A 72,089-nucleotide genomic window follows, 5' to 3' on the forward strand; every position below is an offset into this window, starting at 1 on the left:
AAGCAGAATGGTTGACACTGTCATACAAATATTATTCTCTGATTAAGATTTTGCCATTAAATCAACAATAAAGGCCAAAATCATAAAACTGTAACAATTTACTGCATAGGTCCTTGATACACAAATCGCAAAATGCATCTGGCAATCCATTTACTATGGGTGGCAACTGCAACCCTGTGAATTGCTGAGGAAATGTTGAGCTATGAGCTGAAAAACTTTCTTGGTCTTTAATACGCAAATCGCTACCAACGATTGGCTATCTGTGTACTATGGACGGCAAGTGCAACCCTACGATTGGTCAAAAACTTTAACCAAACTGGGCACCGAGAGCATCTGATCCCCCTCCCCTTCACAATACCTCCCCTAACTTCGAACAGGTGAGCCACAAATGTACTACTCCACACGGCTCAATGAAAGATTATGGCTTACATGTTAACAGTGAAACACATTTCTGAATGGATAACATACTGTTAGAGGAGTTGACATGCGTTCTAAGGTCTCCAATATGCGTTTAGCTGTAGCGCTGGTGATGGCATCGCTAGAGGGCTTGCTAACTGGCCTTGCTTTTATCTTTGTCCGATATGGAGCTGCAATCTGTAACAAATCAAATAGGTAAAATAATACATGTTCAATTTGCTCAAAAGTCACGAACACAGAATTAAGCATCACCAAAGATTTATACATTTTAACCATTTTATCAGGGTGAGCTGGCAAGAAAAACTGAGCTATTGCTTGAAGAAAAATATTCTGACGTTGCATTATTTTTCCTTAGCAGAGATTTATTATGAAAATATCTTCAGGAAATCTGCACAAGAGTTATCAATCAGAAGATCCTGCTACATGTATGTTCGGTAAATTCCCGGATGTCGGTACAGACAGTTAGGTCTAATGCTGACGCCCATGCAGGTCGAAGACGATGAAGAGCAGGACCTCTAAAACATGATGCTTGTGCACACGAAGATCGCTCAGACTGAGCGCCAGGCTAAAAGAAAAATTGTCCGTTTAAAAACGGGACAGACCTGACACTCTTTGGTTGGCTATCAGGCATTTCTGTTTGTATTTTCTCAATGGCATATTGTTTAATACCAAAGGTACGGGAGGGCTCCTAGGTTCTGTGACGTCAGTCTAGATAGCTATAACATGTCGAAATGGTGTCACCAAATAAATAGCTAGGTACTGACAATTATTTACTTATTTTATAAATATTTTTAGAGCATTTCTGGAATACTACTTTATTAATTAATTCAGCTTTAGTGACCGACCTCATGTTCATTTTAACTTTAATGTCTACAACTATTAACTGTTTTATATGCATCACTCCCTTCACCCTGGAGAGAGACATATGATTCAAGGCAGGTGAACGAAAAGTTGATGTGAAGCTGACAAGTGTTACCTCATATGGAGCTGTAGAGCGGTTCTTGCCCTTCCTGAACTGTGAGGCTCCACCATAACCCACCTTGCCTGGGTAAAACATGGACTCATGTAAACTCTCACCAAACAATGAAGTGTTCCCCTGAATAAACAAAGTACATAAATCAATCTTCACTTGTGACTTAAAATAATAATTCTATAAAATTCTAGCATACTCTTTGTACTGAACCAATTCATATTTTCAGACAAAGATCATTTAGTGTTCAGCATAGTATTAAACTTCAAAGGAAGCCTAAGAATTTATTTATCTATTTCACTGATATTGAAGTTGTGCTCAAGAATTTTCACTTCTTGTCACTGAAGTCGATCAGGTGTGAGGAAATGAGAGGTCTCCATTCACCTGGAACCTGACAAAACCTTATGACTTGCATTTTATAAGTAAAAGTCAAACCGGCGAGAGCTAGATTTAAACCTGCTACGTCATTTTTTAAGTGCAGACATACTGTGGTTAGAAAGACTCTTCAGCTCACTGAGTCCACAAACGCAAACCTTGCACAGGCCACTTAGCTATCTGCTCATATTTATTAGGAATGTACATATATATCCCGCTTATGGTCTTGCAGAACAGTGATTTTAGCTGTTAAGGTTGCTGTCCTCAGCATTTTCATGGCCTTATCTTCAACATCAATACATTTTCAAAGGTAGCATTAAGTCTATTTCTTTTTTCTGGAAAACAGGATTTAATCGGACTGTTGTTTAGTGCCTTGTTAGCAATTTTTCACTTACACAATGGCAGTCAGTTATATGGATGGAGGAAACCAGAGCGCCCAATCAACCACTTCTTGTCGCCTAGGCCAAACAGAGCTGTGGAATCTTTCGGAGGCCAGGCTTGAACCTGCACCTTGTGTGTCCTCAAGATTGCAAGCCAAGAACCTATAACCACTAAACCATGGACTACTGCACTATAGTCAAACCTAGGAATTCTTTGCTAGACTTCCCAAGTCAAGGAATGAGGCAAAAACCTCCCTAGTAATTTGGTATACTCACCGCCCCTGGGGCCCCAAACAGAGACATGTTAAAGGAAGGCTTTGATTTAGCTGTTTGGTCTCGCAGTCGAGATGTCTGGAAACTTGAGCTCCAGTTTTTCGACAGTGTGACATTCGCAGGGCTTACTGCTACACAAAAACAAAGAAAGCAATAATTTATTTACACTCCTTCACGCACAACACAGTTTTAAATATCTTAACTGATACTTTTTTTTGACTGTCTACACGAGATCTAGAGAAGAGCTACGTCAAAGTGGTAATTTTGCGCTTGAGGTAGCATTTCAACACCTTAGTAAGAAAAAAATTTGTAAGGAACCAAAACAATTTCTGCAACCAATGAGCTGCTGTAACAAATTATCTTGTGGAAGTGGCCAATGTCATCAAATTAAAAATCGTCTCTGTGAACAATGCACTCATGTATCAGATGATTAAACTATGATCCACTGTACATATCTGGATAATTATCCTGTACTATACAGAAAAAGCAATTTTACATGTATTTATTTATTTATTTGATTGGTGTTTTACGCCGTACTCAAGAATATTTCACTGACGGGACAGTGGCCAGAATTATGGTGGAAGGAAACCGAGCAGAGCCCAGGGGGAAACCTACGACCATCCTCAGGTTGCTGCAAGACCTTCCCACGTACGGCCTGAGAGGAAGCCAGCACGAGCTGAACAATTTTACATGTAAAGAGCATCTTTCTAAATTCTTCAAAACATCCAATGTGCACTAACCTGCAATACTAGAGACCCCTGGGTCATCCGGCCTGTGTAGAATAGTGGTATCCTGGCTAACTCGGGCCTGAGCAGCACTGGGCAAGGGGGTTGAGGATGTCAGAGCCCCTGGTACCATGAGCTGATCCTTCAGCTTCTGAAGGCTGCTCTCATTCAGCTGTAGAATCTCCCTCTGATACTCCCGCTTGTCTGGGTGAGGTATCATGGAGGAGCAGCCACTGGTGGATTTGGACCCGTCACTATGATCAGACATGTTATCGTCTGTGCACAAAAAATTACGTATTCATTTATTTAACAAGCATTCTGGAAGTATTGTGAAAGAATGATCATGTCACATGATCAATATGAGCCTTCAGCATAACAGGTACATCAAAGATCTCAAGAGAACAAGAGCAGCAATAATTTTGCAGAAAATGGACGAAATGGTTTGAAACTCGGAACTGATCTGAAAGTGGTCTTGGTGAAGCCTTACACCAATTCAGAGAGATACCTTCTTTAGAAGCCTGACTTGAATTGAGACAAACATTGATAAAAATGACCAAGTTCACTGAAATCAAACAGGGTTCTTATGACATAAGTCTGGTAAGCCTGCAAACAAGAGTTTAACAGAATCAAATTTCGACCATAATGAAGTCCCACATTTTGATGGTTTTAAAGCTGTCTTGAAAAAGGTATTCTGAGGTTTGTTTGGACGGTAGGACGGTACTATATCCAACTGAAAATATAAATGTTGCAGCACCAAAAGCACCACCTGAATCTATGGCAATATTCAAAATAAAATTTAAAGGAATAAAAAGAGTAAATTGAGGGTAAAAAGGAATCTGAGCAGTATTTTACACCCACAATAATTTAGGCAATCATACCTGTTTGAGGAGCGGTATGAGATGGTCCTGGCTGTGAGGGTAGGGGTGGCCGAGACAACCCCAGGCTGGCCTGGGTGGTCTCCAGCTTTCTGGCTGGCCGACTATTCTGTAGCACTGGAGTGTTCACACCTGATGGACCTGGATAGTTTAAATGGGCATTTACCCCACCTGGTTTTCCATGATGATTCATGGACACTCTGTTATCACTCAGGGACACCCTGTTGTCACTCATGGAAATTCCATGCGTTTGATTTGGAGGTGACTGCATTGGACTCTACAAATGAAGTAGAAAAGTGAGAACACACCAGCTGAGCATAAAACCGAAGTATAGAGAAAGCTGACCTAAGAAGTGAGCTATATCAGAATGACCTTTTGCAAGTCCATGATTTGTAACCACTTGTGTCAAAATGTGTAAGTAACACTGGCAGTCGCACCTTCTCCCTCAGCTCACAATACTGACAAGGACAAATTCTTCCACCCTAATTAACCTGGTGAAAATCTTTTAAGCTTCAAATCATACTTAAAACTTACTTTTCACCTCCTACTGATCGGCATACTTCTGAACATTTTTAAGACCATAAACTTTTCATGCTACAGAAAACTGATTACACACAAAAAGCTAATACTGATTTTATATCAAAGAGATCAATAATCACTTTATTACCTACAAGAGAGCCTTAGGAGGCTCATTATGAACAATGGTGAAAACACATTGTCAAAAGACAACCAGTAGCAAATGTCACCGTGCTGCAAACAGCACACATTCACAACTTGTCTTACAGACAAATGTTCCATGTTAGCAACTGTACCCACCATAAACTGTTCGTCCTCAGACTGCTCCGCAATATCTCCAGGGGGTTCTCTCTGGGCATGGTCAGACGAGCTTTTCCCTACAAGTCCCGAGAGCCAAGACGGGGCTATTAGATCCTTAACTGTGTCTGTCACTCTCCCAAGAAGAGACTAAAAATAAAAGATCATAGTGAAGGCTTTGGTTATTAAATTCATATCAAGATGCCTACATATGTGTATTTCCTCTCAGGCATTTCTACTACATATATATATATATATATATATACACATCTCTTTTAACCACTGTTTTTGATGTCAGCATTTTTTTACCACACTGTTGTTTAGCCACTGCCACAAATGTTTGTGGTTTGGAATCTTTTTACATGATGGGCATTGAATACCAGAGAACATCAACTTTTTGAGGGATGTCCCAGCTACAGCAAATATGCACTCCATTAAAGACTGCTCATGGATGAACCATCGCTAGGAACAGACATCACACAAATACACCCCTTGCAGCCCCGTTAGCAGTTAGAGTAGCCAATGCATGATAAAGAGCAGAGATACAAATATATCAGAAAAATTTAAGTAGTCACCAGGATTGATAGAAGTATTGCGATTTTGAATCAGAGAAATCTAAGAAGTTCCGACATTCCGGCATTTAACTCTGATGTGGTTGCTAACTATCAGATTAAGAAATATCGCCATAGTTAACATTTAATGTAATTTAACTAGCTGAATATCATACTGAAGAACTTTTTTTTACTTCTGTATCGACAGTCAGGTTTCAGGGTGGATGAAACTTGTCATACAGATCCAGATGAAGTCATTGCTATCACATACAACTCATTATCTGTTTTATTACTGAACTTGGCAGTTGTAAAGGCTAGACTGATCCTTTTATTAGTTAATGAGCCCCTGCTCAGATGTTCATTGTGAAAAGCTGGTTGTTCACTGAATTGATGTCACTCTACCACGATCAACAACCTCAACTTTAAAATTCACCTGAACTTATACCCACATGTGACTTCAGGTCATTCAGATTCAGGAAATGTTTTGGAATTCGACTCTGTCGATGGAAATACAAACAATTGTCTAACTAACCTAAGGTATATTCTCTAAAATAACCTATTGACGATATTACAGAGACACCAAGGGCTAAAGAGTCTAATGTTGAACAACAAACAGAACTCTTTAACAGTAAAAGATGAGTAAATTTCAAAACAAGAATCAAGCGACGAACGCATCATTGCTAGTTACCCAAGTCTAGGGTGGTAAGTACACTAGCACGCGTTCTTCATCGTGCCATACAAACCTTTCTTCTTTCGTACGGTTTGTTTGGTCCATGCGATCTCTTTTGTCTTACTTTTCCAAGCCCATCATTCGACATATTTACTTCCTATTTTTTAAAACCGTTTAAGTGTTGTTATCTTTCTTAAAAACGAGGGAAACACCATGCAACATGCAAGTGTCTCCCGATGCCTAAGATGGCGGTAAGATTTTCTAACGTTTTCATTGGATAAGATGATACGGAGCCAAAACTGCTTTCAATACATGGGTGAGTGAAAACAAGGGAAGTAACTTGAGCTGCGTTTGCACAAAGACGGTTTCACACTTACCTCTATCAGCATGATGAGGTAATAAACTGTTTCACTTTTTCTGGTAAGGATACAAGCATAACAATTTTTTTCACGCATACATCAGGAAACTATGCCAATTAAAACCGACAACTTAACTGCATGCTAAAATTTTTCAACCATTTTACATGTTCTGAAAAAAAAAAATAGAGAGACAGCAGGGAGAAGTCCATCATACACATTGTTATGTTATCATTTGAATCTACTGTACATGTAAATTGTCTCAGTTATATTTGTTAATTGCAATAAACGTGGTAGTATTTAAGATGGTCACAGCGTTACCTTGATCGGCTTGTCGGTTCTTGGGTATGTATATACAAAAGTGTCCTATCTCCAACCAACTATAGACACCAACATCTCCACAATTTTTAGAAGCAGTATGTAAACTTTTCCATAATGGAATAGCATAATTTTGAACTGGTCAAGTAAAATTCTGTCAAGTAACAATATGAAAGTGTGTACACACTGGCAGGGTTGATGCAGTACCGGTAGTCTGTATTATATCCCAGCACAAATCTGCAACTGAGTTTTCATTTCTGTTTACTTTTTCACCAGCAATGTTTATGCTAAAAAAAAAACATGATATCTGAATTAAACAAAGAATATCTATATTGCTTTTCATTTTTCATTTAAGTGTTTGGTGAGCAAGCCAATAAATAGAGATATACATTCATTATGTACCTTATTTTTTTCTCTTTTTTAAGTTTTCAGGCCATATAAATTTACCTCCCTTGGTGCCATCCACAAACTGTATCGCTAGAGGGCCAGACAATATGGCGGGATAGACAAACAGATGAATTTATGGTAAAACGGAACATCGTATGTCTTTTCAGCAACATGATCTGTAGTTTGCTGTCAAATTTACATTTCTGCTAAAATTCTACAAGACGACAGATCTAAGTTTTCTTGAATCGACACTTGCTTTACGGAGCAGCGGCTCAGAAAGACGTTTATGACGAAGACATTGATCCATGGCTTCACTAACGTGAAACGTCATTTAGAATGAAAATGTGACCTCTGGCTGTATAGGCCTATATACATATCATATGAGTTTCTCATCATTAGTGGGGGTAATGAAGTCCAACTTGAATTTGGGTTTCGTTTTGAAGGTAGATTTACTAGCGTGCCATTTTAAAATTTTGAGGAGCTCATGCTGGCCTCCTCAGCGGTCATTCAACTGGTTGTGAGTTGGGCCCTGCTAGCCCCGAAAGACTCCAACTCCTCTTATATTGGCGTAGCATCGTTGGAGCTTACATTACTAATTTAAGCTAAGAAAAGGAGTTCGAGTCTTTCAGGGCTAGGGCCCTGCTAGCTCTATGCACGACACCTTCGCTTACACTAAGGGGTATAGTTCTGCCAACTCACACCTCAGCCACTTTTGTTACGTCTCCTGCGAAAGTACAGAGAGACCAACACAAATATGCACGCTACAGTTTCCGCGGCCTCCCCTTCATTCCTTTGATTGCCGGCCTCGAACCATCCTTTAATGGCTGCCATGTTCTGTACGTAACTTTGTAAGAAATGACTAGTGACGTTTGTAGAATTTGGCCATGTTTAAAATTTTGCAGAATTGAATAACTGACTTTTGACCACACAGGTGAGCCATTGTTTTGGCTAGTAGTTCTTATCTGTGTCAGTGAAATATTGCAGCAGTTGTAGGCTTCAAAATGGACTATGTTAAGGTGGCTTTGGTGGGAACTCTCCACACACGGGAGGCGACATTGTTTATGTTCACAACGCCCCTATCAAAATGTGCCCTGAACAGTCATACATTTTTAAGGGTCAGAAAATGATACTTTTTAATTTAGCTGTCCTTATATAATGATAAATATCTGGTGAAGAAAATTAAAAAGGTTATTTTTGTTTTGGCTGATTTTTCAGAATTTGGACAATATTATGAAAAATTAGCCAGTTGTGTAAGCACTTATAAAAACCCATAAAAGGTTCTTTCCGTATAATTTTGTGATAGCGATCGTGATAAATTTATGTCGTTTGGGTTTCAGATTTCCAGCTCTTTGGCTGCTCCTCTGCCGGTGGTGTTAGCGAAAGAACGTACCAAATCCATGTGGGCAAAAGGGATACGGTATGTGGCTGTACCTGTGCATTATTTTCACATCATTGTTTGTGAAATGTTATGATAACACAGCATTTTGAGTAACTCTGGACCAGTGAAGTCTAATAAATTGCAATTAACATTAACATATGTTTTTAAAAACTCATTCTGCCGAATAAGCCATTCAGCTAGCGGGATGTAAGTTGTTACCTTTTAACCATTTACATGAACAGTAAGATGACCTAACTATGGTAAATTGACAAGAGACCACTGGTTGTATTTGACCACATGTCATCTTTTTCACACCGTCATTGCTGCTCTGGTTTTACTGCTGTAGGGTTTTGTATGTACATGTATATTGTCTGCAATGTTTTGATAGCCTAGATACTGTCTGGTTTGTTCTCAGGGCATGTATTTTTGCTTTCTGAATCAAGAAGTATGGCTATACCAGCCAAAGCGAAAACTTGTGCAGTTGACATGGAATGGTTTGTTTCCATTCTGGTATATGGTAAGCTACACAAAAAATAGTTTGAAAACATGTGTTCCACAATTCCACCCATATTCAGCATAGGTCATTCTATGCCTACCAGTTTTGGGCAAAATCTTCCTTACTGAGAGAGAAGAAAGAAACAAACCACAAACAGTCAGTCATATGTGTAGTTGCTGACTGCAGTCGTACAGTCTCTCTCCCAGTTCTGTTTGTCACATTCATGGACCCTGGCATTGTCATTACTGGCGCACTGTTTATTGCTGATAGTGTGTGTGTAAGGCAGTGAGGGACTGAAAAAGTATGAGAAGCCAGTTTTATGACAGGCATGGATGTTTCTATATTTTTTCTAAGACATCATTCTTATAAGTTGTTCATTTACATATATAATTTGTTTTTTTTTTGTTTTTTTTTTATTTAGAAACCCAACTATTTTATTTTTATGAAATATCATTTAATATATACAATGTAGTACAGCTTCAATGCCTATGAACTGAGAGGTCAGTTATGTGTCATTTTGAATATTTAAAATGGAACCTGTGTCTTCACATTATTCATTCTGATTATATCGTAAATCACGTTGAGTTAAGTAGAAAATTTCTGGCCGTAAAGTTTATCCGATTTGAGTCGATAACAGGGGAGAGTGATCAGCCCCAGCGGTGCAGTAATCCCCAGTGATGGTCTGGCTGCTGGCCCTTGCCACATGGGGTAGACCCCTCCTGGACTGAGAGAAGGGTAATTATACACCCACTAGTGCAGCTAGACTCTCATTAAAACATTGTTGGTTGCGCCTAACAAGCCAGTTACTTGTTCTCAACTTAGGCTCTGTCAGTATTAGCAACCCTCCCCTCTCTTCTCCCATTAAACTTCATGAAGGCGTAGTTTGCTAATCCACACCATATGGGGGTCTACTACAGTACTTGACAGTGAGGCTTAAAGATTTCCGGACCAGTCACACCTTTGTTTTTACTCATGAATTAAAGTGAACAAAGTGAACAAACCTGTATATTCCAAAAGTGTCCACGCTAAACAGGCTACTTGACATTACTTCTTATTTTCTTATTTCTTCTTATTTATAACATTATTAGGTTATCGGGCTAAATTTGGTGGTTGCATGGACTGGCCTCAGTTAACGAATGCTTATATTTTCATGTTACGTGGCGGTTGCCCAATGATTGCATTATCTGGGGAACTGTGTTGTCTGTTCATAGCCCTGTAAATAAATTTAACAAATTGACATCAAGTTATTTCAGTGATATAGGTCTGATCGGTAAATATCAGTCGTCAGGCTCTCGCAAAACTCTCCTCCCATTTCAGAAGAAATCTATTTTCCCACCTTACCAAATCAGGTACCTTCAGTTCAACACAAAACACATTTCGACAAAGTTTCCGAGACTAGATATACCAGGTGTTCTAACCTCATTCTATAACCTGCATTGTGGTGACAGTCGATTGCCATGCACAGGACTGAGAACTCACAGTCATAAGCACGTAAATGTCTACAGGTAACTGACAGCTTTCCAATTTCAACATTAACCAATTAAACGCATTTATTTTCATTTAACCGCCCCATGGGATAGACACAGTTGTGAAGTCTCCCAGTGAATCTAGACTAGCAGACAGAGAGGTCCATTAATTTACATACAGCTGCGTGGCCAGTGAAATGCATGTACAGTAATTTTCATAAGACCGTTTGGACTTTGCAGCTAAACCATTTCAGTGAAGTCATGTAATCATGTATTTCAGTGGTTTACACAACACACATAGCCCATTAACAGCGAGTAGAATTAAACACAATTGCCAAAACATCAGATGGTAGGATCAGGTCTCTGCTGTGATTGACGGGTCTCCAAAACTATGTTGAAACTTCAAAGACTATACCCAGAGCTGTGCGAAAGGCAAGAATTAGCCATGATATCAATCCAACTCAGCCATTTGTATCTGAATATTCAATAGGTTATAGTTTGGTACCTTCTCCTCTATACTTTCCATATAATGATTACTATTGTTAGATCATCAATGCCTATGCTGGTAAGGTGTGATCATGAGTTCTGTTTCAAGCAAATTGTGTGAAAATGGATTTTCTTACTCCAACCAGGGCTAACCTGTACAGCTGAACCTAATTGTGATAAGTCGGAGCAGTGAACTGTTGTATTTGTATTTGTAAATTAGCTTCTAAAACGGATATGGGGATTTATTTACTTTAGACACATATTAGTAGTTCGGGGATGTTTCGAAAAGACCTGCACGCTTGCCAGTGTAGACATATTTGTTACTGATTCACCATCTAACCTCAGTCTGCCTGTTTTGGCACGACATTCTCCTTGCAGACCATACGTGAAACATGCATTCTGGCAGAATCGACTAAACTCTAGGTGATTTACGATAGTTCATGTTCAGCATATTGATGTGCATTCTATGAAGTCATACACAGGTACAGATTAAATATAAAGTATATATATATAGAGGATATTGCACAGTGAAGGTTGAATATCATAAATATTTTTCGAGTAAGAGGTGAAAACAATAACCCACCAGAGGCAGTGTGTCAAGTAGGTTATCATTTGCACCCTTCACGAGAAAAGTGTGATATTCAACCTTCACTGTGCAATATTCTATTTATTATTTATATTTTGACAATATCATGATTTTGTGTATTTGAACAAGTTTAAGCAATGTTTTTAGCTGCGGGCCTTCACAAACTTGTGTATATAGCATGATGTCGCACATGACATCTTGTATGACGTTGTGTCTTGTTGTGTGACTTAAGAAATGTTAAAGTTGACTGAACGTCTATTAAGATGTCATTCTGCTAAGCTTGAATTGGAACGTCATAAAACAAAATATTCCTTTGTGACGTCATTGCGTCAGGGTGTGTAATAACAAAAGTGATATGTAACTTTAGTCAGTGTGAGGTGTCAATTTTATCAGTGACAGAAATCCTGACATTTCACCTTTATATAAATAATAAAAGATATTTCTGTTACTTTGTGACAAATAAAACCTGTATTCATTTTGAAGGAAAGTGGTCTAGCTAGTGTCTATTAAAGGATATTGATTTCTATTTGGGGGGAAATTGACGACCTGGTGTGTGGCAAAGACCTATCTAACAGGCCTCTCAATGTGTGATAGATAAAGTGAATAGAATAGAGCTCTGCGGTCCTGGTTGCCAGGCAGCTGGTAAACAAGTGCTCTCCCTTTGCCAGACTTTGTCAATACAGCCTTGAAGTAGTGTTGACTTTCTTTGTATAGTCTTTTATTTCAGTAAAGTCAACTGACAGTCATAAGTGAAGTGGGAAGTCAAACTCTTTGCTGGCATTGCACGATTGACGTGGATTCAGTACATGTATTTATGACCGTCTATTAAATTTGGACAAATAGCATTTGATTGTATGGAGAGAATGGTGAATTGAACACCAAGTATTTGAAGTATTTTGAATTGAAGTATTTGTTTTGAAGCTCATACACCATTAAGATGTGAATGTAAAACCACATAACTTATAATATTATATATTGACGCTTGACCAGTTTTTTTGTGTGTTTTGTACTGCACATGTGTATGATTATAGCAGATGATTTTGATATGGGGCCTTGAAAAGCCCATCTTCATTTAATGAAGCTAGCCAGGTCCAACATCATCTACCCGGATTTACTGAGCCGTAGTAACTCTTCAAAGCCCCAGAACTTTCATTTATAAATATGCATGTTTCACACCACAAGGAGGCATCCTAATTATTGACACATTGTATGGAATAAATATATTTCATACTAGTCATAGTTGTGCTAGCACGAAAAATATCGCCTGTACATTGATATGGTAAGGTTTATCGGAGGAACTGTTATGTTGGTGCAAAATAAGCTTGATACAATAACATTGGCTACATCAATCATCTGTTCGATCTCTTTTACTGTCTCTAGTGTTGCCTTATGGCACCGTGAATTTCCGCTGCCTGTTCACATCAATAAAATCACATCTATCACCGTTCACAGCACTGCTTATTGCTGTTGTGTAATGTTGTATCAAGAATAAATCAGATCTGAACATATATGCATATGCTTTAAAGGAAAGAAATACACACTTATAAGGAACAATCAGTGATTGGCTGAAAGTTGTCCTGGACGAAGTAAGAGAGCTGCAATGCCTTTGGCTGTCGAAAGAGTAGGTTTCTGAAGACTGTTATATGTACATTAAAATAAAGGTGATTTCGAAGCGTGTAACGTAGTATCAACATTGCTGACAGATTTGATGGAAAAGTGAGGAAAACTTTTTTTTTTTTAGTTGGGCCACAAGACTATCTTGGCACTCGTGCTGTGTGCTGATTGGTGAGCAGACTACAGAAGCAAATTGAGCTACTCTGTATTGCATGTTGACATCCTCCTGGAGAAATTTGTTTCAGTACCTTTGAAATTTGCTTGATACACTTCTATATACATGTACACTATATATGTGCAAATTTAGCTAATTGGCTAATTAATGCGTCGCTTTATTAAAGTTTGTATAACTGTAGAATATTTTTTCCAAGTAGCTTGGAAGATGTGTGTTTTGGATCTGGAGAAAGTATGGAAATTTGGAATCTTTAAGTTACATGAACCATGCCAAAATTTTGACTAAAAAAGAGCATTTATAAAGATACCCTTGTTTGCAGATATACCTGTATAATGTTTTAATTGTAAAGTGAGATATTAAGCATGGCTAAATTTAAACTAATGTCTTTAATGCCTAAATGACAATAGAATGCTGACTTGAAGGTGTAAATCTCCCAGTAACACCAGTCTATGACCGAAGTGGACTTATAGTAAGGTATTCAATTCGGCTGACTGGGATTACTACCCTGTCCCATTATACCTTTCCTACAACTGAAAGGTTAATGTGCCATCTACATGGTACAGATGTTATTGTCTTGTATGAGTGTGTCTAGTGACATGATTGACAGCTAGACTGATGGTTCCCCTTTTGTCATACAAGGTGAAGTGACAATAGACGACAGACAGGACAAGTGCTGAGCAACTCTCAAGTAGAAAGGTTAACAGTTTAACTCTCAGTTTTATGTGCAGGACTTTTATGTCTGTAGTGGTCGTGCAGACTTTTGCAATCGACATTTGTCGAAAGTCTCAGCACTATTAGCAAATCCACATGAAAGGATTTGCATTGTGTGAAATCAACATAGCTGGGAAATAATGTGTTCAACATGCATTTTATTGTGTATTCATTAGCAAGGAGCACTTGTGTGATAGGCATTATTGATTGGTATAGCATGCACCTTTCGATTTACTCAGTTGTCTACACCCTGTTAAATTCAATGACCTAAGTGGGTGTGGTCAACAACTTGTATTAAGTCCAGTGTGTGTATACTGTCAGTTCTTTATCATAGTCAGTATTGTAAAGCATATTCTCACGCTGCTGTTGCATGGATAACCAGTTGTGAACATTGATTATCATGAAGGCTCAGTGTTTTAGAGATTGAGTAAGTGAACTTGACATCTTGTAATTAACACCCTTTACAGAGTGAGTGAGAAGCTTGATTTAAAAGGTGTTGAGGTGTTATTCGCTGGTTATTGTCCCAGTGGTGTATATATTTGTAGTGTTATTTGGACAGTTTTATTTCAGTGGATCAAGGACATGGGTTTGTCCTTTGGGGTTACTGCTATAGTAGGCTAGCTGTAGCAATACAAAGAATAACTGATTGCCTTACTATTCGTAATCAGTTGAAGAAAATATTTGTGGATTGATTGTGGGTGGCTGTGCTCAGTGCACACAGCAATCATTAATGGATATTGATGAGAGCAGTTTTTTTTGTTTCCTTGCCTTTAATCTGGAATTGGTTGGGATTTATGAGAGACACAGGCTGTGTAATCAAAAGCTCTGTGTTAATTTAATGGTTTGCAAGAAGAACACTGATTAAAGTAGCTAATCAATGCAGCCATCAGCTCAAGTGTACAACATACTGCTCATGCAGTGCTCAATAATTCAAGCTAACTCAGCAGGATATCTGTACTTGTGGTACAAACACCTAACAGGAAGAATCCATCCTGTTACATCATTGGAAATTCATTATTGTTACAGCACACCTGTCTGTATTACCAGAACCCATTTCACAAAATGCCCTTAGTCTAGGGATACAGCTTACGGTCATCTGGTGCAAATGCTGACTGTTTAAACATGTAGCTTGAGATGTGATTATTATTTGGGTTTGCTGATAGTAAACTGAATACTTGTATGATGGCCTTTCCTTGATTCCATGACTTTGATAACTGAGCCAAAGAGATCTAAGCCATTGGTTTACCCATTAGCTTGAAGATTAAGCAGACACTTGACCCCAGTACTGACAGGGTTTAATGGAGCAATCATTACAGGTGAGACAGCTGACTTACAGGTAGATCAAAGGGACGAGTATTTCTGTTAGGGTGGAAGGCGATTTGAGCAAAGACAGCGAGGTTTTTCCAAGAGCAGTGGATCATTTGAAACCAAATTCAGCTTTAAATCTCCTAATTGTAACCCCTCTGTATGGGTAAGGTCGAGTCTTTTGTGTGTGCCTGTGCTCAGTTATGAGGGACATTGTGTTTTTGCCACGTCTAGCAGATCCATACCAGCAGGCGTAATTTGCCACCAACACTCAAAGGCACGAGTGCCCAAACTGACGACTCAGGCCCCACAGTTATGAATCCTTTGCCAGTGAACATGGTTAAGAATCAACAAGTGAGAAAAGGTCCGTGTACTGGTTTACACTACATTGGCCCTCACATTGTGCCGGATGACCATGTGCTGTCTCGTCTTTATGCAAATCAGCAAAGCGTTCAAGTGCGATTAGTGTCCCATGCTAAACGTCCACGTATCCCAACTGTTCGTGAACTGATTGATCAGCTGTCTAAAAAACATGAGCACTTATTACGAGAGGAGCTGGAGCAAGAGAAGAGTGCTGCTTCCAGAGACAGGTAGGACATCAGTTAGATTCAAGAATTCAGCATTTATTTGTTTATTTCTGTGATTTTTTCACTTTTACAATGGCCGTCAGTATTATGGGTGGAGGAAATTGAATTGTCTCTAAAGGATTTATGAAACATGACTGAAGCTGATTGAAAAGGATCTTAATTTTTTCTAAGCTAATAATACAGAAATGATTGAAAAAGTTAAACTCAGCTTATTTTATTTTGGGGGCATTTTTGCTGTCTTAGCTTTAAGATGCTGTGTGTGCATATCTTCTCTCAGTACTCAGTTGTGAATTGCTGGCATACTCAGACTTCCTCCTTCCCTGTCCTCTGTTCTTTTTCTAGTATTGGTATGTTTTGACATAGCTCATTTACTCTTGGGGTAACTGCCGAGAGGTAATGAAGTTTTGTGTTTAAAATAATTTTAACAATTGAAATGAAGGCTTATTATTTTAACTTATACATGTTATAACATGCCAAAACCTAAATAATGATTTATTAAAGAAACATTATATTTCAAGAATCTTTTGAAGAATATTGTGTGTAGTATCAACCATTTCGTGAGAGTATTAATTCTCCACTGGAGCTTGTTAGAAAATAATTCAGAGAGCAACACCATGAGATTAAATATTGCCTCAGATTTCATTTGAGCTTGTAAGCGTAAAAACCAAATCTGCTCATCAAATCCAGCTCCATTATCAATGTGTTGTTCACGGTACTAAGAATTTTCGTAGGACACGACCTCGCCCTTGGTTAAAGCAGTATCCTCATTTCCGTTAAGGACAACTTAACAATTCTTTTTGTACTGACTTTTGTCTTTTTAGATATGAATTAATAACTATTCCATTCCTTTCCACTCTTTCTTTAGTAGTACCCTTACTCTTATTTTTCAGGAAGTAAAATTGACTGGTATCTGTTTGTTGTACACGTTCATAAAGTGCATGGAGGTTAGTAATGAGCTATGGCTGCAGATCTGAGAGGCAGATTTTGATTTATTTATTTATTTATTTGATTGGTGTTTTACACTGTACAAAAGAAAATTTTACTTATACAACGGCGGCCAGCATTATAGTGGGAGGAAACCGAGCGGAGCCCGGGGAAAACCCACGACTATCCATAAGGTGATGGCAGACCTTCCCATGTACGGCAGATTTTAAGGCCGCATTATTGAGATCCCTGTCTGAATGGCTGGAACAACAAAGGATGGACAGGGGCATTTCACTGCCTCTACAATTCTCAGCGCCCTCAGTAAATGATTTAGGATGCCCTACATGATATTCATTGAAGGAAACTCTTTCCATCTCAGTTCCTTCCTTCTCTGTCCTTTTTCCTCCCATCATAATGCTGGCGGCCATCAAGTGAAATATACTTGAGTATGGCGTAAAACACCAATCAAGTAAGTAAATAAGTCCATCAATCTTGCATACACATTGAGCATAGTTTATTCATTTCATAATTTAATGGAATTCATCTTTTTTTCTTTTCTGAGCACAAAATTTTTTAAGAGTGAATGTATATTCCTCTGTAAAATTTTATGTACTTATTTATCTCTACTTAAAGAGATTACATCAGAGCATTGTGATGCATGTTTTTGTTGGTACGTATTTGCATGTATTTATAAAGCAGCTTTCTGTTATGTAGGCTTCAATTTAAGTATTGAATGCTGAATTAGATTTAAATTTTTTTTTTGTGCTTCTCTGTGTTTTCTTCTCTGATATGCCTGACAATAATACAGTGCAGTCTGGACATCAACTTTAAGGCAGATCACATTTATTAGACCTTTCAAACAGGAACATTATTCAGTTACATTTGGTCTTTTATTGAATTTTTTTTGGGGGGGCGGGGGTTACCTTATGGCTATTAAATTCTTTGCTCCAAGAATAGAATGAAAAAACAATATTGTCACCTGAAGGAGGGGTTGATCATGGGCCATCTGATCCATTCATTTTGCATGCATTTTGCCATGTGACCTTTTATATCCATATATGGCAATGCTCATTATTTTCGTATAGACATGTTCAAATACATGTAGGATTGGAACTACTAAAAGTTAATTACTGGGTAAAAAGAAAAAGAAAATCGCATGGAATTAATGGTGGCATTTCCTGACAAGTAGAAGTTGGCTATTTGAGGAAAAATATAGACATTTCGGTCTGTATCACACAAATTAAACTTTACAATTTCTTTAGCAAGGGTCATAAAATTGTGTTTGTTCAGACAATATGGAGTTTATCCTAGCATTCCACCATACGTTCCACAGATCAGTTCTATGATTTTCAGAAACTGACTCGCTGAAGGCTCGTGCTCTTCCCTTGGTCAGCTCAAGATTTCCTGTAAACTAGATTGTGATCCAACCCTATATCAGGCCTGTCAATAGTAAAATTAAGGAAAAGGCTTTCGAAAAACCATGTGTGAGCTAAGCAACAGTAAAATTCCTATGAAATAGTTTTGGAAAACTGGAAAAGTTCTGGAAAATGAAGAAAGCCCTTTAAGACCTTGGCCTTTAATTAATGTGAATGAGAAAATATGTAATAAGTACCTTTTTCTAGCATCTATAGAGGTTTGTGACATCGGTGGTGTGCTGGGTTATATTTGATGGATTGATCATGGCTTTAAATCATGCCATTTCTGAAATAATATTACATGTGCATTACCATGAAGAACAAGGGCCATGGGAGAATGAATGGAAGTGTGGAGAAAAGCTAGTAGTAGTCTATATCTTGCCCCTTGATAATGCATATAAAAATCAATGAGATTGTTGAGCTAAATCAAGCCAATTACCTGCACTGGTCTTTTAAGTCTATCAGCTTTATATTATGTCTTAATTCCGGCTTAGCATTAAATAGAATTATGGCGGCAATAAATGGCTTTGTTGTGTCAGTAAAGTCTGCAAATAAAGCCCATGGTTGTAACAAGTAATGTGTATGCATTGTTGAAAAGAGCTGACCCCATAGAGTGCAGAGAATTCTTGTCACCTGAATACTTCATAAGTCATGGTTTTTAGGTCGAAGTTGATATCACACCTGAAACACCTACGTTTTAACCTGTAGAGGTAAACAGTCTTGATCATGGGCTGTGTGGAATGGTGGTACTGTATATGACTCCTTGTAATTAGTGAACAGTTTTTATGTTTTCATAGGAGCTGTTGTGTTTCATGACCTGTGTTAATCCTTCTGGATTATGTTGGATTTTCCTGTAGGTAAGGCAAAACTGATAGTTTAACATGGACTGTCGAGAAAGATGGAATTATTTTAGCCGTCATGCAGACTTGGACTGACAGACTGCTAACTAATGTGTCTTTTAGGCATCAGGGACAAGTGAATTAATTCTGATGCTCAAATTCTGGCTGTTCATGGTAAATGTGACTGTATGATCAGCATTGATATGGATTATTGTCATTAAGTTATATGGATTAAGTTCATTCTTGAAGATGTGAACTCAGCTTGGTCAATATGAGAAATACGAACAACAATTGGCCAGAGAATCTTGAGGAATTAAACAAGAGAATAAGTATATTAAGGTCGATGAAAAACGTGCCCCCTGTTAAACTGTACTCACAGAGAATGGTGAAGCTTAGGCTGATGCATGGCGGCAAGTACCTCACCCCTTTACGTCTCCATACCAATGACAGGTGAGAATGTGTGTGTATTTTTTTTATTTGATTTTTGAGGGGAATACATTAAATGACATGGTTGGAAAATAGTGAAGTCAACAAACTGTCTGGGATTTTTTTCTTGACACTGTATTCTCATGAATACACACATGTAAAAACAAAAAGAAATAAAACAACATTACTCATCATAGATCAAACTGATGGAACATACTGATGTCTGTGTTCTCAGCAATTATAGCAAAAGAAAGAAAAAAAAAAGAACAGCAAATTATCATTGTTAACTTTCAGCGAAAAAAATTACATATAGCATGTGCCACTGACTGGTGTACCTTTCTATGGGTTTGTGATCATACTGTTGCAAACTCAAATTGACAAAATTGGCCAATAATTTCAATGCAGTATACGTATTTCACAGCAATACATCAACGAACTGTGAATGCTGCGGATCATACATATTCATGAGCAAGGTATGACATCACAATCTACAACGATTGTTTTCACTGTATTTTCCTTTCCAGTTTGTTCAAAGAAATATAACAGGATTACTGATAACTGACAAAATCTAAGATCAAGAAACACCTGAGTGGTACACTTCACTAAAAACTTTGTTTACATTTACACCAACTAAATGCTTCACGAATACAAACAGTGAGTCTATTTTGAACTACCCTGTGACTGATGTGTAACTGCTCATCTGGTTGCTCGTGGTAAATGAACATAATCAAAAATACCTTAAATGCATTAAAGCCTTCTATTTGAATAAACAAGGAAAATGTATGCCACTTCACCTGAAGTGTGGATCTCTGATCTCTCATACATTGAGACTGAAATAATTGTTTTTTTACTAGCGCTTCTCCATAGTCAGGCTGGTGTGACATCATGTCACACACAGTAACTGGGTCAGTGTGGGGCACGAGTTAGTGCTTGACGAATATCAATGAGTGATGATTTGTTCGTACATTGTATTAGATTTATGAACATTGTGTGCCAAGTAAGGATTTTTATACTGTCAATTTAAGGATTACAATTTAACATTTTGAAATTGTACTTTAGATGACAGTCATTGCTGGCACATTGTAATGTTAAATTTCTGTTTTCTGTGTGATTATTAGTTCTATGTGATTGACCTCGTCCATTAAGTGGGAAATGGACAGTTTAAAATGGATAGCTCAGCATGGCGTGTCAAGAAAAAAGTACACAGATTTTATACCAGATGTTAAATTTGATTACATTCATGCCTCTTGTGAGGATTCACATCTGTTGAGCTATAATCTAGGCCTGCCAGATTTGTCTCCCCTTCACTCATACTTCACTTCATTTCTCCTGGTCCCTCTAGCATTCTCTCTAGCAAAGTTGTTAATTTCATTGATGAAGTTAAAAACTACCAGTTTGTGTACATTTAAATTCTATATTTCTGGTTGTACTTACCAGTGGTATATGTGGAATTATTTCCCTTTTTTTTTTACATAAGGTTGAGGTAATTTTAACATTATATATTTTTACCTAAAGACATTTGCACATTTACAGACTGCAAGCAGCAACATCTCACCAACCCTTCTTTGTGTGCACAGATGTACTTTTTTGTCCATTCCTTCCAAAACCACTTCTGGTATCATGGAAAGTGAACTTATGCAAGTTAAGTGAAGCACATGCATTTGACATTTTTGCAATGTATGTGGTTCAAAAACGGTTCTTCCCTTGTTTGACCGGCTCGTCTTATACTACGGTCTATGAAAGGTGAGCAAAATTTCATGTGATTGTCAGTGGAAAGAGTGCCAGTTTCTGGTGATGTTTTTTGGTTTTTTTTTATTGTTGTTGGCTTTGGTTTGAGTCTATTTTGGGAACGGCTGTAGTTGAGGATTTTGTATGCAGTGGTCAGTGGCATTGAGAACCTTTCAATGGTTGACAGATTAACTTGACAGATAACTGCAGTGGTTGGTCAGAATAAGCTTTTGCAGGTGGCTTAATACAGATAAATGGGTTTTAGGCTCAAGCAACTCATGTATGCCCACAATAATTAGCTGTTTATCAAAGTCTAAGTCTGGATAAGGCAGAAAATGTGAACAATTATTTACACATTATATATGTATTTACACTAGCACAACTTAGTGTCTCATTGTGCTTCAACATATTTTTACCTCATGAAGTAGGGTACAATGCTTAGAAAAACTGAGAATAGTGGTACACAGAAATGAAAACATCTCCATCATTTTCTGCGGTTTGGTCATGGTATTTGAAAAACTGTTTCAGAGCTCGGCATACATGGTAACATATGACCCAATTCAACTCAACCCGACTGTCGCGAGTTGTTATCTGTATGCCTGTTCAATCTAATTTCCCAGGGGCATCTGCGTACAACCGGTGGATTGAGTTAAGTTAGGTCTTAAGTCCTCATGTATGCCAGGCGTAGCATAACTATTTAAACTTTTGATATTTGTCATTACAGTGACATTCTGAAAAGATGTTTTAGTGACTTCCTTGATGTTTTAATAATGCCACTGGATATACAATTGTACTGATACCACTTATTTCTGTGCTGTGATTGAAAGTCAGGGAAGAGCAAATGGTTCAATTAGACAGAAATACTGTCCTAAGATAAAGGTTTGATTTCAATTTCAGTATTGCAGAGGCATGGTTGTTGATGACAATGTGACAAAATTTAGACATAAGAAAAGGCAATAGTGCGTCATACAGTCTGCAAAAGTTCAGTCACACCAAGTAGTATCGTACAATGAACCAAATCGTGCTTAAAAATGAGTTTGTCTGAGGTGATCCTACTTTGAATTGTACATATACACTGTACGTGTATAATTTCATGGGGGGCCTCCGTGGCTCATTTGGTCAGTGCGCTAGCGCAGCGTAATAACCCTGGAGCCTCTCACCAATGCGGTCGCTGTGAGTTCAAGCCCAACTCATGCTTGCTTCCTCTCTGGTCGTATGTGGGAAGGTCTGCAGCAACCTGCGGATGGTTGTTGGTTTCCCCCTCCCTGTTGCCCCCCACCACAACGCTGAAGCCGTCATATAAGTGAAATATTCTTGAGTACTGCCTAAAACATCAAATAAATAAATAAATACATAAATATAATTTCATGGCATGTTACAACATACAAGTGGACATATTATCTTCTATTCTTTATATGGGGCTCTGATGCTAGTGTATTATAGAATCTGACATACACACTACAATGCACAGCTTTTAATATTTCTAGCAAAAACCTTCACATTGGAAAGTAGTGGCTTCATTTGAATTATTTTCAAGAAATCTTGAAAATGTGTGTTTAATAAAACTTCATCTGTGTTTAATATTTATTAATCAAAATAGTTAAACAGTGTATGTTGTCATATATTATATTTAACTGATTAGCCTTATATTTAACTGATTCATGTTATCTTCAAGATGATATGTATTATGCTAAAGCTTTGTAGCATTGAAGATATGGGTATTTTATAACAAATTGTGTAAGTAGCCATGTCAGTCTACCAGTACTATAAATAAATATACACGTATATATAGATGCATTTAGTACCTTTTAGTACCTCTACATGTATATATACATATATTTGTAGTACTTTATAATTACATGTATTATGAGAGGGGTTTCTCTTGAAATTCATAGCTCATGTGAACTGGTTATGATTTTCTAAGGAAGCTTTGTGCCTGTGGATTGTGCATAGAGCATGATAAACAAAGTTCTATTTTCTGAAAACCGGATAAAAAAAATCACTACATACATTGTGCATGTACATTTGAGGTACATATGTGCTTCGTGGAAAGTTTGAAGGTCTTCTAAATGCAGTGGTTTGAATAATTTATACTGTTATGTATAATATATCACTTGGACAATCCTATTGACATAAGAGTATCAGTGCAGCATATGCTATCAGGTATCTGTCCTCCACGTTGAAAGATACCTTCAGGCTGTCAACACACTGAAGCGAAGACAACCGGTAACCATAGAAACAACATTTTGTTCATATTCGTATGTATTCAAAGATGTTGTGCCTGGTAAATTGTAGGAGGAATTGACCTTCATGGTGGATGTATTAGTGCTAAATCAGTTAGAACTATAAAGAAGGCTTTAGGTGTATGCATGTACCTGTACCGGTGTAATCTACTGATGACTGCATGTTGTTTTGAGCTAACCATGACATCTCCGCGATTCCGCAGGCCTCAAGTAATCACAGCACGATGGTGTGGCTCATAGTAAGTGTATCATGATTGCATTTACGTATCTTTCATTTATCGGTATGTTTGTGTGATACCTATCACATGAGTTAGGTGTCACTTATGACCACAGTGTCGTATTTTGAGCGAAACAAATGGCTATTTTGGGCGTATTTTCGAATTTCGAATTAATTTTTGTCTTCAAGAGACACATGTGAATGTTATTCAATTAAATGGTCTCGTGTTTTAATAATTTTTAAAATTTGTTTCATTTAACAAAGCTGATAATTGAAGTGCTATCAGTCAGTAGCTTGTTGTATTTTCTGTTTGATAAATGCGAGTAAGTGCTTGGGGTTTAATGTTGTACTTATCAATTTTTCAGTTATATGACGACGAAGGAATCCTTAAAGTACATGTAATGGTTGCAGGACAGATTTCCATTGCTCTTTTATCTAGTGCCACTTCACTGAAACACCTTACTGAAGACAAGTAAGAGCCCTGCCTGAGCCATTATACTGATACGGGTCAACATGTTGTTGCACTATCCCCTTCATGCTGAACACAAAGTGAGATCTTTTAAAATCTTAGGTTCGACTCGACCCAGGATTGAACCTGGATCTGCCGCTCCTGAAGTGGATGCTCTACCAATTGTGCTGTCGGGGCAGATGTGGTAAATATGATAACAAACTGAAAACTGAAGGCTGATCCACAGCTATGTTAAAAGCGATGATGTAAATAAAGTTGGGCGTATTCTATGGTCATGATACATGCTAATTGCACATCATAGTATCACATGTATACATCTCTTCAGTTAACTTACATCTATATACATTGTATACATGTTGTACATCATCAGCAATCAACATATGACTGGCCACTGTTTGTTGTTTTTTTCATATTTTGTTCACATTAAGTATTTCTGACCATCCTGTTACATTTTATTTTATACATTTACATTAGCATCTTTATGCAAGACATGCCGTTGTCATGCGACGGAAGAATCATTACGTACGATGTGCATTATGCATTAGCGTTATGCAACACTTGAATTTGATTCCAGCTATCAGGATAGTTTCATAATATTTGCACATTTAATATTACACGGAAACAAAAAGGTTCTGTGGAGGACTCTGTTTACTCACATGTGTTGTTGGCAGGGAAAATCTGCTGGCATCTTTTGTACACCTACATGGAAGTTACAAAGGGTTTATGTCTCCAGTACAATTAATGTATCAGCATGTACATATTTCATAGGCCTTTGTCTGGGGCAAAATTATAGTATAATTGTATTCATAAGCTATGCTCATCGATCAGTCTGGTTGACTCTGCCAGGACATATGCTTTGTCATATATTGATCTTGCAAACAGTCAAGTTTAGTACTAAATGTTTTCATGGCCAGTGAGTAAACTCATATGGAACGTAGGAACCTACAGTGTGGAACATTTTGTGACCGTGTCCATAAAAGTAATGCGTGCACAAATTGACACTTTTGTTTAACTTGAGGGTTGGATAACACACTGCGGTGACCTGACATTTGAGAATTTATTATTATGTCAGTTTTATGGTGGATGTAAACTGTATAAGAAGGTGCTGGTCTGATGTAATGGCCCATGCAGGCACCAGCCAGTGAGATAAGTAAACATGCAACTTGATATTCGCTCAGTATATGTTTCTATTTTGAAAGCAGGTATAATTAGACATTAATGGAAGATAAATTGTGTCCAGTTCTCAAGGGTATTGCCAGTACATGTACTTTATGAAAGTGGACTAGACAAAGGCAGATTTTGCATGCGGGCTCTGCTAACTACAAAGGCAATGTGCTGAGCGTTTGTTCTGAGCAGAGAGGTTATTGTAAAGCGACTCCATCAAAATGACAGGTCAACTATTCCATGGGGTCTTTACCTGGTAAACTTTACCCCGTGTGATTGAAAACTACCTGTGCTAACAACGGACAGGTAAACCACAAAGAGACAACCAAGGACTACAGGCCAATAGTACACTGATGAAGTCTGGGTCTACTCGTTATTCTGACAAATTTATAAAGGCTGTGTAATTGGGTAACCAGTGATCAGTGTGGTTCAGGTGGTACTAAGATCATTCTAGTGATAAGTGGTGTTTTACAATATCAGAGAGTTCTTCTGTATGTGAGTGACACAAGTTTAACACTGTGCTCTAGTACCTGTGAAGTTTGTCAGTCTGAGATCAGTAGGGGAATTCCTCGGGTGTTAATCTGCTAATCCACTTAGACACCTTAAAGTTCTGGCCATGGTGACATGTCATTCCCCGACTATGTGGCCAAATTTCGGCACAAAATGGTGCAAATACGTTCCAGATATCGTGAAACATCTCGGCTAAGTATATATGGAGAATACTGGATTAATAGCGCGTAAGTATTACACAGTTGTTTTGTGTGGGTTTTTTTGGCTTCTGTACAGATGTTGTCACTTCATAATTTGAATTTGTATTTGATTTCAAGTTTTAACGCGTAAGATTTTTGCCATGTCCAAATTGCAGTGTCAGCAATATACTGAAGTGTAAAACTGTTCTCTTTTGTCTCCTTATGTATGGCAAAAACAGGATTGATGATCAGGGAGCTATGATTTTTAAACACTGTGTATTATAGCTGACTGGTACTTAACCTTGGTCACATACCTTAAATGAAAACTTGCGAATGCATATTTAAGTTCATTCAATCAAATAAACAGACATTCACTTTGACTTGTCACTTTTGGCAATTTGACTTTTCATATCTTACCTTATCCCCACTGTTCAGACAATAATAGAGAGATATTTATATTTGAAAAGTGTATTTTGGGGGAAATCAGTGCCCATTTGGGACATTTATGGCTGCAAATTCAGGAACAGTCTGTTCATAAGGGTCTCAAATATCAGCCACTGAAGCATAGGTGCTTTATAGTACCTGAAGCGTAGAAATCCTGAAAGACAAACCCATCAGAGTACTGCCATTCAAATTTATCTGACGGTGTTAATGATTTCACCATTGGGATGTTTGGCATCCAGAAATGTTCAGAAATGGAATGCTAAATTAGCCATTTGTAGCCAAGAATTGGGTAAATAAGAGCAAAGACTCAGTAGCATACTTCTGAAGCCAGCTACAAGTGTATGATGTGTGATACTGTCAGCAGGTGATGTCAAGCCACCTGATATGTTTAGTACACTTAGATACTGATCATAAGGCAAATAGGTGAAAAAATTGGGAAAACAGATTTCTCAAGAATCTCTCAGATAACAAAACCCTAACGTTGTGCTGTATGATACAAAAGTCATGTTTTGTCCCTTGCTTAAGGACTAGTGAGTTGCGTACTTGTGTGACTAATTTGCTTTTATTCATAAATAGATTTTCACTCATGGGCCTGAATGTAGAATTTATCTCCTGTCGATCAGCTGCATCAAAAAAAATGTTTGGTCAGAATCACACAGCATTATGGCCCTTCAGCGTTATAAGCCTGTACTTGGAGATCAGTAACGTAATTATCACGTGTAGCTTTTCCTGTTAGGAAGGTCTCTTGATCTGCTACGATGATTGATCATTACACCTCAGCTTAACATTGATCAAGATCACTTGTTGAATTCATAACCACATCACTAGCTATTAACCACAAACTCAAGATTACACTGATGTTAAATTCATGATCCCATGTCTCCACTTCACTCATCATTGATCACAAGCTTCTGAGGCTTTGATCAAGATCACTGTGATATTAAACTCAATCATAACATCATGTATCCACATCCTTATCACATCATGTCTTGATCTCAGTCTCCTTAGTCTTAATTGATCAAGATCAGCCTGATGTTAAAATGATAGATAATGCCTCTTTCAGGATTTTTTTTTTCTTCCCCACCATTAGGTGGAGAGTATTATGTCATAGAGATTTTGTCCGTCTGTCCATCTGACCGTTCGTTCATATTCGTATATGGGCTTTAACTCCAACAGTTTTTCGGCGTAGAGTTTTAATTTTTGGTGGATGCATACATACATAGATGACGATGTGTCGCCACTCACATTTGTCCATTTCCGCAGTTGTCATGGTTACCAGATTGCCATTTCCCTATGTATAGTATGTAAATAGATATGATTTCGTGTCTGGGCTATAACTTCAACAGTTTTCCACATAGTTTTAATTTTTGGTGAATACATAGATACACAGGTGATGATGTGTCGAGACTCACATTTGTAAATGTTCGCAGTTGTCATGGAAACCAGATAGCCATTTTCCTTATATATATATATATATATATTATATAGATGGATATGATTTCATGTCTGGGCTATAACTCCTTCATAGAGTTTTAATTTTTGGTGGAAACAAACATATGCTGATAACGATGTGTCATGACTCACATTTGTCATTTTTCATGGTATCAGATCGCCAGTTTCCCTATATGTACTATATAGGGAATATATGATATGATTTCATGGCCGGGCTATAACTCAAACAGTTTTAATTTTTGGTGGATACATAAATACACAGATGATGATGTGTTGAGACACACATTTGTAAATTTTCGTAGTTGTCATGGTAACCAGATAGCCATTTTCTTTATATATACTATATAAATACTTTTGATTTTCGTGACCACACCCCCAATCCCTTGTTTTCCATGCATAGTTTTACTTTTGGGTGGATACATAGATACCCAGATGTCACGACTCACATTTGACCATTTTCTTGTTTGTCATGGTATCGATTATATCGTTCTACGTTACAAAAACCTCTTAAAGCACATTTCTAAAATCAGTAGAACTCCCAGAATCTAGCCAAACGAGCAACTTAGTCATGGGCAAATTTTAGGTCATTTAGGGTAGTTCAAAACAGGATTGCAATCGCTCATCAGGCAGCCATTGTACTCAAAGGCAAGGCTCAGTATTCAGAGGTTCATGTAATCTGGCAAGTTTACTATAGTTCGTATCTTGTCTCTTGTGGGATTTGATAAACTGATAATGAGCTCATTCTATTTACCATTATCAGCAAATCTGAAATCTGCATCCTATTTATTAAGACTACTGATGACAACCTCTTAAGCCTGGGGGATCAACATCATTGGCCTTGAATTGTTCTTTATAAGAATTTAATTTAAAATGTTTGCAAGAATTTAAGACTATATGATTTGATAATATGAACATGTATTGTAAAGATAAGAAAATGTGCAGGTATAGTGTCATTCCTCTCCTGCCTTCAAGTGTTATATTATTTCATTATTTTTATCTATCATGCTTCAGAATAGACTTGAAGTGTTGAGATTGCAGCTAAATGTCTCTCTTGTGGTTGATATATCCTTGTAGATGAAAGAATGATGCACCAAACTGTAACAAATAGTCACTGCAGGTCCATCTAGACCTTGAATAATTTGCCTTTCAAGTTAAAAAGCTGTACCTCAAAACCTCCCGTACCTCCCGTATGCCAGGCCATTACTCATCACTCTGTCTCTTTTTGTTTTTTTTTGTAAGGTAACCATTTAATTATGCTGTGAAATTTGCATTGATTAAAAATAGTCGTTGATACTATGATGCTGGACATTATTTCATGGATCATTAAACAGGTATGTATAGAGTGCAGTCTTCATTGATTAGGAGTAATTTGTTAAGCATTATTTGGTTAACCAAGCTCAGGAAAACAGTAGTTACAGGGTAGGACAGAATGCTGTGTCAATGCTTTATCCATGTATCCCAGGGAAACGTGTACAGTTCAGAGAGATGTAAGGGGTTAGCTCCGAGTCCAAACTCAGCCTAATGCTGATGCATTTTTCATTAGCTTTATTCTAAGCTGACATGGCGCCCGGTTTTGAATTACTTTCCAAATGTTACCTTCAGAAAGCCTGAGTGTAATGTGTTCATTAGGTAGACTAGACTCTCGCCATGCTACTAAGGCTGCCGTCCCTCAGAAGACGCTGCTACATCGAGAGCGCTATCTTGGGGCAGGTGCCCTATGATAGCGTCAAACTACGGTTCCGCACCACACCTACTCATGATTGGTGTCTGGTTCCTGAGCAGGAGGGTGATAGTGGGTAAGGTGATGTTCAGTCAACTGTATATGTATGCAAGTGTAGATATTCAAACATGTCAAGTGGCGTTAAACAACAATCAAATTAGTAAATCGAACAGATTTATCAAGATTTTAAAAACTCCCATTATGGAATTGTTTCTGGATATTTTAATTGTGCTTCTGACATTCTGAAAACTCTTTTACAGGTGTTTACAGTGGTGTACCGGTGTCAGTTTGGCTTATAGATTTGGGCAGCACTTCGCCAGAATTGAATATAGCAATTAATTGCTCAATTTTGAACACATTCCCTTCTCAGAATGTTTGGGACAGAACACTTTATATCTCTTAACTCGGCCAAAATAAATACCTTTTGCCCTGATATACACTGCCTATCATCCCTAACAGTGTTTTTATATCTGACTTTTAGGCTGTGCTGGTTAGGTTGCAATGTGGTTTGAAATGTGCAAGTTAACCGCAGACTAGTCAACTCGAGGGACCATATGATTTGGCTGAATAAGCATTGGCTTTAGTTTAGTTACTGTATAAATGTTATAGTTGTTGCATGTAATCAGATTCTTAATGGAAACTCCTGCAGAAACTTGATAGTGAAGTGTCCCAAGGCACAGGCACTATAGTTCACTAGTTTCATGTTCCGCTCTCATTAAAGACATGTGTTTTTTTCACTATGAAAAGGTTTATACTGTGTGGGACAAGAGTTTAACGTTATCCGCTCATGCAGAGTAATTGTAGTAATTGACGATACTTTCTCTGTGGAACAAAATATTGCTACATGTACATGTTATGTCAGTAGCACATATATATAATTAAACAGAGAAGTATGTGCGCTGTGATCCCTTCATAGTGATTTATTTATTGGTGTTTTACGCTGTACTCAAGAATAGTTCACTTATACCACAGCGGCCAGCATTATGGTGCGAGGATTCCTGGCAGAACCTGAGTGGAACCCACAGCCTCCTTAGGTTGCTGGCAGATCTTCCCATGTATTGCCAGAGAGGAAACCTTCATGAGGTGGACGAACTCACCGCTACCACATTTGTGAGGGTCTCCTGCATGGGTCATTGTTCCGCACTGGTGTTCTAACCCCTTCGGCCACAGATTGCCGATGTGTATACTGCAATGCACATAAAATGGTGCATTCTGTCACAAAAACTGTTTCTGTTTATAGATGAACAGATGCATTCAGGTAGAGAATTTTACGGGAAAATAAATTATATGAAGAAACGTTGTGATAAAACTTGGTGCTATCTGTACCTATTGATCGCTGAACCTGTTGGAATAGGCAGCTAGCTTTTCCACAGATCTGCAGTCAGTTACCCTAATTCCTCAACCCTTCCGCATATGAAATAACAACTTTCATTGCAATACAGAGCTTTTGAGTTAGGTCATCATGACAACAGAATGACTACTTGCCTATCTGATAACATGGCAGGGATCGTGTTCAGATCAAAATACTGGCAGAACATGATTATTTTTGCATTATAGGGAACCCAAAAGCCACCCAAGAACATAATTCTGAAGATCAGAAGATTCCACCTCATGTTAAAACTAGCAGATTGGCCCTACCGTTCCGTAAAGCGATGACGTCATATCACAAAGGGACGTCACTCCGCTGTTGTCACATCATATCTCGAAACCTGCATAAGTATGCACATTTTTACTTTGATTTTAGAGTCAAAACTACATCAGTTGGATACAACAGTTTCAAGGCTTCACGAAAAGTACAATTTTCTCAGTGAACACAGAATAATACCTTCAGAATATGCATGAATAAATACCCAGAAAACATGCCAAAAGGTTGAAGAATTTAATACAGTGAATGCAACACCCAAGTGACCAGTCAGACTGGAGGGAATACAGACACACTAATGACATGTACCATAGATATACTCATGCAGAAGCACAGTGGCATTCCTTTAAGTTTTGTACTTTTACTAATATACATTCTGATTACTTCTTTGTTCAAGTGGTAGAGCGTCCGCTTCGGGACCGGTAGATCCAGGATCAATCCTTGATCGAGTCACACCTAAGACTTTAAAAGAGGACGTTGTAACTTCCTCATTTGGCATTCAGCATGAAGAGGATAGTGCAACGACTGGTTGACCCGTATCAGTATAATGGCTCGGGCGGGGCGGCTTACTTGCCTTCGGTAAGTCGTCTCAGTGAAGCAGCTCTAAATAAAAGAGCGTTGGAAATCTGTCCTGCAACAAGGAGGCACATTACACGTGCATGCACCCTAAGGATTCCTTCGTCGTCATATGACTGAAAAATTGTTGAGTACGACGTTAAACCCCAAGCACTCACTCACTCACTCTTCGTTCAAGCACCTGGAATTCAGAATGCATGCATGCATTGCTCATAAATTTCAGCATAAAAGTGAAACATTTTAGAGTGTGGCGTCCAGTAATAGTCTAACAAACAAAGTTAAATATGTAAATAAATGTATTAAAAACTTTAAACCAGTAGGCTACATGTTAGTAACTTATGGCCATTCATGTACGTTGTATCACTAGGTTCTTTTTCTGCAGGTCAACAAAGTTCACTCTCTTAAAAATTGTTCAGCACACCTGGGCTGATGGTTACCAATGTCTTTTTGTTACTTGTCCTGGCTAAGTTATAGCTTTGGCTCAATACATGTATGTGTGATAATGTTTTTACATACATGTTTTGAGTTACATGTATATTCATAGCGTTGTTGACCTTGCTGGCAAATTGTTCAATGGAAAGAGCAAAAAGTCTGCCAGCCCACTCTAATGGCCTGTACAGTAGTGCGGGGATTTATGGCTCTTCTCGAAGAAAGTTTGTCTGAAGTCTTGGGCTCTTTATTTATGGTTCTTGTTATTGATATCTGCCTGCGGTATATGTCCGTTTGACTTTTGGAGGAGATGGTAGCTTAAGACAGTTGTACCTGTGTATCTACAAAAGGACGTATATCCTTCGTGGCACGTTCAACCATCACTGATTGGGTGTATAGTTGAACAACGTTTATGTAAGAACTCTATGTAACCTACACCTAGTAGATTTGATCATCGTAACCAAGCGCCCTATTTAAAGTTACCTCTAATATCTCTGATTACCTGGCTGGGACACCTGTACAGAAGTGGCTTGGTAGTACATCATATAGCAGCACATGTCTAAGAAACTGTCTCCAGGGCCTGGGCTGGACTGGATCTACCCACCAAGCAATCCTTTGGTGTCTTTTGTGGCAGGGTTAAGAAGCCAGCTGGACAAAGCCAAAGTACCATATGGGTGGATCAGTTTTACAGTTCCCAAGACACTGTAAGTCCATGGAATTCTAGATTTGAAAGGTGGTGTTCACATTTGTACAGTATGTACATCATTCTTGTAATGGAAACTACAGTAAAGAAAATTCCTGTAATTGATTACTGTATATCAGTTACAGTTTACCAGTTTTCAAGTCACGCATTTTGCTTGATTCATCCAAATTATAGGGCTACATGAGAGTTTTGTGTGAAGTTTGATTAAGTCCTTACCAAAAAAACTGATGTGTTGGCATCCCTTTATGCTTCTAAAAGTGCATTTTTACATGCCAAACTTCAAGTGTAGAAATAAAATATTTGCTGAATTAAGGTATTTCGTTTCAGTTTTATTTTTACGCGCCAGTGAAACAGTAAAAAATTTTGTGTACATAGGTTTAAGTTGCATGTGCCTTCAGCTGAGTTAATGTAGTGTCCTGAGTAAGATGTGGTCCAGAGTGTTACTCTATGACAGCATGGTTCCTGGATACATTATGCCTTTGTTATGTAGACAGTGATAGCTGTCTTTGTCATATAGACACTGATAGCTGCTTTAGGGTCTGATTAATCACAGTGTATCTTTTAGACGACAGGCAATGACAGGATCATCATTGTCATAAGATCACGAAAGCCCACCCCGACCCCCACAAGAAAAAAAGAAATATATTTCCATCCATCCATCCATCCATCCATCCATATATCCATATCCAAAGTGTATTTTGTGACAGACTTGTAAACATGAAACTGCTTCCCAGATATCATTCAGAAATGTTTATCAAATTTGCACCACATTCACACAGACATCTAGTACGTGGGAAGGTCTCCCCACAACTTGCGGATGGTTGTGGGTTCCCAGGGTATCCTTCCGCCATAATTCTGGCCGCCTACATATAAGTGAAATATTTTAGAGTATGGTCTAAAACACCGATCACATAAATCAAATCAAGTAGACATCTAGGAAAACCTTCTTCTTATACAATATGTTTTGACATTTGTCTCCATTATCTTGTAAATATATTATTTCTTAAATAATTGTAACCAGATTACCAAACTTGTACTACTTGTTCATTCACGTATTCATTTTTGATAACCTTGGGCAAATTTTTTCAAGGTTATTGGCCTCATTAAAGTTTGTTTTTGTGACAAACTTGCAACTCAAGCAAATTCCATCAAACCTGCAATTCAAGGGCAGCTAGTCATATAGAAGAACCCTTGACCTGTCTTTTCAACTCTGTTTGGGCTTAACCTTCATTGCCTTGTTCACACGCTATCTTTCAGAACTGTGCTTATAGCCAAGTTGTGTTTCAGTGCATTACACAGTATTGTATTGATTATATTTTATCATATAACATGCAATTAGGTCTTTTGATTTGATCATTATACAGTTTTACAGACTCTCCTGGCTGATATTGACCTCACCTTTCAGCATCGTTCAGTATAACTTCTTGGGGTCTATAAGACTGTATTCATCTTATGCAAATACCACAGCTGTATGTTATCCATTGATAGTTCAGGGTTTTGTTTTTTGTTTTTTCATTTTGGAACAATTATTAAGCTTTTTCACTTATATATAAATTTGAAGGTTTATATATCTTGGTCATATCTTGCATTCATTATCTAAAATGCTAAAATTTCCATTAGTTCCAATGTTTCCTTATTGTTGCAATTATTTGAAAATAGAATAACTAATATCAGATGTATGCTGTATGTTCTTGCTATGATTTCTATGCAATTCACTGCTATTGAAAGTGTGACATCTGAATGGTAGGGTGTCACTGTGGAGTTGATTATTACAATGATATAGGCCTACATGTACCTTACATACATTACAGTACCAATTGTTAGGAAGTTGTTAGGGAATATTAGAACATTTATTATCATTTTCAAATTGCTTGAGATAAAAGCACTTAACTGCTTCTCTCAACAAATTGCCTTTGGTCCCTTATAGTACTTAATTTCATGCTAATAAATGTATTAGTGTATCATTTATGCAACCAGTCCTTCTAGGCTGAAAAACTCAAGGTTGCCATTCGCCATATGTAAGTGTGGAAAAGAATCCCAACAAGCACACATGAGTTCTTTGCTCCTTTTCTTCATAACTTTAAATGCTTAATTGAGGTCATCATGTGCTGGAGTAATTAGTGGTTCACAAATGATGTTGGTGTTTATAGGGGCCGTTTTGTGTTGGTCTTGTGGGTAAAGACGTCGTTAGATCAGTTTACACTCACCCGTCTCCGAGTATTGATCAGATCAGTCTTTGCTCAGGTAACTTGAGAAACGATATATGATAGGCTTTAGCCTGTACCTGTGTTGTGTACGTACATATGTGTATCCAGGATCTGTATGTAGTGACTGTATCCCCCAGTAACCAGCACACAAGAACAAGTGTCCAACACTTGTACGCAGGCAGTTTTGCACATATATAGAGACAACTCATTTCCTCTACACTGTGGCTTGTCACCGATCCAACTCTGCAACCCCCTACAGCTAATATAGCAGATTATTGACTACTTTCTCCGGCTCATCGAAGGATTTCTACAGACAGCTCAGAAAGATTGATTGCGTTTCTTTTGTTTGCACCTGTCAGTACGCATACTTTAAAATGCCAATGTCCTAAACTGAAACCTCCTAATCTATCACTAAATAAACACAAGGTTTTTTCTTTAAGTGTTTGGGTTAAGTCTATACCTCCCACCAAAGGCAAATATGGTCTGAACTTCTAACACATTTACCAGTTCTATTAATAATTTGGTCTTGTCTGTTAGCCAGCTACACCTGGTTTGAATTATTTACTTGGCAGTACTTCTGAATGTTTCTCTGACCTGGTGGAGATTCTACATATATGCTCTGTTGGTGAATTCACCTGTCAGTTCACCAAGTCATATCAGTATCTGGGATCTATGTTCATGCCTGTTGTTTTTTTCCACTGTGGCGGGTAAGGTTTTACACCCAGCCTAATCCTGCAGACAATGGTAGAGCAGTGAGGTGATTAACATCTGGAGAACCACAACCCACCTGTGATCGATAGACCTTCACATACTTACTTGCCTATTTATACATACTTTTGTATGAGCTCAAGTTACATTTTAGTGTGTTTAAGGTACTAAGTCTGCTGAAGCTTCCAGGGGACATATATACATGCTCCTTGGATATAAGGCACTAATCTTGTACACAAGACTTGGATGTGTTGGTTAACATGGGATGTACCTGTACGTCTTTATGTGTTACCATTTCCATGACATGAGAACTGCAGACATTTCATTATATGGCATAGTTAAGGTGGAAAGTTCTACATGACACCATCCTGGTTGGGATCAATGTCTCCTAGACCTGAGCACATCCTCGGTGAGCGTCGATTCTCCAGTCAGTCTCGAAGCTCCCATGTGGGAGTAGACAGCGCCATGGTGGTCACTCCAGTCCAGCAGAGACCACGCACCTCAGCCGTCAGGAAGAGACACAACTCTCTCCGACAGATCTACGGTGCCCGGTGCGAGATAACTCTGCTGGGAGAAGAAAGCTATTACTCATACACAACTCGTTCCATAACTTCACCACGATTCTTCTTGGGGTAGGTTATTGTGCTACTATGACACGTGAAGGGCCCCAAGTCATTAAAATCAACAAAAAAATCAAGTCAGCATGGAAACAGTTTTGTTGGAATCTTCTGGTCATGAAGAGAAAGGTGTCATTTATTTGTGCTTTTGTCTATTTAACATACAATACAGGAAAAGTATTTTAGCCACAACGAGCAGCTCTGTAGGTAGATCAGTCTAAACCTACCATGGGTCTGGTGCAAGACAACATTAAAGTTTTGCAGGATGCCCCAGCTATTGCCAATTTTCGCTTATTTTTACTTTGTCATTTTGTAAGTTCTCTACTTACATAGGTAAGTCATCTGCATGCTGCTTAACTTTTTTTTTTACATGATTGTGTAATCGGAAGTGACTACATGTACTTCTTTGTGGCAGTGACCCCTGTGTTATTTTGTTATGGGGTTCACCGGCCAATCTGCTGTTTGCACCGTATAGCCATTTAATTGTCAACATACTTATCATTTATTGAAATCTTTCTTTGACTCAACACGTGTTCATGAATAGCATGTTGGAGAGTTATTCAATCAGGTAGGGGCATATTAAATGTGAAATTACAGTTTACAGTACAAGTTAAAACATGTCCTACCATAACTCATTATCAGAGGCTTTACTTCTGACTGAGGCATATTTCTAAAGCTGTGCTGGACAATGGTGAATCCCCATGGTCAGGCTGGGTTATTGTTCATGATCACTGGGTCTGCCTGAGTGAAGACTGATCATTGATCCTGCATCAATCAGCTGTGATTGTGGCTTGATCACGTTGGTTTATACTGTAGCTGTTTAAAATGAAGGAAGGGATTAGCCAGTCTATCTATCTCCATGTACCTTTTATTACCTGCATATTTGCTCCTTATCATACGCTATGCTCTGGCTGGAGCTTTGTTGCACTGCTAATATAGTGGCACGACACCTTACAATCCAGGCTTGTATATAGCTGTTCAGGTATCTTCTATAATCAATCTTGTGCATCAGTCCATTATTGACAGAGCCCTTGTTATACTATTACCTGTGCCCTGTGGATATACAGGTGTACAGGTACTTCCCATGCAAGTGCTCACTGGTACTAGTGTCATGGATCTGCTCATCTGGTATTACGTGTAATGAATTTACCTGTGGAATATACTGTTATGAATCCATGATATCCAACCGATGGAAACTTCTCATAAAAAGGCCAGTTTCCTTATCCCAGAATGCCCGTGGATATTTCCAATACGCTTACAGCCTTTAAGGAAGTCAACAGGCATTTTGTAAGTTTCTGGTAGTCCGTCCATTTTGAGGGGCATATTTTTTAGACCTGTGAAGTGACACTATTATGATTCAGGACCTTTAGACATTTTATCATAGAGACTGGATTGTAGCTCTTGCTACATTTAAAATATTACAATGTATAAGTTTCTACTGTAACCTTCTACTGTTTTTAATGATTTATTTATTTATTTGATTGGTGTTTTATGCCGTACTCAAGAATATTTCACTTATACGACGGCGGTCAGCATTATGGTGGGTGGAAACCAGGCAGAGCCTGGGGGAAACCCACGACCATCCGCAGGTTGCTGGCAGACCTTCCCACATACGGCCGCAGAGGAAGCCAGCATGAGCTGGACTGGACTCACAGCGACCGCATTGGTGAGAGACTCCTGGGTCATTGCGCTGCGCTAGCGCGCTAACCAACTCAGCCACGGAGACCCCTCTGTTTTTAATGTGATGTTGTTATGATGAGCTAGGGAAGGAACATTTGTGGTTGATAAAATGGTGTCAGGGTGTTTGACAGGCCTTCATTAAGACAGGCCTTCAATATAATTGTCTGATACGGTCACTTTATTTGAAGGGGTAAAATCCACAGATTTGTAATGCATATGAAAGTGAAGCATTACAAAATTTGTGTGCAAACACTGAACATTAGAAAGATATACTTGAAATGACCATAAATTTTGTCATTGACTAACTTGCCCTTTTTTAATTCGCCTTCCGTCACAAGTCTTTAGTTGCACGATGCAAAACATGTTGTATGCTGTGATTTCTTCTGTGATGTATTTGGTCTACTCATTGTGACATCGCTCTGTTGACGCTGCAGTAGAATGTCCAGCGTCACTGTAATGAAGTAATACATCCCACTTCGGACTTCTGCTGGTAACCCGTTTACACTTGTATGTTGATTAGGTTCACGACAGCATAATGTGTTGGAAATGTCTTGCAATGTCTTTGCTTTCCAATTCATTCTCACCATTTTTCATGAATTCTGTCCTTTCAGTTCAACCAACACATCTTCTGGTCCGTATTCTACTGACATCCTATATGGGGGTGACATAGATAAGGGTGGCCAGGACCTCCGCCTGGGGCATTCCAGTGTTGTGGACGGCGACAGAGTGAAAGATGGTAAAAGAGACAGGGCAGAGTTCAGGGAGCAGAGGAAGAGCCTGTATTCTAGAGATTCTCTCTCATCATCCTTTGAAAAAGGTGGGTTTTAGAATTTTTCAGTTTTTTGTGCAGACACCAGTTTGATTCTTGAAATTCTTGGAATTCTTGAAAGTTTTGTAATTCCTTAAAAGGTTTTCAAGAACTTAAAAGAAGAGTGTTGGTGACGTCCATAAAATTTATCAGTGTTATTAAAAATTTCATATTGCACCGTGTTCAAATTAGACCCTTATAAGCTATAAACAAAATAGTACCCACTGTTCTCCACATGAAGGTGATTGAGGGTTTCTTGAAGAGATTGTCCAATTCCTCAAAAAAAAAAAAAGGATGCAGGTGATTGATTTCCATAATTATTTCTACCTGTGCTACTGACTAACCACATCTGTTTGTGTCTCCCTGTTCAACAGTGAGTTTGGATAAGGATGACCGGCCTAACCCCACCATATCCAGCCTGGCCAAAATTAACCAGTTTAAACCTAATGGTCTCAGGAATAACCTAGTCTCCAAAGGTAAGAACTACCTGTGCGTGGTGTTATCATCTCATACGCTTACTTGTTCAGTAATAATTTCATCACATAAATCCTATTTGTACTAGGGGTAATGGCAACCATATTGCACTCATTTAAGATTAATTGATTGAAATTTCAAAATGTTCCAACCTCAAAAAGTTGATAAATATACATGGGAAAATTACCTTCTTTGGTAGTTTAGATATAAACTTCAGAACTCGTGAGCTCAAAAAAAAGTCATAGAGCATATAGATTGTTGCGACAGAAACCTGTTATGTGTGTTCGAAATATGGGTACGGAGATGCATTAAACTAATAATCATTCATACATGTGATAGTTCATACATAAAAGTTTAAATGTTGTTACTTTCAGTATTGTTGATTGTTCAGGTCATTCGGCCCATTAGTCTTGCATAAACCAGCATTCGGCTGGGGGACTATGCATCCCTGAGGCCTGGTCCCTTTGCATTGTTTTAATGTTATTGTGTGTTAAATATGATGACAACACAGCATTATGAGTAATTCCAGAACAGTGACGTCTAATAAATTGCAAGTAACATTAGTGCCTTTCTCTTTTTTCACAATTCAGCTTAAGCCATGGTGCTAGGGGGCATGTAATTTGCTACCATTTATACATTTACTTGAACGGTTAGAATAAACCCCAAACTGAGATAAATTGACAAGAGGCCATATTTTACAGGTTACTTGTGACCGTTTGCCAGATGTCACACTGTCGTTTCTGCTCTGGTTTTTTCTCTCTGTGCTTTACATCTTAATTATTTTGAATATTTTCCCTTGGTCAGTCCATGTAGATGATCGTTTCCTATTCTCAAAAACACACGCAAAACATCACCTCAAAATTTCATTTGGGTGCTAAAACCAGTTACTAAAGTTATAAATTTCCATTGCACTTATTTCAGTTGTATGTAAAATTAAATTTACCGTTTCTTTTTCTGTGAAGGGAGAGGTGGCCAGGATGAGCTAGTTGCCATGGGAACCCTCTGGAGCCCAAACGTCCATCCCAAACCCTTGCGAACCTTGTCAGTGTGCACAAATGGCAATAGCACAACGTCAACCGCACCACGACGAGTCTCGTCAGTATCTGTTCCCACTGGGGTGTACAGGCAAACACTTAATGCGCCCAGTCATCAGGTGGCCAGCAAATCCTCTGCAAATGGTGAGTGCTTTTCATTCACCAGCCTTTAACACACAAAACAAGAACTTGTGGGTTGGATTGGCTTAAGTATGATCTTCCCCAAAATGCATGTTACCTTGATGGTTTTAAATTAGTTAGTTATAGCATAAGGCATCGGGAAGAGGTTTCTGTCACTAAAGCATTCTTTCTTTTGATAAAAATTAAGAGTAAGCATGGATACTCTCGAGGGTCCTTTGTTGAAAATTTTCTTTTCATCGCAGTTGATGAGACCCAAATCCCTTCTCAGGTATTTTGTCAAAGGTAGCAGATTACGATAACCTCTCCAATTCCTGCACTGATGACTGTTGTCGCCTTCAAGAAAATTGTCAACTGGGTTTTGTTTTTCACCAAGGCTATTGAATGTGGGGGAATTCCCTGCCCAAAGTCAGGATTGAACCCATACCTTATGTTGTCATCATCTTATGGTGACAACCCTCTCCCAGTACAACATTAAACACTAGTCGAAGAGTAAATTCATGGTCTGTTAATCATATGAGGTCTGATCATAATGCATACATGTCTAATTATACATGGCATAATTAGATTTCTGATCAGGAATAAATAACCAGTGTGTTGCAGTTATAACCTAACCTTAAATCTTTTCTGATTTTTGTGAATTTGATTACATCTAAGTATATATTTCTCTCTGCAGGTCAGGATCAAAAGTATGGAGACCCGTTTGTAGGAGCACCTCCTCAGTACCAGCAGAGGCTGGCAGAGTTATCCACACTAGAGGCTGACACAGTCAGATATGAAAGGACTCGAAAGTTAAAGAAAAAACAGCCTAAGCAGGACAGAGATTCTTGATTATAGCTTATTTGTACAGTGTAAGTTTGAAATGTTAACTGTGCCAATTACCAGTATTCTGTGGACCAATGTAAGATGTTGGTGTAAGGAGATGAACACGCAATAGTTCGGATGTGGAGGTGGAAATAAGAGAAATGAAGTGCTGTGTTCAGGTGGAAGGCTGTTTAAGGTGCTGATGCAGAAATTCTTTCCATCAGAAAAAGGGAGATGTTCCCCACCTCCTCCCAACCCTGCTCAACACAGAGTGAAGAAGAAGTTTGCAGTAAGTGCTAAACTGAAGGACATGGCATGTTTTGTTTTGTGAACCAGCAGAAGGGCTTTAAACACTACACTGAAACAACGATAATAGGGATACAGAAGTTGTGACCAAGGTTGTCAAATTCTGTATACAGTGACTCTGCTGGCATGGGAGTTACCAGTCAAAAAAAAGGAAATCTTCCAATGTTTTGATGTGAGGCAAGATATTTGACTTGGGGAATTCAAGTTTTTGGCAAATTTTGAAGTCTGTGGCTGTAAGGTGTTACTGAACTCACTTATTACAAGCAGAGCTAGTCTATTTGTTCAATATGGTTGTTGAAATTAAACACTTCCTAAGCTAAACACCTTTAATAGACACCCTTGTGTTATAGAACATAGCTTTCATCAAACAAAATGTTCTTGAAAGCTTGAAAGAAATATGCTTGTCTTGTCATTGAATGAAAGGAAATGAGAACAAGTTTGCACGTGTTAAAGAAGGTGACAAGCAGTGCAATCTCTCTCTCTATCATCATCCCAGCACCCCCTTCCCCCTAGAATCTAACTTCACCATGCTGTGGTGGGGGCAAGCTTAAACAAGACGTGGTAACAGGTGCCATTACAGAGAAATAACAGGGGCCTGAAAGTATTACAGCTGTTTTGGGACTAATTTGAAGGATCAAAAAGAGCCAGCACAGGAGAACTCTGCTATCATGGTTGTGATTTACCTTAAGAGACTTTCTGCAGGAGAAACGTGTTCACCTCTACTGTGTACAGCTAAACCATGAGGTACATGAGTCTACACCGTCACTGTACAGTGACAGAGAGTTATTGCTTGTACAGCATGTCAAACTGATGCTGAAGAATTTGCATTTCTACAAGGGGGTCAATGTTGCCATGAGATAACTGCAATGTACACATGATCTGCGCATACTTACACGTACATGTGGTATCAGTGATGCTTGACTGAAATTGTTCACTGTGAGGAGGTGCGAGGAGGGTCTCTTATTACATTCCCAGAAAAAACACCACTTATTTTCAGTGTTATGGTACATGTAAATCTAGTTAAGGAGAGTAAATATTCTCATAAATAAAATTATTCCTTCAATAGTTTCATTTATTTGAGGAAGACAGCTTACATCTTGCATTATATTTTTCTTCTGTCTCTTTCAGCTAACAGAGTTGTGTCCCTTGAAATTGTCTGGGACTGTTAATGTGCATACTTGTTATATTTGGTTGTAACTTTCAATTAAATGTGCCCACAAGACAAGCAGGATAAACTAAATTTAAAAGTCAGCAACAAATACGACAGTATATTCAGTGTTAATCAACATATCACAAAATATATGCTGTTGTTTTTCTATTTCAATTTAACGGTATGGAAAGAGAATTTTATAGAGATGCTATACAATCCAAAATAGCATTTTTTCCCAGTTGTTATGTATGCTTGACAATAAACACATTTGTAACCAAAACAAAATTCGTTGTTTAGCATAAAAGCAATCAATAGAATACTTCTTGTAAGTCCTGATAAGTGTTTGTCAAAGATGACAGCAAACCACAAAATAGCTTCTCGGTCTATAGATCCGGCAGTCTGAAAGTGTACATGTAGTATTGTTTGTATTTCATTTGTCGAGGACTGTTATATCCATATTAGAATAACTATATCAGAGTAATGACACAATACATAAATCTGTATTTTAGAATTCTGATCTTCAGAATACCTACAAAGTATTTATTGTTCATTTTTTATGTTTTATAGAGAGGAATAAATTGCATTATTTGGCATGTCATGTTAGCTAAAAATGTGATATATTTTATTTCTGCTAATTATCAAGGTAACCTTCATATTCAAACCCGATAAACCCGTCTAGTAGTTCTTCTTGTAATAAATTGCATGTAGTGTTAGTGCCGTGTGGCTACCACTATAAAGACCAGGCTAATGATTAGCCTTCACGTAAAACTATGTAATAATCTGAATGGTCCTTTAAAGTGCTGGAAATCATAGGATATTAGGTACTGGTAAGACAGTTTTCTGGATGGAAACTCTGGTTTATTGTTATGTCCACTCATTGTATAAAGAGAATCAGAGTGCCTTCATGTCTGTGTAAAATGTGGTTTGATTTTGTTTGTAAAATTCATCATCAAAATTTGAAGTATCGCCAGAAAATACAGTTTTCTTAATAACACAGGGACTCCATGTGACACAATCTGGTACAGGACAAGTTGTGACCAAGGTTGTCAAATTCTGTATACAGTGACTCTGCTCACATGGGAGTTGACAGTAAAAAAAGGAAATCTTCCAATGTTTTGATGTGAGGCAAGATATTTGATGTGGTGAATGCAAGTTTTTGGCAAATTTTAAATTCTGCGGCTGTAAGGTGTTACCAAACTCACTTATTACCAGCAGAGCTAGTCTATTTGTTCAATATGGTTGTTGGAAAATATAGTTCTCTTAAGAACATGGAGACTCCATGTGACACAATCTGCTACAGGACAACTTAACTTAAAACAGCTACATGTACCTAATTTGTTCAGAGATAGTTTCTGGACTCAGATAGGTCCAGTGCCACTTACTGGCCGAGGGTTTGGAAATGTTTCTTTTTTCGGGGTTCTTTCACAAAGTTTATTTTTCTTCGTTTTCAAAGACTGTACCAGTTGTATGCCCATTGGTGCTCTCACAATCTGACCGCTCAGCAGTGTTACACTCATTATGTCATCAAATAAATTTAAGGTCACATTTGTGGGGGTTTTTTTGTATTTCATAATTCTTACATCATTTCCACACCTTGCAGCTAGAAATGGTTCAGGTTGAGCATGCTGTATGTTTTAAGGAAGGACTTCTTTTCTGTTTTAACAATGTTAATTTACTCACAGAGGATTAGACAAAACAAACTAGGGGCTACATTTGGAGACACTTTGAGCATTTTTGGTAGCCGATCTAAGTTACTTGTCGATGTGTGGGTTCAAACCTGGCCTTGATCAGGGAATTTTGGATTTTCTTGTGGGACCTTGGCAACAGTATGTGGTTGGCCACCCTTGTGTTGCCCTTTGTGAAGTCTACCATTTAATGAATATCTCTTCTGCTAGTATGGTGTGCATATCGGTATCTCAAATGTGGGAAAGTGTGCCAGTAAGTTGTCAAAGGTTGTTGGTTTAGACCTGGCACTCAGGTTTCCTCCACCTGTAGTACTGACTGTCATTTTAATTGTATAAGTGACAAATTCGTAAGTAATAACAGTCAAATAAATAGGTAGATAACAATTAGACTAAATTTACATACAGTGTGTGTAATGACAGGGTTCATTGGCCAGATCCATTGTAGGTATGGTAGAGGTTACTTTGTCATCTTGTCACTTGTTAGTTTTTACTTATTAGTAAAAACTGGTAAAATTTGCTCAGTAGGTCTCAGTGTCACAAAGATGTCGTACATGTACAATAATCGCACATATAGGGCAATGGCACCGTAATAGTGACGTACAAAATAGCATTCGACAAAAGCAGGATAATAAAAAAAACGTTGTGCGCGGCTTTGGGAAACTGGGCCCAGAATCTTGGGTATGATCTGGTCACCTAAAGTGCCACTCTGCTGCATACAGTGGGCACGCCTTGGACCACTGCGGTTCCAACGTCACCCTCTACCTTAGCCTTACATCGCCGCCAACACTAGCAAATTTTGTACTGGAATCTTGAACAACGACAAGTTCACTAGGGTCACGGTGATGTGGCAGGAGGTGATGTCAGAAAACACAAAAACTCTGTCTCAACCTTTGTTTCTAATTATACTTTATACAGAGGTATTCTCTTTATGTAAAGTGTGTACAACATGTTTCTAACCAACAACTGAAACTATTTTATTGTTGAATGCCGATTAAATAGTTCTGCACAAGGACATCAGCGCGGAGGCCAGCAAACCTACGCGGGTCATACAGGCTTCAAACGTCAAGCGCTGATGCTGGCTAAGTGGGAAGGTCTGCCATTAACCTGCGGATGTTCATGGGTTTTCACCGGGCTCTGTCCGGTTTCCTACCACCATAATGCTGGCCGCCGCCGTATAAGTGATATATTCTTCAGTACGGCGTAAAACACCAATCAAATAAATAAATCAAACGTCAAGCTTGTCCATTAGTGACTGTGATCGTAGTGACACGCGCATGCGCTGTAAGGAGTATGGGTTAGTTGCTCCAAGCTCCTGTTGATGATCTCTGGCCTTACATCAGTATTGCCTGGCGGCATTATGGCCCGCCATGCAGCCTTGAGCGTCGATACATCTATATATACAGATCTTATTAACAAGATGAAATCTTTTTGAAGAGGAAAAGAGAAACAATTGATTTCATTGCATTAGAGAAGCACAGAGTTGATTTACACCCAGCTGGATATGCAGAAATATTTCTACATAGCCAGCTGAGATGATCCAGATTGTGAAAAGTCCGCCACCCAAAAAGTGAGGTCGTTGTTAAAATTAATATCAGTTCAGACATAACTGTAAAAATATGATGTGAAGCCACTTCACACATGCAGATCGGGAGCTCAAACGCCTGAGACGGAATGAAATTAATGTGAAAGAGCAACGTGGCAGAATAAAATGTATTGTTTTGCTTTCAGACGAGAATCGTAGAAAATCTGTAGTCACAACACTGGCATGGCACCGTGCCTTTCATTTGAATTTGAAGGGTAATAGTTGTGGTGTATTGGTGCTCTCAGAGCTATGTTGGCATCAACATAATCTGCACACAAGTCAAATATGTGAAGTGATCGTTACGAGACGAGGAAAGTGTTCAATTCTGTCCTTGGACAGGGAGTTTATGTATTTCCTGGGTCTCCGAGTTCGAGGGGACTTAATCGACGATGCGGTGTATAGCACTTGTTAAAAATCAGTTGTCTTCAACAAATGTTGTTTCGTCATCTGCGTGTACGGATATACGTCGCACGTGGAAAAGCTTGTCAATAATTTGAGGCTAGTGTATCTCGGATAATCTGGTTTCCTAAAAAAAATAACACATCTGAACAATTCTTGAGTACGGTGTTAAACGGCAATCAAATAATTAAATGTGTGACGGAAAATACAGAATAAAGGGTTACAAGCCATCGTATGGTGGTATATGATCATTGCTTCATCGCGTCTTAAGTATGGAAGCTTAGGGCTAGCAGCGATGATGAAGGCTTCGGCTTTTGTGCACCGTTACACATTACTGAATGGGATTTTTGTCCAATGCCACTATATTTGTTCGTACATGATAAAGATCGAAATGATGTTTAAAATCGTGGAGGATTCCTCCCGCCCCGGGATATTGCATCTGCATGGTTCGATTTACAGCCAAGCTCTCACTCACTGAATCAGATGTTCTTTATCAATACAATTAAATCATTATTTAATCATCGGTCATAAACTAAGAAATATAGAAATCATCAGGAACAATTATCTGGTTTCAAATTGTTTTGTATGAAACTTGAAGAAAAAATGCATGGGTTGTTTATATAACAATTCTGTTTTATTTTGCCTCCAACATACTTCTATGTCAAAGTCCATAGAACGTCTTTTATGGGTGTCCAGAGTTTTACCCTAACCCAGGCCCTCTTAATGCGTAAAATCTTCCACAAAATAACAGTGTCAGAGAAACCCATCATACGTTCTGATGTATCTACTATTTCTAACCTGTCATCCAAGAAGATTGACTCTATGTAGACAAGATATTTCAACTTTGTTTCAGTTGTATATAGCGTCTGTATTATATTAACCATTCTGTTTCGTATCTGATGTGTGTATCTATACAGTTTGTCTGGTGGCCGAATCGTTTTGGTTAAATACTGAGCATTCTGGCCATAGTCTTTGTGAACGGAGATGATCAGATAGCTCTAGTGTAAATTTTGATTGTCGAATCATCAATTTTTACAAAATGCTGAACTGAAGCAGCGAACATTCTGTCGATATGAGCACATGTTGTTGAGCACGCGTTTGATTTAGTTCAATTTGGCTGAACTAAAGAAGGGAACAATCTGTTCATCTGGATGATATATGAGCTCATGCTGATCAGATATCTCCGATATAAAGTTGCATGGCCGAATCATTTTGGTCGCATTCTGAAGTGAATTAAACATTCTTCCCATATTCAACATGAACATCAATCATCAGACGGTTGTGTTGTAAAAAATCGACGATGGCTGAATCAGTTTGGCAACATGCTGAACTGAAGTCTGGACAGTCTGCCCATGTAGACTAGATATGAGAGAAAGTTAATCACATGTTTGGTGATTGACTCATTTTGGCCACTTGCTGAACTGAAGCAGGGAATAGAATCCATAGTTAATGTGAATACTGAAGATCAGACAGTTGTGATGTAAAAATCGACGATGGCCGAATCATTTTGGCCTCATGCTGAACTGAGGAAAAGGACATTCTGCCCATAGTCATGATGATCAGTCAGTCAACTCTAGTGCCAAAACGTTTCTGATGACCGAATCCTTTTTGGTAACATGTTGAACAGAATCGGGAAATTGCCCGTGGATACAAGGACAACTAATACAATACACCAGAATCACAAGCCCTTTCTGAAGAAGTAATCCCCTATCCGCATGACCAGTTCGTTACATTTGGCACCCTTGCCCCTCTCGTCGTGGACCCCTACAATTAACAGGGAGAAGGTCTTACACACCGAACATCCTCTAAAGCCTGTCCGTGCCAGTATCCCGAACCTTCCATCCGCGAGACGAACCTTGAAGTTTTCGCCATTAATTGTCACTCCTTCGCCGTACAGTCCATCCAGATCGTCAAATCTGTCCACGATGTCTTCCAGCTCACCAGCCTGGGCGTTGAAAGCCGGAGTTTTGACCAAGAGAGTTCCGGATTCCAAATGAAAAATTCCGGCCGCAGAGACGTCTCTGATGCTAGAGAAAATCTTGGATATGAAGCCGTCCCACAGATCGGAGAATTTGGTTTGTCGGGGATCTGGCATACGAGTCAAGATCTCCATCAACTGATTAGATGTGAAGGCCTCTGTCATTGTTAATGTATATTATATGTATATGCAGACTTATACTATAACGCTAACAGGTAGCCATTTTCCACTCCTAAAAAAGTGTAGCTCTTCTGACATCGGCTTATCAAACTGCCTGTGTATGCCTGGTTCGCTGGTGTGGTCTGCTGGTCACTGTGTTTGAGCTGAGCAAATCATTCCCACTACCTCCGTGACAATAGCGGTATGAACAAAAAGAACGACAAGTCCGATCAGGTAGCGGAATTAACACTAAATGGTGTTTGGAACTGTTACCGAACACTATACATACAAATCCAGGTAGGCCTGCTTTACCCCCTGCATTGCTTAGAGCGGACTGCATTTACATGGCACGGGGATTGGGGGAGAGGTAGATATTAATCGCTGGCAAACACGAGGCGTTAATTTTACGCAAGGTATAAAGGAGTTTTCACACCAAGAGCCAAATCTTAATTTTATCCAAGGAATTTATGATATGATTTGGAGCTTGGAGGTCAAGTACGTCTGTATTTTGTCAAATTCATCTTGATTTGCCTGTACAACATTATGTATTCCTTAAGGACTTAAAAGTCATCACAAAGAAATTAAATTATACGTGTCACTACTTGCATACTGATTGTAGTCAGTGTTTGTGTACTATATCCCGCAACGAAAAAAAATAAATAAATAAATAAAAATACAAAAAGACATCCAGGGCCTTTTTTCACGAAATGTTTCTTCGTCGAGGCATACTTTTTAATTATACCCGCCAATGATGGTAATGCTTTTAACGCCATTTATTCATTCGTTCGACCCGTCGTTTGTAACTTTACGGAAAAAGTTATGAACGGATTTGGATGAAATTTGGTGCACAGCTTGACCTTGGGCAAAGCATCATGCACATTTCGGTGGTATCCTAGTCCTTGAAATTTCAAACGACTCTTCACCATTGTCAAAAGTGTGTCAACAACTTTCTCGAAAAGAAAAACAATGGATTTGGATGAAATTTGTTGCACAACCTGGCTTTGACACAAGCACCAATTCAATTGATTTTGCATGGTGGTGATCTTGAATCAGATCGAGAACTTTTTAAACCATTTTCATCACAGTCAACTACACCAAAAATTATGCGTTTAAAAAAAAACATTTTAATTGAAACTTTGTACACAAAATGGCAATGATACCAGCACCAATCTGTGACATTTTGGTGGCGATCGGGATGTGGATCCAGGAACTCTTTCACGATTTTTCAGCATTGCTATATGTCTGTTTCTCTCTGCCCGTTACTCTAGGGAAGAGTTATGCACGGATTTTCCTGAAACTTTGTCACCCCACAAGCACTAATTAACCTATTTTATGTTTTGCGGTGGTCCGCAACTGGATTCGGATATAGGAATTTTTGAAACGATTCTTCACCATTGTGAGGTTCAGCACATATGCATAGTATTGTCCCTTTGTGTCTAACCCAAATGGTGTCTGCGAAGTGAAAAGACCTGGATCCCGGGCCTCTACAGGCAAAGACAAGGTATTAGCTCGAGCTCTGCTATGTGGGCCTGGTGAACAGAATATATACTTTCATATCGTTTAATTCACAATTTTGTCTACGATGGAGGCTGAGCACCCAAAAGTGTTCCCTGTGGCATTTGGCTGTACATTTCAGTCGTTTGACAGCGTTACTGCATGGCGATGCTGTATAGTTAAATGAGAGATATTTTTAAGTTCATAGCATCAGAATAATATTTAACGTTATAAGGTATATTTAAGATAAGAATATATATATATGTATAAGAAATATTTTTAATGTAATTTGAAATTTTTAGGGCGGTTTAGAAAGCGTCCGTTGCGTGTTTAACCACATTTTTCTTGTTATCATTCTCATTTGAAGACAACGCTTTCCCAGTTTTACAACATGTTATCGCCAAGTCTTGGCTAAACTTCTGGCAAATTGGCGTTTGACCCTAATCATTCATTCATCCTGGTATTAGAGTCACCCATTCTTTTTCCTGAATGACTCTTCATCATCATATGACCGAAAAATTGTTAAGTGTGATACGCAAACCCCGGCACGCACACGCGCACACGCGCACACGCACGCACGCACGCATACATACATTTTTTGTGTTTATTGTACACTTATATGTGGAGGATGTTTGCACTTTTGGATTGCCTTCTAGATTTATTGATGCTTACCACAATATACCCTAGAATTTGTCAATTCCATGTACGGCGATTGCTATAGGATCACGGGTGGAGGCGCCTGTCAAACCTACTATAATTTAATTAATTTATTTTATTGGAGTTTTACGCCGTACTCAAGAATATTTCACTCATACGACGGCAGACAGTATTATGGTGGGAGGAAAACGGTTATCCAGATCTTCCTACGTACGACCGGAGAAGACTTACAAACTCAAAGCCGCAGCCGATACAGCCAAAGGTGAATTTTCATTGATCAAGGTGAGAACTCTTAAGTGAAGGGGCCACCACGCGTAAGAATGAAAATTTTATTTTATTTTTTGTTTTATTTTAGTTAATTTATTTTTTAAAAAAATGCATGTACGTGAATTTTATATCCAACAGTCCCTTGACCACGGTTATTGCACCAACTTCCCATCGACTACTTATATTAACTGACTGGTGTTATAAAGATACCTTTATAAGAAATTCTACGAATTTGCCATTCCGTCGGGGAACTGATTGCACTTGAATGAACTTTACCTAGCAATAATGCTATCGAATATAATGTTTTATGCCCAGCAAACCGTCAATAAAATGATTTATTATGTGATTTGGAAGGTTCTTCGGTGCTTTCTAATAAACGTCATCGTAGACACTTGTTTCCGTGTAGCAATTATGACGATTATCTAGACTGAAATGCACCAGTACCGCGTTCCGTCCTCAGCGGCTAATATACTATTATCAATTACGTAAAATGATTTACTTCCGCAGGAAATGTTTCAATATGGATTTGGCGCAATTCTGTTCGTTTTAGGGGGCAATTTTCTTTCTTATTAAATTTAGTAGACCAACCACCACTAAATTATAGCATTTTTAACGCTAACTGTCTTTCGTTGTAGACTTCATAGGGTAAGAAAAAATATCTATCAAGAAACTGGATTCGAACTTCGTATGTTTTTCCCCCATGTAGTGGCAGACAATTGTTACCACATGTAAAAGAAATGCGGACAAATTCTGTTATATATTGTTTGCTGATATGTTTTATTCTTCATTTGCAGAAACAGGAGAATCTCAGTCGAAAAATGCCGTTGTGAAGAAACGTTTCCAACAAAATAACTTATGATTTCTCTGTGGTGTGGATCAAGAGACGGTATAGATCATATCATCGTTTCACCAATTTTTGGTGAGTTTCTAATATTCCTCGCCTTCTTCCTCTCCTTCATCCTCCACGGAGTCGACTCCAACCTCTTCGTAGTCTTTCTCTAGGGCGGCAAGATCCTCCCGAGCCTCGGAGAACTCTCCCTCCTCCATACCCTCTCCCACGTACCAGTGAACGAAGGCACGCTTGGCGTACATCAGGTCGAACTTGTGGTCAAGACGAGCCCAGGCCTCAGCAATGGCAGTAGTATTACTCAACATGCAGACAGCGCGTTGGACTTTGGCCAAATCTCCGCCAGGGACAACGGTTGGAGGCTGGTAGTTGATGCCGACCTTGAAACCGGTGGGGCACCAGTCGACGAACTGGATGGTCCTCTTGGTCTTGATGGTTGCAATGGCGGCGTTGACATCCTTGGGAACAACGTCACCTCTGTACAACATACAGCAGGCCATGTATTTGCCATGGCGTGGATCGCATTTCACCATCTGGTTGGCTGGCTCGAAAGTGGCGTTGGTGATTTCAGCCACAGACAATTGCTCATGGTAAGCCTTCTCTGCGGAGATGACTGGGGCATAGGTAGCCAGGGGGAAATGGATACGTGGGTAGGGTACCAGGTTGGTCTGGAACTCGGTCAGATCGACGTTAAGGGCGCCGTCAAATCGAAGAGAAGCCGTGATGGAGCTGACGATCTGACCAATAAGACGGTTGAGGTTGGTGTAGGTTGGACGCTCGATGTCGAGGTTACGGCGACAAATATCGTAGATGGCCTCATTGTCGACCATAAATGCACAGTCGGAATGCTCCAGGGTTGTATGGGTGGTCAGGATGGAGTTGTAAGGCTCGACCACTGCCGTGGACACCTGAGGTGCTGGGTAGACGGCAAACTCCAGCTTGGATTTCTTGCCGTAGTCAACGCTCAGACGTTCCATCAGAAGGGAGGTGAATCCAGAGCCAGTGCCTCCTCCGAAGCTGTGGAAGATGAGAAATCCCTGAAGACCGGTACATTGGTCAGCCAGTTTGCGGATGCGGTCTAGAACCAAGTCGATGAGCTCCTTACCGACGGTGTAGTGACCACGGGCATAGTTGTTGGCGGCGTCCTCCTTGCCGGTGATGAGTTGTTCCGGGTGGAACAGTTGACGGTATGTTCCGGTGCGGACTTCGTCTGGAAGAACGAGAATATATTTATAATGAGTAATTCACTTGCAATTTTACACAGTGACACTACCGTTTGAAATAATTTGTCATGTTCCAAGAACTGTTCATGATTTCAAAATTGTCTTAGACTCAAGTCAGACTTAATCTTAACTCGTTGTATCGTTGCTGAAATTTGAATTTACTTAAATTTAAACGCTAGTTTCCAAGATAGTCTTGAAAATCAGAGACAGCTGTTCGTATTCAGATAAAAAAAATTTAAAGTAAATCACAATTTTAGTGCAGTAAACTATTTTGAAGTTTAGAATAAGTCTGGCCTAAGTCTAAAACAGTCTCGTGATGTTTGAGCCTGAAGTTTCAATTAAGCTTGCCATTTGGTGCAATGTCGTACATTTCAGTTGTAAATTATATTAAGTTGGAACATACATTTGGTATACGTTTAGTCCCGTTGTGCATTTCAATTGCACAAATAACAGTTAATAACAAAATATAACATGAAGCCGCTTTGGTACTCACCAACAACGGTTGGTTCCAAGTCAACAAACACAGCCCTAGGGACATGCTTCCCTGCTCCAGTTTCACTGAAGAAGGTGTTGAAGGAGTCGTCCCCACCCCCGATGGTTTTGTCAGAGGGCATCTGGCCGTCCGGCTGGATGCCGTGTTCCAGACAGTACAGTTCCCAGCATGCATTGCCAATCTGGCATCCGGCCTGGCCGACATGGATACTAATACATTCACGCTGAAAAGGAGAAATGCGATATTTTAACAAATGCTGATGGATAAAAGGTAAATAAATTCATATGAAAGGAATGATTATGTAGAAAAACAAATCCGGTGGCGTTATTGTCTCTTTCGGGTTATACAAAGTGGCTTGTGCTGGATTTGAACAATTTTCATTGTTCTCACCAATAAGCATATCAGAAAAGTTTTTATCCCAAGATATCGTTATATAGGGAAGGGTCCACGCCTTGAATTGTTTCCGTATTTTATTCAGAACAAACAGATAGTCTACGGGTCTGTTACTCTTTATTCATAGTATATAGTGAATCCATTCTCCACTTGATACCAGTCGGATGCCTGACTTTCAGATACATTTTACGACAAAGGCCTATTTTCAGTATATTTACATGCCAGTATCTGTCCTGATCACGCTTGGATATATTCGAAATATAAGTATTGTCTATAAATAGGATGAAAGCGATCGATCTTTTTGCAACCTTAAGTGATTACGTCTGAGGAAAAATTGAAGTCACCTCGAGATAGATCAACTATTTTTCTTTTTTCACAGAATCATACACGATAGCATTAGCTATAATATGTAGTTCGAATACCACATATAGCCCTGCTTTTTGTAAAAATTAAACGTGACAAAAAGTCTATACTTACCATGATGACTGAGATTTGGTGTGCGGACGATTCTGTTCGCGGACTCGCCTCAAGACGTTGATGTGGCTGAAGTGAGAAGGAACTGACGACTGGTCAGGCGGACACCCGTATTTATAGAGGATCCCTGGGTCCCGGGGACCATTGTCAGCGATGTGCAGGAAAAACATGTTTGGACGATGGAAACCTAGCAACCAGCAGAGCGCTGTATTATTTAGTCATTGATTACCACGTAGGCAGTAAGCGTGAATCTGTCCAGATCACTGTGTTGTCTTGACAATACGTTTTGTGTTGATCAGCCCTGGCTGTTATTATGGCGTTCCCTCCGCCACTCCCCCCCCCCCCCCCCCCACCCTTATCCTCTGCTCGGGGTCAATAAGAGCATTGCAGAGAGTGTTCACATAATCACAGGGCTTGACCATTTAATTAGCTTTCGGGTTATTGCCCTGGCAAGTCCAGACACGGGGGAAACCTGGACAATGAAATGACCACTGTAAAAGAGTGGTGTGTTACGTAATACACCTGACACCCCACACCACCCCTCAAACCACTCTGCAACACACGTCACATTATTTAGCACGACTTCGTGTTACTCACACAATGAGTCATGTCAGTGAATTAAACAGTAGGTTACTTTACTTCGGTCCGGAGAATCTCAAAGGCTAGTTTCACAATGCTTTTACAATATAAATGAACAATGATGCCTTATGGGCCGATCTGATCGAAGATTAATCTATAGGGCCTCTGGAAGCTTTCTGCGTTTATATGCTATACTTGGACACACATGTTCTAGGGTACCGTTTTTAAGGCCGCCCAGGGCCTCCGCTACCAGACCTCAATTTAAGCCCGATGGCCAGAAAACTGATTTATACATACTAAATCCAAAGAGAAAGTAAAAAAGGCTGTTAACACCATGTCGTGAATGATTATCGGCAAAGCCCACCTGTACCATACAATCGTTTTGAACGACATACTTCTCTCTGCATGACGTCCTATTTTCGTAGTTCATATACTATCTTAGTTCTTTGATGGTTTGTGTTATACGTGGTTTGGGGGAATTGGCATTGCGATTATTGACCTGGAACGTCATTTTTGCTTGACGGCTGGTATGCGAATGCATGTTTCGCCGCATAGACGCAAGTGGATCTGGTTTGTGTGCAGTTCGAGATCTGCAGTCAAATTTTCAGTCATTTTCCATACATTTGACATTTCATACATTAAATCAAGACTAAAATTTGCTCGTATATCATATATATATAATACTAGCTGTAAATATTCATTTATATAAAATGTCCCCTGCATTGTAACAGTACATTTAACTGACATCAAAAGAACTACTTTAACGAAGTGGTGAAACAGATTTAAGTGAGAGAATACCAGTTTTCCTTAATGTTAACAGCCTGATATCAAAGTATATGTTAAGTCCCTCTATATTGTATTGATCATTCTGTTAAGACTTTAATAAAAAGAAATATCTTATTAACTTTCCTGTTCTTTAGTTTTCTACTTATTTATTTATTGGATTGATACTCCGTATTCAAGAATATTTCACTTCACCATTATGGTGCATGGAGGAAACCGGGCAGAGCCTGGGGGAAACCCACGACCACCTGCAGGTTGCTGCCAGACCTTCCGACGTACGACCGGAGAGGAAGCCGGCATGAAATGGACTTGAGCTCACATCCACTGCATTAATGAGAGGTAATTGGGTCACTGCGACGCGCTGGCAAGCTAACCACCTCGGCCCCCTGTTTACTTTTAAGTTACATGTACTGTCGTACTTTTCTGCCACTTCGTTCACGATAATTACCCATCCTGTACGATGGAACACCATTGATGAAACAATACGGCGTCTGAACTGGCTAATGTGCATTACGTATACTCTGTACCATGTTTTTTGTATCTTTTATATTTCTCCACAGTATTCACATTATATTCACAGTTTCGTATGAATCTGATCTTATGTTGTGTGGACAGAAAGATATATAACTTGTATTTACCTTTGTATAGTACGGGATAATTAATCAACGTATAATATAACATCTGCCCTTAATTCCAGCATAATCGACACAGTCGTACACTTAATACTCCCCACGAGCAAAGATAAATTACATACAATATACCGGTAATGACCCAATTACCGGGCGATTTCTAATTAAATAGAATATGCATGGCACTGAATTAGATACTGCAGGAGAGGAAATTAGATAGTCCTAGATGGTATCGTATGTTACACCCAATGTACTTGGCAACTCATGCATGTAGAGGATTTCACTATTATACGACAGACCTGTAAATATATATAATATAAATGACTTTATATATAAAGATGAAATAGGATTTCTTCACTAAGGAAATTTCAACGTGTTCATAAAGTTTAGTCTTTAATGACTGGTCATCGATACTGTAAATTGTCAGTGAATTGCATATAAAGGCCCTCGTGCATAATGAGACAAACAGAGCACTCTCATATGTACCCGTTTTAATTTTTGATATATAGGAGTGTATTCATGTTTGAAAAGGCTATATCCATGTCTGATATATAGGACTGTATTCCTCTTTTATTAACACAGATCTGTATCCTTATTTGATATATAGGACTGTATTCCTTTTTTATTAATATAGATCTATATCCGTGCTTGATATATAGGACTGTGTTCCTTTTTTTGTTAATATAGATCTATATCCATGTTTCATATATAGGACTGTATTCCTTTTTTTTATTAATATGGAGCTATATCCAAGTTAAGTTTTTCTTTTCTTTTATTGCCAACTAATACTCTCTGAGACACTGCTGGTTGGAACACCAAAGATTTGCTGTATAGATGAGGGAAAAAGAGCCGAATGATTGGGTTTTGTGTCTATGGTATGAACGGGATGCCAGGGGAGTCTCATTCATATCATCATATGCATCCACGAACGATATTCATTTTAATATATGGGGCAAAAGACGGGAAGGTACACCTTTTTAATAAAATCATATTTTAATATACCGCTACGAGTTATATTTTCCACTACGTGACATTAAAAAAAAGTTTCTCGCATGTTTATTAACAAGAATGAAGTAAAGCAGGCAAATCAGTGATGTTTGCTTTTAGCAATTTCATAAATATAGACTATCATTTTGGGTAAAACTAATATACGTATACATCATGCATCATTAATGTTTACATTCATTCTGTCATGCGCACTATCCTTTTTTTTTAAAATCCCCTTTGCTGATGTTAATGAAGATGAAAGCGGAATAGTCAATCAAATCCAGTGGAGTATTTGTAATGGATTTTTCCGCCAATTTCACAATACAATTCACCCTTCCACACCCAAAGCCTCTAAAAACTCCTCAGCCTCAACCGGCTTCCCCCATTCCCGATCTTGACTGACTTGTGATATCCCACACCTGTATGGCTGTCACTCGTAAACAACCCGCTCAGGACGGCCGAGTTGCCACAGGTAATCGTTTGAATTTATCCAATGAAAAAAGACAACTCTTGCGTGACTTTTCACGTTCGCGCAAGTCTCCTTACCAACGCCTGTGATAAACCCCACAACAGAGTTTTGTATAAATACCTGGTCAGATTGACCGGTCTTCAGTTCACTCTCACTTCGATCACATCAACGTCAGGAGGCGAGTTTCCTCAGTGTATATACTATCCAAAAAAATCAACATGGTGAGTGTTTCTTCAGACAAATTTTCGTTTACTTAGACTTCCGTGTACTTGTCACAACCAATGGTAGAATCAGATATTTTCTCTGTACGCAAGGATCGACGGTAGGAAGAACATATGTTGATGCATACTTGACGTAACGTGAAATTCTATGATGAATGAATGATGTAATTTTATTTTTACATAAAATTAATTAAATTCAGTAGCATGCACTGGGTGATTTTCACACCTAGATCTGATTCAAGATCTTAGATTACTTTTCTTTTATTATATTTTCTTTTGACCATTTTAATTTGAATGGAACCTGTATTGTAAATCATTCCGTGTTTACTTTGGAGGAGTTACTTGTAAAATATATAGATGAATCCAGTATATTAAGTTTATTTCGGCATGTCACGAGATCAAACCCACGCGATGTCATGTAGTATGTATTGAATTTAATGAAGCACTCAGTTTTGTACTTTAAATGATAATGGATTGTTAGAATTGCATTAACTGTGTACCTTTTTTGATTTCAGCGTGAATGTATCAGCGTCCATGTCGGCCAGGCCGGATGCCAGATTGGCAATGCATGCTGGGAACTGTACTGTCTGGAACACGGCATCCAGCCGGACGGCCAGATGCCCTCTGACAAAACCATCGGGGGTGGGGACGACTCCTTCAACACCTTCTTCAGTGAAACTGGAGCAGGGAAGCATGTCCCTAGGGCTGTGTTTGTTGACTTGGAACCAACCGTTGTTGGTGAGTACCAAAGCGGCTTCATGTTATATTTTGTGATTAACTGTTATTTGTGCGACTGAAATGCGCAACGGGAATAAACGTATACCAAATGGATGTTCCAACTTAATATGATTTACAACTGAAATGTACGACATTGCATCAAATGGCAAGCTTAATTGAAACTTCAGGCTCAAACATCACGAGGCTGTTTTAGACTTAGGCCAGACTTATTCTAAACCTCAACGTAGTTTACTGCACTAAAATTGTGATTTTTTTTTTATCTTAATACGAGCAGCTGTCTTTGATTTTCAAGACTATCTTGGAAACTAGCGTTTAAATTTAAATAAAATCAAATTTCAGCAACGATACAACGAGTTAGGATTAAGTCGGACTTGAGTCTAAGACAGTTTTGAAATCATGAACAGTTCTTGGAACATGCCAGATTATTTCAAACGGTAGTGTCACTGTGTACAATTGCAAGTGAATTACTCATTATAAATATATTCTCATTCTTCCAGACGAAGTTCGCACCGGAACGTATCGCCAACTATTTCACCCGGAACAACTCATCACCGGCAAGGAGGACGCCGCCAACAACTATGCCCGTGGTCACTACACCGTCGGTAAGGAGCTCATCGACTTGGTTCTAGACCGCATCCGCAAACTGGCTGACCAATGTACCGGTCTTCAGGGATTTCTCATCTTCCACAGCTTCGGAGGAGGCACCGGCTCTGGATTCACCTCCCTTCTGATGGAACGTCTGAGCGTTGACTACGGCAAGAAATCCAAGCTGGAGTTTGCCGTCTACCCAGCACCTCAGGTGTCCACGGCAGTGGTCGAGCCTTACAACTCCATCCTGACCACCCATACAACCCTGGAGCATTCCGACTGTGCATTTATGGTCGACAATGAGGCCATCTACGACATCTGTCGCCGTAACCTCGACATCGAGCGTCCAACCTACACCAACCTCAACCGTCTTATTGGTCAGATCGTCAGCTCCATCACGGCTTCTCTTCGATTTGACGGCGCCCTTAACGTCGATCTGACCGAGTTCCAGACCAACCTGGTACCCTACCCACGTATCCATTTCCCCCCTGGCTACCTATGCCCCAGTCATCTCCGCAGAGAAGGCTTACCATGAGCAATTGTCTGTGGCTGAAATCACCAACGCCACTTTCGAGCCAGCCAACCAGATGGTGAAATGCGATCCACGTCATGGCAAGTACATGGCCTGCTGTATGTTGTACAGAGGTGACGTTGTTCCCAAGGATGTCAACGCCGCCATTGCAACCATCAAGACCAAGAGGACCATCCAGTTCGTCGACTGGTGTCCCACCGGTTTCAAGGTCGGCATCAACTACCAGCCTCCAACCGTTGTCCCTGGCGGAGATTTGGCCAAAGTCCAACGCGCTGTCTGCATGTTGAGTAATACTACTGCCATTGCTGAGGCCTGGGCTCGTCTTGACCACAAGTTCGACCTGATGTACGCCAAGCGTGCCTTCGTTCACTGGTACGTAGGAGAGGGTATGGAGGAGGGAGAGTTCTCCGAGGCTCGGGAGGATCTTGCCGCCCTAGAGAAAGACTACGAAGAGGTTGGAGTCGACTCCGTGGAGGATGAAGGAGAGGAAGAAGGCGAGGAATATTAGAAACCCGCCAAAAATGATGAAAAGATGACCCATACCGTCCCCTGATCCACGCCACAGAGAAATCATAAATTATTTTGTTGAAAACGTTTCTTCACAGTCGCATTTCGACTGAGATTCTACTGTTTTTGCAAATGAAGAATAAAACTTATCAGCAAGTTGTACACAAAATTTCCCTGTTTCGAAATTTTCCTGTTTTTTTTTCTTTTTTGTACATAAATATTTATACTCTGAATCTTACTAGAAGTCAATGATTCGTAAAATCAAGTGGAGTTTTGGGTTTATTAGTTACCTCAGAACTAGAGCCAAGCCATTCATGATCGGGTTAATATTGTTAAGATTGAGTTGAACTCATGAACGTGGAGCGGGATGGAGCTCAATGAGTATACTGTGCACCACTCATAACCATACACGAGGCACACGCACTATCTGCCAAGATTCAATCCCAGCCTCGGATATGGAATTTCCCCACTTAGCGTTAATCAACAATCATTTCAAACATTTCAATCCTCCCAGTAAAACAATAAGCGGTCCGCGTCAATCATATGGCCGTATGACAGACTTAGGTTCTTCCTACAGTCTGGCGTAGGGGTCCGTATATTACACCTTGGAATGTTCGTCAACAAGTTAGCAATGGTCGTTGGTTTATCCTCTATGCCTCCAGTTTCCCCCACCCGTTAAACTGACGGCCATCGTATATATAAGTGAATAATTTTTTACCATATGATTAAGCCGCAATCGTTCAATGAACCAATGAATAAATCCTGCATGTTTACATCTGAACTCAGCCAGAGACATAAAGATATTTATTACTGAGACATTCAGAGATATTTGTTATTGTTGACTGGTTTATTCTATTGTCCAGTGTTGCGTGTCAGATTGTCCACTGTCAGATGTACAAATCTGACGTGTCAAAGAATTGAAGGCTTTCTTATACTGCTTGAGTTATTTAAAACGCTTCGTACGAAGCGCACCTCAAACTCCGGATACCTGGGATGTTCAAAATGAGACTTGTTGCTACCTCGCTTGGAGGCAATCTGACGGCACGTTAGGCAAAAATCAAATATTCCCGACACATTGCTTCGCCATGCATACACTCAAAAATTAATGTCTGTTGCCTGAGTGATACAATAGAATGTATTTTCAAAATCCAAATATTGTTCATCACATGGTCTACATTTGTTGGAAAAAAGTTAACAACGTTTTATTAGTAAAATGATAGTCTACATCTTTGGTTTCGTGTTAACATTTCTTGTCAACATTTATTTACTGGTATTTTACGCCGTCTTTGAGAGTGTTCCACTTCAATGAAAGCGGCCAGGTTTATGTACGATTTAGAAAATCAAACAGATCTCGAGAAAATCTCACCAGATACCTGGCAAAATCTCCTGACGTTTCATTTCTGCAGAACTTCAATAATCTTCATACTCTATAGTCATACTATTGCGGCAAGGTTCCAGTAAGGGGTCAGCTGGATTTGCATACATGCATCAGTTTATACAACTGGTTTAGAAGGAAAATCTTGTATCAGTCGGTGTCTATGGGACATTATTGATGTTGTCAGGAACGACATGCAGTGTTGGCTTTATATATCGAACAGCACTGGCACTGAAAAAAGAACGAGTAAAATCAGGACAATTGCTTCCTGTCCCCTGAGCTATTGATCATTTATAGCTTTTCATCGCACTTTGTTGTATGAGATCGGCCGAAATACCTGGTTTCTTATCACAAACATTACCGTATCCAGGTAAACTCATGTATCCAGGTATCTAGGTGTCAAGTAAATAGATATAGAAAACCTAGGTAGTATAAACCATCATTCAGTGCATATACACTGAAAATAAGTTTTTGCGTGTCAGACTTATCTAAAAGAGAAATCATGCATGTTTCGAATTCTGGGGGAGGTATATTTATTATAACTTTTGCTTAGAGAGCTTAGCTGAACGATTGGTTAATATTGCTTTTTCCACTTCGTTTTGCGAAACAGCAGCAAGACAACAAATAGTGAAGACAAACATTATCAAGGTACATGCGTCTGAAGCAAAGTTGCAACAGCTTTGAAAGACGGGGTCCCTGATCGGCCCTTTACATCTGAAGAATTACATAATAGCCGTTGGCTTCTCCCTGGTTGGACCGACCCTCTTTCATCGATTTTAAACCTGACAGTCATGCGTCACAAGTGAAATGAGGGACAAAAAAAAACTAACTATTTCTTTACAACAAAGTAAGCATTTGTTTCGTTACCAATCTGAATGACACAAGCGGAGAAGATGTAATATTATGTTTCGTGGCGGGAAGTAAGACATGTGTTTATGCAAATCACCCTGGTATTCCGTTTGTTGTCGTCTGGTAAATGTAGGCGATCTTTTCTGCCCTTGTATTTAGTTTATTCCACAAAGATACTGAATCAAAGCGTCATAGCTGATATGTTGCTGATGACAGATAATTGATGACATTGTATACTCACATACGTAAGAAACACGCACATTTTTTTCATGTAAAAGTATATTTTCTAGCCCATCTATAGTAAAATAATGATTTTACATCTATACGTAGTTAGTGAGCATCTGCTGACTAGCTATTGGATCAAATTTGCCCGATTCAACCAGGTACAATGTGACGTGTACAGACACTGTTCTAAAGCTGGAGTATATCTATAAATATACGGTTCAAATGTATCGTTCTTAGCTCTCTATTAGGGTGTGCCTGCTATGAATTTGAACCGGAAGTCTTCGGCAGATACTTCATATTTCTAACCTCTTTATGTTCAGACCTACATACACGTATTGTTTATAAAATATACGACCACATGTATGCTAAAAAAATTCTCGTTTGCATTTATACAGAAAGGTACACGTCAACAAGACGTGTATCAACAAGACAGATGTTAACAAGCATGCATGCACTACGCAAGTCAAAAAGGCTTACCGTCATATTGCAAGTCCCTCTCATGTGTGATTCTGGTAAATATTGCGCTAGCGCTGGGAATCGGACATAGAGAAAGACTGTCAACAATAAACGTAAATCTTTATTTTGACAATGTCCATTGGCCCATAGCCTCTCTGCACTCTTCATGCCATTGTCAGTTTTTAACCATAGTTTTTTTAAAGAAGATATACCGGAGATTTTGGGCGAAAAATCCAAATTCACTAATGACATTCAATTGTTCTATATTCACAAAGAATAGCTCACATTAGTGTCTTTCAGTAAATATCAGGCTCGTACCTGTGATGTTAAAATGATTTAAATGCTTGAAAAAGTTATAATGAGACCCCCTAAAATAAAAGTTAGGAAGATCCTGATCGGTAACACGTGCACAGACGATGCTGATATTTTGTGAATAGTTATCATTAAAAATTCGGTGGGATTTGCACCGATTAATTTTTGGCCAAAAATCCCAAGTATAGCCTCTTTAAAATCTTATCTTCGAAATACCCTATTCTAATATCCCATTGATTTTGGCGAAATTTAATGATAAAATAAAGAAAAAAAAAACATTCTTTTCAAGGAAATGACCAAGCATCCACAAACCGGCATATGGCAAACCAGTGTGGAAATTCTCTAATAGAGAACACTTAATTAAAATCAAAGACCATTGTCTTCGAGGTAATCGCCTAGCTTCAGGACAATGTTCAGACATCCACCAGGCAACACATCACCTCCGTACACAGCTATGATAATACTTTGTTTACACATATAAATAACACAGCCCGAACTACCCCTGCGGCCTAGAATATATTTAGGACGCACCGTCGTACACGTGTATACAATCCCGCCCAATAGTATCCCGTATCGGCGGAGTTCGCGAGGCTCCGTGAAACCATTGATAATGTACTTGGCCTCTTCCGGCGTTACGGAAAAACCAGAACTGGCCGCCCACTCTCGTCCGTCGGCGATTCCATGAATGGCTGCCATGGTAACGAAGCCGCTGTTGAGCAGCACTTTGTAGATGTACTCACTCCATTCCGCCGGCTTTTCCAACCGACGGCTGTTCACATGGGACGCTTTGGTCTGCTCGTAGCAATGTTTATGAGACATTGTCATGGCACAGGCCCTCTGTAGGCGCGATCACAATATCAAGCTTGATCTGTAAGTCATGTAAGTTTCCAACTCAGAATTCGGAAGCCCCTTTCGTAGTGGAAGTTTACTGCGACGAACTGCCGTTTACGGTTTGCTTGGTGTTTCAGGGTTTCAATGCCACCGTAACTTGTTGCTTTGTGTTTCAGGTCAAAGTTTCACCATAACCTGTCGATTCTTCCTCGAAATTGGTGTTCAAGACTTAGTTTCCAGTCAGTGACAGTTAGTTTTTAATGACCGTTTGGCCTGCCACAATGAACACATATGACGAATGTAGCTATATGCTATTGAAAGAAAAGATCTCATTGCAGAAACGTTCCAGCCGAAGTTGGATCCTCTGGCAACTAGGTTTTGTGCGCTCTAACTCAGTTGTGGTGTATGGGTTACTCACCGTTACTGCAACTATTTTCTTCTCCCCCTGGAATTGTGTCTTCATTCGTCGTGAGGACACAATGATTCAAACAAATACAGTTCTTCTGTCACACTCCCTTTGAAGCTAAATGAATGCAGAGGCTATATACGGTGCCCTCTCTTTCATAGTACAGCCCGCCAGCGATACACGTTAGATTGATCTATGTAGGCTATACACCAAACTTTGTAATTTGTAACAGTCTAAATGGAGTAATTTGCTATTCTGTGTCGTCGCTTACCTGGAATGCAGGGGCAAACACTTAATGCAAGCACTCACGGAGGTGAAAGGTGATAAATTCAAAGATAATGTCTCCCGGACGCTGAATAAATATCACCTGAAGTTACCTTAACTGGTTGGCGTTTCTTGATAATGTACTGGACTGTACGGCAACAAGTCCGACAGTGGTAAAATACTTTTTGGACAGGTTTATGGTATACTTCATTCACCTAACAACCAAATCCTGTACATTCATGCGGATAGGTTTGCGGTGAAAGCTTGTCTGGAGCATGATCATTTGTCGATACGAATCCCCGTCAGTCGATGATGTTATGAAATATCCAGAGCCATTTCTCTCCAAGGAGTTCTACAGTGTCGGGTCTCCGGCATGGACATGTAACGGTAAACCGGATAGTAAGAAAAATGATCGGGTTTGTGTGTGCCGCATGTGTACGATGTGCAGTGTGGTGTTGTGCTATGTGTGTGTCAAAGGTAACTCAGTCAGACATGGGCAGACAAAGACTGTATGTATTAAACATGAACAGAACCATTCACACTCTATTAACAGTCGTGTCATAGTCACTGGAGTAGCCACAAACACTCACAGTGACTTGTGTTTACCTTCGAAACGGGTTGCAGACTTGAAACGGTGAGAACGTTAATAGTGAAGAGCTTTTCGAAGGTGCGTGGGGGATTATGGGAGGGGTGCGCTTTAGGTGCGGCGGGGCGCTTTCAATATACAGACAGGTATAATAATGGGAACACCAACACAGACAAAAAGGTGTAATAAAGTGAAAAAGTACATGCGTGATGATTATGTCTGACAATGATAAGGAATAAAAGTGCCATGCACGTTCACGACGTCATCATTGGCTAATACGCATACCGGTTCGCAATATTTCGAATTTTCCACACTGCTTTTCTCTGGATGCTCAGACATACACCTACCCCACAGGAGACACTTCTTGATTCATGATTAAATCACAATAACTTACAACGATGCCAGTTATAGGTAGCTCATGGTCCTCCATACCCTGCAATTTCAGCCTTTCTACGTGTTTTGACACAATCTGTTTTAATTTATTGTGAGAAAACGATGAATATAGATGCAAGCATGGTGTCTCGAAGAGGACATTCTCTTATGACTGTTGTTTAATACCAAACTCATTTATTTTTCACTTACACAATGGTGGTCATTTTCTATAAGTGGAAAAAGTTGCCCGGGATAAATTGTCGACCTTTGACAGGCAAGTATCTATAACCTACTTTCTCACCGGCTATGACGTACAGCCTTGCACCCATATTGGTGGAAGACAATATACGATTATTGTAATCTAGCTAGTTGCTGCGATGCTCTTTCCAGCTATAAACACGGTCCCTACGTACAGTGAGAGCGTAGGAATCTTCAAATTCTCTGCAATGACGAAGAAATTATAAATACATTGGTATATTCTGACAGATCTGATATACTAAGTGTCAGTAACGATGATGCGGCAAACATGATATAGCAAACTGCACTCTAAGCAAAGACACAAACAATTATACAGGTGTGTTCCAGTAAACAAGTCACTTTCATTGACACCTGCGTGTATATACCTGCAGGACGCTGCCTATAGAATTGATCCACCGCCTTTGCGCATGCCTATAATATTACATTTACATCGGCCTTCTTGGCTGCATGATCAAATATGTGTAGTTCAAGCCGCGGTTTACGTCAGAAAACCATTTATCTATACATATATGTGTGCCTCTATTGAAACTCTTTACCCCAGTGTCGCCAGTTCAAATGTAAACGCGAAAGGCCTAACTTGCACTGAGTCAATCTCGTTTGTAAATAGGCTATATACCGGAGATTTTTCGAGAAGAGATGGATCAGCGCAAATCCAATCGAATTTTTGCTGTTATTTTAAATTAGCCCAAATAATTACCTTTCACAAATTATCAGCTTCGTCTGTGTACGTGTTCTAAAATGTATAAAGCATGTCGCATTATAGCTTTTTACAAACTTTGGAATGAATTTAACACTATATTAAATGGTCCAGGGACGAGTAGGATATGTTTTGTCAAGGGTAACAATCTGAGCCACTCTTGGTAAATACAGAAAATTTGATTTAATCAGAGTATTTGTATTGTTGTCCCAAATCTCCGGTATAGCCTCTTTAACATCATGTTTAAGTATGTTGCCTATCGCTTATGTATAAAAAATACCGTGACGGTTTTGAAGTCTAGGAATTGTTTACCGCTGAAATACGTGGTTGGAATTGTGAACGTGATAACCTCCATAATATAGCCAGCCTAAACAGAACCACCATGATAGAAATGGAAATATGGAAATAGGGGATACTAAAATAAGTAATTCTCAACGACTTTCAAAACGTTGAAGAAAATCTAGCTCTAAACCGAATAGCCATCATTATCTATTTATAGTCAGTCATATACAGTTATGTGTAAATAAGAATGAGTCAGGTGTAGCTATATATAACTTGTGATATGTTTGGTAGGCTGTATAAACTAACGTCTAAACTAACGTTGTGCATGGCGGTACAATATATGTTGTATTTCCAGCAGTGTGGAATTCGCCCTGCAAGTAAAAAGTTGGGGAGAGGGTAAAGGGCATATTTGGGCCTCCAAATCGAAGTCAACCCTCCTCCATCTCCTCCCCGGCCAGTTTCTACGTCATTGTGTATGTCTAGGACAACCCGAGTGGTAATTACTAAACAGAATACGAGTACAGCCAATAAAAGAACATATGCATATTAATGTTTGTCATGGCCATATGCATATCAACATCTTTAAAATTATACATTTAATCAAATATGTAAAGTATATTTTATTTATTTCATTGGTGTATTACGGCACACTCAAGAATATTTCACTTATACGACGGTGGCATAGAATGCGATGGGTCTGTCAGACACACTGCGCTGACCTTTGACACTACAAGAGAAATATGCTGAGCACAGAGGAAGCGGTCAACGTCCGGAGACTGCTTCGGACACATATAGATAGGGTAAACATGTGTATATAGAAAAATACAACCTTTTGGTTTTAAGGTAAAATAAGTACATTTGTATATAGCAAAGATTTCCGGATTTCCGGATGTATCGTGTTCCAGTTAATGATTGACTATGGTCTAGATCTGGCCGCATTTACGGAACCTGTAGCGTATATAATTATGACGCTTCCTGAGTCATTTAGACTGGTCTTCAGATTGTTTCAGCGATGAACACGATTGTGCTATTCCTAGGCCTCCCGAACACACAGTGGCATGCCCCAGCAGGTGTTGTTGGACTCGATCGTCAGTTGAATGTTAGAGTCGGTTAGCAAATGTTTCCTAGACAGGTATGTTTACAAACTTGATGACAACCATTCCAGAAAGTGAAAGCTGTTTATTACGACCGTTACAACACAAGATAATATTCTGTACTGTGTGTATTATCCCATGTACACTCAAAAAATTAATCTGTTTATTTGAACAGGAAGTCTGTTGTCTTAGTGGTGTTAAAATGTATTCTGCTATTATAGCAGATTGTTCTGTTAAGTTATAACAGATATATTCTATTAGTCAACGTAAAAATTCTATTTGGAGCCTTCCACCAATGCGGTCGCTGTAAGTTCAAGTCCAGCTCATCCTGCCTTCCTCTCCGGTCGTACGTGGGAAGGCCTGCATGTAACCTGCGGATGGTTGTGGATTTCCCCTGGGCTCTGCCCGGTTTCCTTCCACCATAATGCTGGCCGCCGTCGTCTAAGTGAAATATTCTTGATTAACGCATAAAACACCTGTAAAATAAATAAATAAATAAATAAATAAATGAAGATTCTATTAGAATAATAGGACATTATCTTGAATATGACAGAATATTATGTTATAATAACAGAATACATTCTAGCATCGCTCAGACAACAGACTTTCTGATAAAATTAACAGATTAATGTTTTGAGTGTATGTATGGTGATAGTTGCGCGTAGTTTAAGTATCTGAGTTAACTTTCTACAGTACTTCCTTCCGGTATACAATTATCACTTGTATAATAGGCTTCTCCTCTTATCCTATATATAATGATCTGTATATTTATATACGTAAAGCAAACAGCGAACATCATAGCATCCTCAATACCCATATTAGACTTCCCGATGTTAATTACAATCAACATGCCGTCTTATCCGAGGCTGTGAAAAACGATTCAAGCGTGCGACAAAGGATCCCTTGAGAAAGAGTCTCAAGTCGTCGGAGTTTAGCGGCGTTTATTTCTGTTCTTCGCTACGTGACAAGAAAACACACACTTCATCATGCCGTATTATTACACAGCGTAGAGTCGTGTACATGCACTCGGGCTTGGGTCATATATACGTGTGCAGGTCACTCCAACCGACCACTTACAAAACAAGACTACCAGCGGTAAACTGTTTAACTGGTCTGAATTAAGAGGTTGCGGTTTTATCCAGTCAGCAATGGCCTCTGAATAGGTTGATTCTGTTTCGCCATCTATTGGTAGACGAGCCTCTAGTATTTCCTGTTGCAGTAGAGCGTCTTGTCAAGGTGCGTACTGTGAACTGTATAGCCTACATATAAAGAGGTGTTCTTATCACTCATGACAAAGCAAGAGCTATACCATCTAGATCCTGCTGAGATGGACGAATCACGTACATTATATATCTAGTTTGTTAACGCAAATTAATCATATAGCTATTTACCATGATTACGACTGGTAGATCACAACGCAGCGTCATCTACATACGGATGGCTAACGCAGACGGGGAAAAAGAATGCCTTGTACAACGGGTTGATGATTAATTTTGCCTTGATGCATCAAGTGAAGTCTTTTGGATGGTTAACACTGACTCGACACTAGAAACATCGAGTACCGTTTATGCAGTTGAAAATATCATGTGCAGTCTGGAAACACACTATACTGGTGTATATCCCCTAAAAGCTTGATGGTGCAGATCGGAAATATGTGATAGATGGACGACTGGCAGAAACTAGAAGCCATGATTCACACCGGATATACACCAAATGGGTATATTGTCTGTACAGAGATAACGACTGGAAACACCAAGTATCGTCATATAGTTCCATAGTACTGACTTAATACACCAAGCTTCTTCTATAGGATAAACAAAGCTCGGCGTCATGTGAAGTAAATTGTTGTACTTGGACTTTGAAAGGGGCCAGGTTGTGCATGTAAATGCGCCTATTCACCGCTTAAGGAGATACCAGTGATCAGAAGACTTAGGTTAGTTACGTACGGTTAGTTTGACTTGTGTTGTTAAAATAACAATAAGATAAACGATCTGTTTATTGCCGATCATTCTGGATGCATGTACTATGCAACGGTATCGCTGATTCCCAAACATCTGTCTACGACTCGCGTTTAATGCATTGTGTGGAGGCTTATAAGTTGTGCTTTGGTAATTACAGACAGTCACAGATTAATAAATGTCCACATATCATATCATATAATCATGCGCTCCATGTTGTAACGCCCTAGGCTGTATGGTTGACAAACACTGCTGGGATGGCAGAGAAAGGCCGAATACAGACCACGTGTTGGTTGAAAGGAACGGTTAGACGATCCGAAACCAGGGCGTGTTCTAATACAGTTTTGCTGTACATATGGGCTAATATATAAATGTGTTTTGTCTTTGGAAAGCAGATGTCAGGATGGAGTATACCACTCTATGAGCATCTCAAGTACAACACCCTTGTATGTTTACCATTCCTCGGCGACCTTTACTAAGCTCCGTTCTGCACTATAGCGCCAACACGTGGTTAATGTTTTACTGTGCTTTACTGAACCGCGCTAAATTTATGTCAGCGGACGGATCAATGGGCTCATCTGATTGGTTATTTTGAGCAGTGTTTATACTGAACATTGTTACATTTGAAAATAGGCTATGGTGGACTCTCGTAACATGCTAAACTGATATTTCTGTACTGCAAGGCAATGTGTTCCAAAAATTGCCTCTCATGAACAAAAGTGGCGTTGTTTTGTTCAGAACATTGCTTGTTATCCGCGCTCACTGGTTGTTCTGCAAACGTTTCATGTGTTAAACATTGCTCTTTTGATCGCTTGCTGAGTGTTCTGAACACTGCTTACACTCTTGTTACATTTCTTGTTCCGAACATTGGCCATGGCGGATCAACGAAACAAGAGATTCAGTTACGAAGACAGTTCTCTTCCATCCATATGGTCAGAGATAATAGAAAAACTGCGTTCTCGTGGGAAGATTTACAAATGTGCCATTTTCGAAGGAAAAGGATCTGTGCTTGCTTCAACGCCTGGGTTTGGATACCTCCTTGATGGAGATTTGATGACTTTAAAGAATGCTATGAAGGATTCTAAGAGTCAGTTGTTTTCACTGGAGATTCAGCGCGTACATTACACGTGCGTGCGCGCGAGTTCCAGGACTTTGATTGGTCGGAGGGAAAGGAGCCTTTTTATTGCTCATTTGTGTTTCAGCGATTCTAGGATTCTGATTGGTTACTCCGATATCAATCATCCGGGTTCTTGCATAGAGGAAGTGGAATTGTTGGAAAAAGAATTCTCAACGCGAGAGGAATTACAGCCCTTCCCTAAAGTCCGAAAAGATCAGGATATCCAGCCGTGTTTATAGGTAAAACATCTCTTTAACGTGTGGGTTGAGACACATATTAAATATATTAAATACATATTATATACAGTTATTATATATACGAGCAAAAATGTTGGAATTGCTGGACAAGTTGTGTTGTCATCCTGCAAGGCATGAATGGGTGTCGTCGACAAATTGGATGCCAC

The 72,089-nt window shown here is 39.1% G+C and overlaps 5 protein-coding genes and 1 pseudogene across 6 annotated transcripts in view; 2 read left to right on the forward strand and 4 right to left on the reverse strand.

Moving 5' to 3' along the window:
* LOC135470760 (nuclear pore complex protein Nup153-like) overlaps nucleotides 1-6,277 on the reverse strand; it is a 24,320-nt gene extending 18,043 nt beyond the window's left edge. Inside the window, exons 1-7 of the mRNA XM_064749799.1 lie at nucleotides 6,123-6,277; nucleotides 4,832-4,978; nucleotides 4,019-4,292; nucleotides 3,156-3,416; nucleotides 2,419-2,546; nucleotides 1,394-1,513; nucleotides 469-594 (exon numbers count right to left, since the gene is read on the reverse strand). Of these exons, the coding sequence (XP_064605869.1) occupies nucleotides 469-594; nucleotides 1,394-1,513; nucleotides 2,419-2,546; nucleotides 3,156-3,416; nucleotides 4,019-4,292; nucleotides 4,832-4,978; nucleotides 6,123-6,197 (1,131 nt within the window). The 5' untranslated portion in view covers nucleotides 6,198-6,277. The remainder of the gene's footprint in view (nucleotides 1-468; nucleotides 595-1,393; nucleotides 1,514-2,418; nucleotides 2,547-3,155; nucleotides 3,417-4,018; nucleotides 4,293-4,831; nucleotides 4,979-6,122) is intronic.
* A 19,643-nt stretch (nucleotides 6,278-25,920) lies between these two features.
* Nucleotides 25,921-42,703, forward strand: LOC135471455 (uncharacterized). 2 transcript variants are annotated; one of them, XM_064750702.1, is made up of 5 exons: nucleotides 25,921-26,076; nucleotides 38,818-39,023; nucleotides 39,389-39,490; nucleotides 40,451-40,666; nucleotides 41,337-42,703. In XM_064750702.1, the coding sequence occupies exons 1-5, from the start codon at nucleotides 25,964-25,966 to the stop codon at nucleotides 41,489-41,491; spliced, it is 792 nt and encodes a 263-aa protein (XP_064606772.1). In that variant the 5' UTR covers nucleotides 25,921-25,963; the 3' UTR covers nucleotides 41,492-42,703. The 2 variants fall into 2 exon arrangements, with proteins under 2 accessions (XP_064606772.1, XP_064606771.1); XM_064750701.1 differs by lacking the exon at nucleotides 25,921-26,076 and adding an exon at nucleotides 36,194-36,541.
* A 5,561-nt stretch (nucleotides 42,704-48,264) lies between these two features.
* LOC135470761 (uncharacterized) lies at nucleotides 48,265-48,729 on the reverse strand. Its single transcript, XM_064749801.1, has one exon. It carries the CDS (start codon nucleotides 48,727-48,729, stop codon nucleotides 48,265-48,267), a length of 465 nt encoding a protein of 154 aa, XP_064605871.1.
* Nucleotides 48,730-51,990: 3,261 nt separating this feature from the next.
* Nucleotides 51,991-54,628, reverse strand: LOC135470525 (tubulin alpha-1A chain-like). Its single transcript, XM_064749519.1, has 3 exons — nucleotides 54,575-54,628; nucleotides 53,705-53,927; nucleotides 51,991-53,198 (listed from the first exon to the last, which is right to left on the reverse strand). The coding sequence occupies exons 1-3, from the start codon at nucleotides 54,575-54,577 to the stop codon at nucleotides 52,069-52,071; spliced, it is 1,356 nt and encodes a 451-aa protein (XP_064605589.1). The 5' UTR covers nucleotides 54,578-54,628; the 3' UTR covers nucleotides 51,991-52,068.
* Nucleotides 54,629-58,759: 4,131 nt separating this feature from the next.
* LOC135469628 (tubulin alpha-1A chain-like) lies at nucleotides 58,760-60,605 on the forward strand (annotated as a pseudogene).
* Nucleotides 60,606-64,187: 3,582 nt separating this feature from the next.
* LOC135470762 (profilin-1-like) lies at nucleotides 64,188-64,640 on the reverse strand. The gene has a single exon (XM_064749802.1). It carries the CDS (start codon nucleotides 64,638-64,640, stop codon nucleotides 64,188-64,190), a length of 453 nt encoding a protein of 150 aa, XP_064605872.1.
* Between the last annotated feature and the right edge of the window lie 7,449 nt (nucleotides 64,641-72,089).

The sequence above is a fragment of the Liolophura sinensis genome, chromosome 7 (genome assembly GCF_032854445.1).
Source record: "Liolophura sinensis isolate JHLJ2023 chromosome 7, CUHK_Ljap_v2, whole genome shotgun sequence".
NCBI lineage: Eukaryota > Metazoa > Mollusca > Polyplacophora > Chitonida > Chitonidae > Liolophura > Liolophura sinensis.

Coding starts and splice junctions, on each gene's coding strand:
- LOC135470525 (XM_064749519.1), bottom strand. Junction 53,199..53,704: donor CTTGGAACCAACCGTTGTTG/GTGAGTACCAAA, acceptor TCGTTCTTCCAG/ACGAAGTCCGCACCGGAACA.
- LOC135470761 (XM_064749801.1), bottom strand. CDS start 48,729: ATGACAGAGGCCTTCACATCTAATCAGTTGATGGAGATCTTGACTCGT.
- LOC135471455 (XM_064750701.1), top strand. CDS start 36,267: ATGACACCATCCTGGTTGGGATCAATGTCTCCTAGACCTGAGCACATC. Junction 39,491..40,450: donor GAATAACCTAGTCTCCAAAG/GTAAGAACTACC, acceptor TTTTCTGTGAAG/GGAGAGGTGGCCAGGATGAG. Junction 40,667..41,336: donor CAGCAAATCCTCTGCAAATG/GTGAGTGCTTTT, acceptor TTCTCTCTGCAG/GTCAGGATCAAAAGTATGGA.
- LOC135470762 (XM_064749802.1), bottom strand. CDS start 64,640: ATGTCTCATAAACATTGCTACGAGCAGACCAAAGCGTCCCATGTGAAC.